Source organism: Amborella trichopoda, chromosome 12 (genome assembly GCF_054954075.1).
Source record: "Amborella trichopoda isolate Santa Cruz 75 chromosome 12, AtrichopodaSantaCruz75HAP2 v2.0, whole genome shotgun sequence".
Lineage (NCBI taxonomy): Eukaryota > Viridiplantae > Streptophyta > Magnoliopsida > Amborellales > Amborellaceae > Amborella > Amborella trichopoda.
Genome location: NC_142347.1, coordinates 47900803 through 47966290, shown reverse-complemented (window position 1 = coordinate 47966290; position 65488 = coordinate 47900803). Strand labels below are relative to the sequence as shown.

General features: G+C 34.6%; 2 protein-coding genes across 19 annotated transcripts; both read right to left on the bottom strand.

Moving 5' to 3' along the window:
• Positions 1-5261: 5261 nt before the first annotated feature.
• On the bottom strand, positions 5262-10023 carry LOC18435601 (uncharacterized). Of its 3 annotated transcripts, none has more exons than XM_088852988.1 (4): positions 9528-9925; positions 7739-7826; positions 5913-7610; positions 5262-5819 (listed from the first exon to the last, which is right to left on the bottom strand). In XM_088852988.1, exons 3-4 carry the CDS (start codon positions 7578-7580, stop codon positions 5727-5729), a joined length of 1761 nt encoding a protein of 586 aa, XP_088709114.1. In that variant the 5' UTR covers positions 7581-7610; positions 7739-7826; positions 9528-9925; the 3' UTR covers positions 5262-5726. The 3 variants fall into 3 exon arrangements, with proteins under 3 accessions (XP_088709114.1, XP_020523802.1, XP_011623855.1); XM_020668143.2 differs by having other exon boundaries at positions 5913-7219; positions 9528-9924; XM_011625553.3 differs by having other exon boundaries at positions 5913-7826; positions 9528-10023.
• Positions 10024-16790: 6767 nt separating this feature from the next.
• Positions 16791-54833, bottom strand: LOC18435600 (uncharacterized). Of its 16 annotated transcripts, none has more exons than XM_088852985.1 (8): positions 52037-54833; positions 51649-51707; positions 51456-51532; positions 20664-21926; positions 19360-19410; positions 19151-19246; positions 18257-18415; positions 16791-17098 (listed from the first exon to the last, which is right to left on the bottom strand). In XM_088852985.1, exons 4-8 carry the CDS (start codon positions 21882-21884, stop codon positions 16970-16972), a joined length of 1656 nt encoding a protein of 551 aa, XP_088709111.1. In that variant the 5' UTR covers positions 21885-21926; positions 51456-51532; positions 51649-51707; positions 52037-54833; the 3' UTR covers positions 16791-16969. The 16 variants fall into 16 exon arrangements, 10 of the variants coding, with proteins under 10 accessions (XP_088709111.1, XP_088709108.1, XP_088709110.1 ...); XM_088852982.1 differs by having other exon boundaries at positions 54699-54833; XM_088852984.1 differs by having other exon boundaries at positions 20664-21922; positions 54699-54833.
• Between the last annotated feature and the right edge of the window lie 10655 nt (positions 54834-65488).

The window sequence follows — 65488 nt, the reverse complement described above, 5'->3', positions numbered from 1 at the left end:
CTCGAAACATGCCCTTAAAAATGGACTAAACAAGGAATCCTAAAAAATGGACCAAACAAGGAATTCAACTGCGCCCAATACCATAGGGAAAAGCAACATTTAAGTAAAATTCATCAAAATAATGGGAAAGAACCAGCCATTGTGAAATAATTCCATAAAAATTACCACCCTAGAATATCTGACCCCAAGATATTTCATAAGAAATTTAATCTCTAATCCCTAAGATATTCCATAAGAATTCAATCCCTAATCACAAAAAACTATTTGAATTCTTATAAGGAGGATTAAAGCATAAAAAAAGAAAGACAGGCAAATGCACAAACAAACAACTTTTTCAAAAATAAAAAGCCAAGATTAGATTGTAGCTGAGTTTAATTTGCAAGGAATGTTGATTAAGGCCCACTCCTTACAATCGTGTATCAGCAAAACCATACAACAAATTGATATTGGCACTATGCAAAGGGTGGCATGTAAAAAAATTACAAAACCCCCGTGTCTGAAATAGGGCCATGAAAAGCACATAATATCTTAAAGAAGAGCACAAAAGATTACCTCAATTTGCCTAAAGCTAAAAACAAACAAAACAAAGCCAAAAAAAAAAAAAAACTCATGTAAAAGATATTCTCTATGAAGAAAATTAACTATCCAAATAATATTATGGGGTTAAAAAAAATATGAAAATGATATTACTGGAATAAATCTGTTTAAAAAATAAAAATCAAGCATTTTGATACAAAAGGGATAATAGAATAAAAAAAGAAAAAGGGAATATGGGTTATGCTATGTTCATCCATGAGTCACAGAATGAGTTACAAAAGGCGTTTCAGGTAAAATTATGGCATACATGTGTGCTAATCCAAAATAAATAAATGGGTTAAACATGGGCTTCAAGCAGTGAAAAATTGGGATAAGTTATTAATAAAAATTAGGATAATAGTTAAAAACTTATGTTAAGAGGTGAAATATGGGATAATTTCTTAATAAAATTATGACAAATGTTGCCAGCTATTGTGGCCCAAAATAAAAAAAAGAGGATTTCAAGCAATCTTCAGACTGGCTAGGATTTTCTTTAGGCTCCAAGCGGCAGATAGAATGCCATTGATTAGCTCACCACTGTAGACTCAAAGATGGAGCCATCCATTTACAATTTCTTCATCTCATTCTAATGAAACAAAATATAAACAAAAATAAAAAAAAACCCAATATGTACTTAAGTATGTTTTCTTTACCCCAATTAGAGAAACAAAATAAAAGGAAAAAAAAAGCCAACAAATAATTGAATAAGCATTGCTAATCCCATTTTCATGAAACGAAAAATAAAAATTAACACAATTGATTACATAGCGCTAGTCCAATTCTAATGACAAAATAAAAAAGAAACCAACATACAATAAATTTATTGTCTTCATCTTATTGCAACAAAAAAAATATGAGGGAAAAAAAGAAGAAGAAAAAACTATGACAAAATCCATCAAGTATATGCACATCAAAACCAAGTAAAATTTTGTGAAATGCAATAGAAAATAAAATATCCATAAAAAGAAAACATAAAATAAAAAGAGGAGTTGCGTTTAAAAAATAGAAAAGCAGATAAAAACCAAACCTTTGCAAAAATAATAGCTGCTAAGCTCAAATAGAGAGACGAGAAGACATGGAGCTTTGCCTTAGGGTTTCAGTCTTTAAAAAGAGAAGCCACACGAAGGGAGAGGTAGAAGGACCAATTGAGGTTAGACACGTGTAGCGAAATTATTTCAAGCTCGTGAATAGGCTTGGACGATTCGTTTGGGGTAGCTGAACATTTTCAGAGTTTCAAACATGTCCTTTGCTTGTTTTGAAATGACAATTATAGTCCATTAAAATCTCACCATAGATCATTTCAATCAAGGGTGAAGATCTAGTAGTAGTGGTCCATTACACTGTAGTGTACTTTGCTACTTTGCTAGTGTTTTTGTGTTCCCAACCTTTTTAACTAATGGCCAAAATGCCCTTCACATTCACAAAAATAGATAAAGTACCCTCCAACAATTCTTGAGATTTGACGATTCACATACGACCAAAAAAAGGTCAAAAAAATATAAAAACGGTAAAATTTCTAAAAATAATGAAAAATAAGAAAAAATAAAAGAGGTAACAGACAACATTAGAAGACTAAAAATATGGAAAAATATCTATAAATATATGGATTATAGAAAATTTAGATTTGGATTTAGATTTTGAATATTTTAGAAAAAATTTAAAAAACGGGAAAACTAAGACATCTCAAATCATCTTAAAAACTACGAAAATCATCTAAAAACTTATATCTAACAAATAAAGTGTTGTTTCCTATTTTCTACATTTTTTTGCCTACTTTTTTATAATTTTCACTACATTTATAAGGGTGGGGCGTGTTGCCGAGGAACTCAGCCTCGCTCATAGGGCGAACCCCAACAACTTGCCCGAGTCCAAGTGGATACATTCTAGCAATCAAATAAACTGCACAAGACTCGAAATGGGGATTCTCTAATAGTCACATCCAAATTGTGCTTAGAAAACTGATTACCTGGACCATAAACACTTCGATATGACAAAATACACTTTTGTTTATTCATTCTCCCTAACCATGATGATGCTTACCTAACTCGATCTCCATATTCAGAAAAATCAGAATTACAAACACTAGAAGACCTGTCTTTTCTTTGGTAAGGGCATACTTCCATATTCCTGGGTATCTGATAGCATAAAAGTTCTACTTTGTTACATTGCAAAGACCCAAACGCAAACAAGTCATAAATATTCGAAAACACCCTTATGTATACTCCATGATGAATGAGTACATAACTTCCATATGTCTCACCATGGCTTCCCCATCAATTCAGGGAGACTTGAGACAAGACTGTAGACAAATATGGACAATATAAGTAATTGAGAAATAATGACACTTCATAGTTCAACAAGAACACTGACTAAGATACGAGAATATAGTGCTCTGTTTTTCCTTTTTTCTTGGGCTAGTGAATAGACTGATTCAACTCCCCAAAAGGAAAACAGAAGATTGTTTTATTAATGGAAAAAAATTCAAAGCTGGAACATGCATGATTTGCTTGACAATCTCATAAGAAAAAATGCCCAGTTCTAATTGCCGAGACACAATGTCATAAGTGAAGTTGATCATTGGAAGTTGAATATTCCGTGACTTGAATAGCTTAATGAACTTAAAACTCTCTATTCCTTTCATGCGTAAGAGAAAAAAATTGTCGCAACCAATGTAGCTCCCTTACCTTTGACAATTCCTACTAGCACAGACCAACTTCAGAGCATACCCCATGGTCTTCATTCATTGACAGAGACCTTTAAGTTGGATCACCACACCATGTCACCTTGCATGTAAGTTACGTTGTGGCACATGCGCTTAACATACATTTGCACATATAATTCCATTGTGAATTGTGCTGAAAGAATCTAAATATTGTGTAATTTCTGTTTTCTGGGGGTTTGAAAGACTTAAGTGATTATCATTAAGCAAATTATGGCAACACGAAACCATTTGGAGATACTCAAGTCATTGATGCACAATAAGAGCTCCCGAGTGACACACAAAAGATAAAAAAGGGCATCAAAGAATACAGGAAATTACAATGACGTATTCCTACCCCTTACAATCATGTACAATATATAAGAATCTGATAAGTCCATCAAGTCATACATGGTTCATAGTTTGTGTTGTTTTGTAGGTTTAGTTTGATCAATTCATGGTGTTTGTTTAGCATTGCCATTGAACTTGGACTGCCCGAGTCTAAAGCTCTTATAGACAGCAAAGTACACGAACTTTAGGTTCTGCCAATTAGTAATTTTTTTTGTGGTTGTGAACTAACATTTCCATTTGGAGTTATGAGATCAGTTAGTTACACATATGGGACAAATTTCTATGTCAAAATGCGCCATATATAACGAAATTGGTGGTTCAAAATACAGTGTGAGTTGAGTCAGTCAACTTGTCTTAGTCATGTCCGCTTGTGAAGTTACCAATTATAGAAAGAAGATGGTTTTTAGATTGTTACATAAGGTTGGAGGAATCAAAATTCAACCAGCCTGGTGCCTTGCATTGTTTGAAATGTCATCAGATTTTTTGCACGTCAGATGCGACACGCTTTTCCTTCAACTACTGGGAAAGGTTTTTATACTTCCCCTATAGCATAGAAGATCTATGCTTCCCCTACCATCCAACCGTCCAATTTTGATCAAGAGAGCCACTCACCGTTTGATCTTAGATCCGACATCTCAAAGTATTTTATTTTTAGTTTTTTTTATACAAATTGTATGAATATGAAATTTGGTACATGCCATCTTCTCATTGGGGAGCACCTATAAAAAATATTAAAAATATTTTTTCGATAAAACATAATGACCAAAATACCTCTTGAAATTTTCACGGTATTTTGGTCATTTTATTTTATTGAAAATATTTTTTTAATATTTTTCACTACTGCAAGTTTAATAGAGGATTGGGTGTCCAAAATTTGGTGTCAAAATAGTTTATAGAAAAAATTTAAAAATAAAATAATGTAGAGACGTGACATTGTGATTGGGGCAATCTTAGCCCTCCATTCATAATGGAGGGTTGGATAAGGGGAAGTATATAAGCTTTATGCTGTAGGGGAAGCATAGAAAGCTTGCCCTTAACTACTGAGATGGAGTGCGCAATAAAATCACAGTTGAGCTCCTCATCACATAGAAATACATTGATTGTTGCTTAATATAACATAGCCACCGATTCATGCGGCTAAATTTTCCCTCTAGATCCAAATTCAGTCTTCCTGGATTCCAGCTGTGTCACTTTTAACTTTTCCATGTAGGGCAATTTCCAAGGTGGTACCTCTAAAATAATCTGATGTCGAATACACTGACTGGATTTTTTAAGTGTATTGATGTGCTCTGTAGTTTTTCTTTGTTCTTCCTTTTTTTTTAATAATGACTGATGACCCTAATTAGAGGGTGTTACAGAACTAGGCTTTTGACGTCAGGATCACTTTGCCCCAAGAACATCCTACAACATGCCCAACCACATTATTGCCCCATTTTCTGAAGCCTCATATAGTGTTCAATGGATGATGGTGAACAACACCCTGAATATTCCATCGCTGAGGACAAGGAAAAAGAAAACTGGGTCTATTTTCATGCAGATTTAGTTATAACAATGGTGTAATCCAAAAAAAGAAAATAAACATATGATGAAACATATAAAGTCAATAGACAAGATGCATACACAACCAAAGGCGACGTCACCAAATATGAGATCAATTATAAGCAAAAACTTAACAACTCTTAAGGATGACTATCATAACTATTTGTGTTTGTCAACATTTACCAAGATACGGTTCAATGAAGGGTTCAAAACAAAGACAATATAGTATTTAACCATCGAAACAAATGTTGGTTGACAAAAGATTAATCCGATCCTTATTTTGCTCCACCAGAAGTTCTATCCCATACTGCTTGGATTATCAAGTGATCCTGAAGTGAGGTTCCCGAAGGGTCACAGCATTCGAATTGAGAAAGATTGTTCATAACCTGTTTTTATATAGTCGGATTTTGTCCACTGAAGGGCCAAAGACATATGAGTTTTCTGACTTGCAAAGAAACCTATGCAAATTTGGCCAAAGACATGAGTTTCTGACTTGCAAAGAAACCGATGCAAATTTGTTGATGACAAAACATATGCTAAAACTTATGAAAAGTGGGATATCTTATCTTCTATTTCCATGGAGAAACTCCCAAAGGAAATTCCATATGCCCCAGCAGCCAACAGAAGAATCTCCAGAAACTGAACTAGGCTGCACCTGCAACAGATAATGGAAAAATTATTCCATGGTCAAGCTATGCATTTTTGTAAAGAAAGAATAATGACTTATAGATGAGCTAATGGGATGTACCTCTTTCTTCTGTTCAAGAATGGTTTCCTCACTTTCTTTTCTATCCTCCATGTGGCTTTTGTCAGAGGGAATTAGCGTGTCAGCTGTTGTTTCTTTATCCTCCAAGTAACTTGCACCTGGGGTTCCAAAACTAGGGAGACTTTGAGTAGCTTTAGTGGAGGAATTTTCAGAGGCCTTAGAAGTAGGTGCACAAGGTAATTCTTGGTTAGGCTCCACCACTTCTGAGACAGCTGAGACATCAAAAGAAGAGATTTCCTCTATCTCTTTTGCCAAGCATGGGGCAGTAAACCTTCCGGGCACACCTAGTGAAGGATCAAAATCAAGAGTCTTTTTGACCACAGGCTGATGATCTTGATCTATAAGAGATCCACTTCCATAATGTTCAGAGGTAGCATCACTGGATGGTGAATACAGGCCATTTTGTTGTTCCTCTTCCTTAGTTTCTTGAGAATTTTCACTATTGAGTTCAGTGGAGTGATTTTCTTCTGAGTCAGTGCCTTTGTCATCCTCTGTGAGGTAATCTACTTCTGACTTTGATATAATATGCCCATCATTGAATTCATCAAATATTGATTCTTCTACATTTGTATCATATTTCTCAATTCTAAACAACACTCTACACATAGAATCTGCTTTCATTGGAGAATCCATCTGCAATTTGCTAACATAATGGGTTTCAATTTTACCATCTGAACCAACATCAATGTTCTCATTGAATTGGTTGGCAGTTTTGTACACTAGAGAGGATAAATTCATTGCTTGGTCCTGAGTATCAAAATCAAGAAGCTCTTTGGTTCTTTCCATGATCATTCTCTGGCTATCAAGCCCTTGAGGAGAGCTAAATATCATGTCAGCAGCCTCAACAGATGAAGAGCAATAATTAAATGAGGCAGACTTCTGAAATTTTGGAGGTGAGAGAAACAAGGTAGGAACTGATGTAGCAGAATAGAAAACATCTTCATCTTCATTCTGCTTCTTTTCAATGAAGCTAGGGCTTTCCATGGCAGGAGCAAGTGACTCTTCAGTAACTTCTGCTCCCGTAAAATACTTAGACTGTGCCTCTGCAAAGTCAATTAACCCGTCAAGATATTCATCCACTAGTGCAATTTGTGATGGTAGTACGCTTCCTACAACAAGACCTTCAGAGGAAGGCCAAGACACTTCCTCAATAGAGCTAGCACTCCGGGTTTCATCAGCTATCACCAACCTCTCGTCATGTTCTTTCAATGTTGAAGAACAAAAATGTCGATCTCTATCTTCCCCCTCCATAATTGTAACAATTTCAGCATCATGATTCTTCATTTTTCCTGCAGAATGAGATAATTTTTCAGGCAAACAACTTTTGATCTCCACATATGACCCATCTACATCTTGTACAAAACCCATATTAGCACCTTCATTGAAGTCTTTTCCAGTTAAAAATGTCATGTCAGGCATGTCTATGGAGCCACTGCCGCCCATATTAACTTTCTCAATCCCAAATTCTTCAACCCAATCACTGGTTATCTCAAATTTGTTTTCAGATTGGCATCCTATAGAAATTTTGGTATTTATATTGAGATTTTCACCAACTTTAGTCATTTTACTTTGCTCAACCTCTAATGCATCAACTTTCACTTCAGAAAGGACATCAGCTAACCGAGTGTAGTCAATATTCATGCTTTGCATCTCCTCACTAACCACAATGGGCAAGTTGAGCTGCATTGAAATGGGTAAAATTTGTTCATCCGGCCAATTTATTACTCTTTCATCATTCTCATTAAACAAAGATGTCTCAAGTGAGTGAATGCCGAGGTTCTTCTCTTCTCTTTTCACAGGAAATTCACCTTTCTTAGGGGCAATATCCATGTCTGTAGACCTCATATGATCAAAATGTGGGGCTTCAGAATCCTCAATTCCAGCTGTTCCAATAGCCTGTTCATTACACCATTAAATATAAGCACAGTAGGAAATTATGATGCAATTAGAAACTAGGAAACCAGACTTGCAATCAAGGAAGGGGAAGGAATTTTTGTTCTTCAATCATAGAGTTCCCTAGAAACGCATGCACTTGATCCAGTATTTAGTTGTAAATTATTAAAGTACCATCAAGAACTTTCAGTGACTACTCATGTATAATAAACACAAACTACTCATGTATAATAACCATGATCAGTTCTTTGATAGAACTATTTTGGAGCATGAATATAACAAATAGGGAAACAGTTAAATCTGGAAAAGAAAATAAACCAGTCATGAAAACCAAAAAAACGAAGAAAAACCAGAGTACTGCTACTGAGATCATCACACTTAAGTAGTATAGAAGTCAATTCAAAGTACGAACTCCATAAAATAGAAACTTTATCATTTAGGCATTGTATCTTCTTTCTGGCATGAGAGATTACTATTAATTTACACCACAGAACTACATTCTGTGACTCTAAAATATTACAAGTAATTATTAATTTATTAGTTGGCTAAAAGAAGAAAATCTTCACAAAACAGTCTTCTTGCAAATAATATTACTCATGGAAAAATTAAACATTCTAAAATCACTAATTTATTCAGAATCGCATGTTAACTGCAAAATACTGTGTTATCATAACACATCCATGGCAGAAATTAAATTTCAATGACCCAAGTTAATATACGACCAATAAAGATACGAATTCAACCATGTCTACATTCTTGTAGTGTCTGGAAAAGTTATAATGCATTTTTATGGAAGATTTTGTACATCTTTTTTATTTTTTGGGTAGTTCGACAGTAAGATTCGAACCTCAGACATAGTGTTGCAATCATCACCACCATAACATATCAAGCAAATGTCTGAATAATGCATGTATAATTCTATAAGACATTTAATGCAAACTGATGAACTGTAGCTAGTGCATTATTTGAGAAAAATGCTCTCTGTTTTTTATACCAATCTCCACAAAAAGCATTTTAAACTAGCGCAAGTCACTTGCCTCAGCACCTTGCCTGGCCTGGAACCAGATAAATGGTGGCAACAGCCGAGTTTGGCCAGTTTTCGATATTTTTTTCATTTTGTCTGGACTCGGCCGACTGGAGACCTGACTCGGTTTTGGGACCCCATCGGGTCCCGACCATTGTATTTGTTATCCAACACTCACTAATAGTATTACCCGTTACCCCACAATATCAGCAACAAGAATATGCCCCATATGCTCAATATCCCCCCAATATTATCATACCAACATTCAAATATTTAGAAATGAAGCATTTGAGGAACTTAAAATTCATTTCCACTGCATGTGACAGGCTCAAAAATGTCAATAGAACAAGCAAGAAAAATGGCAGTGTTATTTCAATGAAGGTACTGACAGCTATTTCAATAAGAAAATCCAAACTTCCCCAGCTACTTCTCAATAAATAACTAACAAGTAAAAAAGAAATCTACAGACTTGAAGTTTGATCCAAAAACAAAAAACTGACCAGCTTTTCAAGAAAAATAAAATAAATAGAAATCCAAGCATTAATTTAAGAATTAAGTGTAATATTAAACAGAGAATTAAGTGTAATATTAAACAGAGAGATAAACCCTAAAGACATGCACAAAATATTCAAAGTACCAAGAAGTACAAAAAACAGATAAACAGCACAGGTTTGACTCACCATTACCAAAGCTCGGATTCCTGCGAATCCTCAGCATAAAGAACCCTGGAACAAACACTGAAAACCACAAGAACTTACCACACTACGAAAAAAAACGCTTAAACAACCAAAAAAACTCACAAGAATCTGCAAACCCAAAAGGAAACCAGGAACTAAAAATTTAGAAATAATGCATGAACAAATCAATATGCATAGAAGTTTTTGCATAAATGTTAAAAAACTGAGAGCATCGACTATATCAAAACCCTAGAAAACCCATAAAACCGTTTTTTTATCAGAAAATCTGCATAAAAGTTAGGGAATTGTCAGAGAAGAGAGCGGCATTTGTGCGCTCAAATGCATCAATCAGGCGTTTTTAGCGCCAACATCGAGGGCCAAAAATTCCCGCTTCGCATTCATTTTGGAAAAAACATTTCCCCAAATTTATGCCCTTCTTTGACCGAAATGTCAAAACTACCCTAGGGCCGTTTTATTGGAGAAAAAACCAAAAGACTTCGGATTCCTAGGGGTGTATACTGCTTATCTATCCCTCGGGTAAAACTCGTCTTAGAAATATCTTTTGGATTGGAATTTTTGGGCATGTTATCTTTGCATCCAAGACCTATCTAAAAAACAAAAGGAAAAAGAAATAGAAAAAATTGAATTCCCACTCTCAACATGCCTAATAAAATGACATCCTAAAAATGCACAAGAATATTTCAATTTTTTAAGGGAAAGTTCTAGATGCTCAAGAACTCAAAATCTAATTTTTATATTTCTTAATAATACTTAGGTGGATCTCAAATTTTTGAATTAAAAAAAAATCCCAATACAATTTTGCTTGTGAGATATTTCTATAGTATGCTCCTGCCGGCGCATACCATACACTCTCAAATTTGTGTAGCTCAAGTGAAGGAGATAATTTTTTTCAAAATTCACGTTTATCAACATCAACTTCCCAAAAAAAAAAATGTTTTTCTACATCAAATTATAACCGATAAGAATAAATGTTTCTGAAAATTCGTGTATCACTTTTAAGAACGCTTTCAAATATTGAATGGGTTTTTTAAAGAATATTCGTGTTTATCACTTTTAACTACGCTTTCAAATTCGTGTCATAGAAAATTCGTGTTTATCACTATTAACTGCATTAAATGGGTTTCTTAAAGAGATTATATACTATGATATTATTGTTTTTTTAATACAAAGAGGTGACAGGCAATTTTAACAATTGGATATGATATCCAACAATGAAGGTAAGTCACAATATCACAATATTTGTAGAATTTTATTTTGGATTTGTGCCCAAATAATAACGCATCTTAATCTAGTTGTCAATAATGATTGTGACCTCATATATATATATATATATATATATATATATATATATATATATATATATATATATATATATATATATATATATATATATATATATATATATAAGTTGTTTTATGTGCTGGATTCATGTTGGAAAAATCATGCGATCTACCTGGTAACCACCTAGTTCAATCGGAACCGGCCACAAGCCAGTTGCGATTTTGGACAGTTTCAATCGGAATTGGCCACGAGCCAGTTGCGATTTTGGACGGTCTTGGTGATCAGCTGGTATTTTAAAAGAAAAAAATTCAAAAAAATGTATATAAAATCCAAAAAATAAGAAATTTGGTTTGTAATACATTTTTTAATATTCTTTATATTACGTTAAAGATAATAAATTGTTTTGGTCATTAATACTCACTTTTATATTTTTCCATCTTTTTCAAAAAAAATTAAAAAATACTTCTAGGCACAAATCAAATCAATTTTTTCATTAATTTTCAACTTCATTTGAATATGTTTTGTTTTAATTATTTTTTATATATTTTTCATATTTTAGTAAAAGAAATGTGTATCTTTTTTATTTTTTTAACAATTTTTTGACCGCCCGGGACTTGTCCAGTTAAAACGGTTGAGTTGAATCGGCTGGTTTACCGGTTAGGCCGGTTAAACCGCTTTTGGCCTCATTTTTGGTTAACCGTTAAGTTTCGATTTTCCCAACACTAGGCTGGATTGCATTTTTACAATATGCAGTCCTGAGGTATAAGGCATCCATCTTTAAGATGGATGCAAATAGGTGGTCCATCTAAAAACAATTGAAACTAACGGTCCAAATGTTTTCTTAATAGGATTATTATTTCTAACTTTAAAATGTATTTATTTATTCATATTTCTGATCTCCATGTTAGAGAATACATGCCCTTAAAAATTAAGTCAAAAAATCCATCTCAAAAATAATTTTTTAAAAGGTGACTCATTTCTACATGGATTCATAGAAATTGTGTCCAAAAATAAATAATCTCATTGTATACATTTTTTTTATTCAATAAGAGCCTATACTATAATACTATTTATTTTTTGTATAAGAAGGTGGTCAAAATCGCTCCTAGCCACCCAATGTGAAATCATGTAGCTAGGAATGGCCCACAAAATTCGAGATAAATTTCCTTTGAACCTTGAGTTTGTTTAACGGCATATGCCCAACAGACCGACTTCACATCTAAAGGCCAACATTGATTGTGACAGTGTTGTAGTATATTTCCCCTTTTAAACAAACAAGAGTGATATTTTATTTAAATTAATCATCTACATTATTCAATATTTTTAAAATCTAGTCCTCTACATTCTTCAGAGATAAAAGACGGGGTTTCTAGAAGGCTCCAGTTTGGGCGTATCAATGGGGGTGTGTCCCACATCACAATTACCCTATTCCTTTTTAAAATTAACTTATGAAAAAAATAAGATTTTTCTCTAACAATAGATATCTTGAATTAATCTTAAATAAGTTTAAAACTAAGTGAGAATGGGTTGGAGTTGTGGTGGTAGTATTATTTGTGCGCCAGCTAAAATCTAAACTTTCATTATCACCTAACACATTAAAAAACCACTAATGATTTAAAAAAACGGGTAGGAGCTCATCAACCGTTGCATTGGATCATTGCTCTTACAATAAATATAAGTTTAATACTAAGTGAAACATAGTAAAAGTGTTAATATGGGCATCACGTAATATGTCTTTTTATTATATAAAAAGAAAAAAAAAATTAGGGAGGGGGTATGGGATTGTAGTGAAGGGATTTGATGAAATATTGAGGTAAAGTGCAACACTTCCTAAAAGGGGCAAAAAATAAAAAATAAAAGTAAAACAAAAAATATTTCTTAAAATAATTTTTTTTTTGGAGGATTAATATGATTTCTTTTTACAAAAATATCACATTTCTCATTTGGAATATGAAAATCCCAATCTTCATCCTACTTGCAAAAAGGCAAAATGCGTATTGCAATTAAACTAGCAATAAAACGTGTGTTGCAGCCAAATGCAATTAAACTAGCAATAAAACGTGTGCTGCAGCCAAAACAGCAGTAACGACTAATAGCAATTATGACCTATTTGTATCAAAGATAAATGGTAATCCGATAAAAGTTGTAAAATTTTGGATCCAAAATCTTCCTAAACCCTACAAAATTCTCTTTTACTTATTCAAAGTAGAAGTGATGGACCTGCAGGACTATAAAACCGGCAAGCGTGCCCAAGTATATAAATATGCCTGCAAGCATTAGGGATGGCTCAACATAATGTCCTGCCCTCTATTTCCATATTAACAAATTCCAAATTCCAAAAAAAGAAAGAAAGAAATACGCAAATACATTTGTAAGAGTCGGAATGAAGGGGCACCAAGTAGCATAGCTCTAAGGAAAAGGCTTATATATATATATATATATATATATATTTTTGATAAACTTTATATTATTTTATTCAAGAGTTAAACATAAATTACATCATTAAAGACTAAAATCTCAGAAAGAGAAGTACGTTTTTAGCTAGACTATCAGCCAAAACATTAGCCTCTCGGTAAACGTGGACAAAGGAAAGAAAAAAAGACCGGAACAAGTCTAAAATATAAAGCAAAATATAACGCAATTCCCAACGTGCTTTCATCTCCCCCCTTGCATCAATTGATAACATTGAGGGAATCTCCTTCAATAATGCAAGTCGAACTTAAAAATGGATTGCTAAGTAATTTCAGGCCATGAAAAAGAGGCAGAAATTCAACGTGATTTGCAGTTTGCTCACTCAAAGGACCTGAATAAGAAAAAAAAATATGTCATTCCCAATCCCTCAAAACTCCTCCAAGACCTGTTGGACCTGAATTACCAAGCGAGCTTCCATCAAAATTAAGTTTCAAAACACCTTTAATGGAGCGGTTCATCTCCCTTTAGGCCTACATTTCCAATAACCCAGCTGGAAAATATTGTATAGATTTCTCCTAACATCAACTTCTATAATAGCCCTATCCACCTTTTTGACAGACAAAAACATCCAAATAGAATAGAGTATACAATCCAAAATTATATATACCAGTAAACAATTACCATCAAACACTTTTCTATTTATCTCATTTCACATCTCCCATAAAATTACACCTCTTGCTATTTGCCAAATCACAGTACCAGTTTGAGGTAAAGAAGAGACAGATAATGCTCCAATAATTCCTCTAACATCTGGAGGTAAGATTAACACCAATTTAACCTGAGCAAAAAACAACTCCATATACTTACTAGTAAAAGGGCAATGTAGAAAAAGATGAGTACCTGATTCAACATCCCTTTTACATAACAAACGTATATTAGGTTTCCCACTTTTAATGAGATTATTTGTAGTCAACACCTTGTTTTGAACCGCCAACCACAGAAAAGCATGGATCTTAAGAGGAAGTGATCACTTCTAGATAATAGCAATCTCAGGCGTTGACCATCTCTATCAATCATGAAATAATATATGGTACATAGATTTGACCGAATAGACACCATCTTTTGCAATATCCCAGACCACATTATCTTCCGCATTAAAGGGTAAAATACACTTCATTCAGCACTAATAACAAACCACTAAACTCCGAAAAAAGCTCATCGGGAATTCTATTATAAGGTAAAATAATTTTCCACTCAATCTGATTCCCCCTCATTTCAAACAGATCCGAAATCAACGCATTGGAATTACCCACCTTGTTGAAAACCAAAAGAAACTCATATTTTGGCGGAGAGTTATCTAACCACTTATGGTGCCAAAATGAGATATTACTTCCATCACCTATTGTCCATCTGATATCTCTATGAATAAGAGCCTTACATGAGTAAATAGATCTCCAGCAATGTGACATCCTTCTGCTACCAAGCCTGCCTCCAACCCACATTTTGAATCTATCATCACCATACTTCGACTTCATCACTTTATACCAAAGCTGGTCTTTAAAATTTAAACTTCTCTACCACTATTTACAGAATAAAGCCTGATTAACCGACTTGATTTTGCTAATCCCCAAACCTTTTTTTTCTTTTGGTGTACACATTCTATCATATCTAAGAATATGAATTTTTTTTGAGTTCCCCAAAGGAAGTTCCTCATAGGCAATTCAATCTTTCTGGCCACCGAAAAAGGGAACTTGATGAATTAACATCTGATAAATTGGGAGATTAGCTAGACATGCTTTAATCAAAGTGATCCTATCACCCAAGAAAGATATTTGTATTTCTACAGATCAAGCTTAATTTGAATCTACTGAATTACTTTATCCCACATTGTCATAGGCAATCGACCATCTGAAATAGGCATACCAAGATACATAATTGGGAAGTGGTCCACATTAGAACGCAGCGCCTCTGCCAAAACAGTCACCACCGAATTAGAAGAGAAGCACCCGAAAATCCAATTTCTCAATTTTTTCCCAAACCCCATATTCTTTATGATTTCTAAAAGACGCTCCGTTCCACCCTATCATAAGCTTTTTCCGTATCCAGCTTGATCACAATTCCAGAAGCACCGTCAAGAATCCGTGAATGAATGTACTCTTGGGCTACCATAACACTGTCCGTAATCAATCTATCCTTAATACACTGTCCGTGATCAATCTATCCTTAATGCACTGTCCGTGATCAATCTATCCTTAAACAATCAAATTAAGGCACACCATAAAAATTCATTATCAATTTTAAAATCTTGAAGTGTTCATAAATTTGCTCGATCTACACCATTTTTTAATATTTAAATTTTATAATTAGAGATGAAATGAATTTTCAGACCATCATAAATATTTCTAATGCTAAAAAAATAATAATTCGCCTCGATTTGAAGGTGTGCCTTCCTTTTGATTGTTTAAGGGCTCGGCCTTACACAAACAGCACCCTTAAAGGAAATAAATCATTAAAAACACGAAAGAACAAGCCAATTACAAAATTACCTCTAAATATATGCTTCCACAGAACTACAGAAGGATCGTAACATAAATAAGGGTCGTTTGTTTCATACAAATTTCTCCCCTATGGCTCTTGCAAATGTTTACTCCCATAGAGAGCTTCCACATTTTGGACGGATCGCACATGGCTAAACAGTTTCATACCTCTCTAGATAGGGAAATGGTTTATAGGGCTGCAGCCCTATAAAAATAAGTAGAGCCGTCATTGAAAATTGTAATTCAAGTACATTGATCATCTCAATTTGAACATTATAGTTTGTGTATTTTAACAAATTATCTTGATCGTCCATTTTATCCTAAAAATAAGTGTTACAAAATCAACAAGGTTTATATAATTTTTCAAGTTCAAATTTTATTGTCGGTGTTTGAAATTGATTTTAGAGCCATCGTAAGAGATTTCCGTGGCCGAAAGTGTTTTCTAGTTAAGGTGAAGCTTTATTTGGTTTTCATAGAACCTAAGCCTTATAAAAACCCATCCCGATGCCCTTACATGGGTAAGAAACCACTCTGATGATCCAAACATAGAAAGTCGAGGTATTCCCCAAATTCCTTGTCGGAAAAAGCATTTATATGAATCAAATAAATGTATCCACAAAAGCAGTAGCGAAGCCGGAACCAGAGGTATGCAACAAATTCCTTTCAGATAAAGCAGTTATATGAATCAAATAAATGTATTCACAAAAGCAGTAGGGAAGCCGGCACCCCGCCAGCTGTGGAACCAGTCGGAGACGGAGCCAAATCCAGCGTTGAAGCATATTGTTTTGCAGGTTGAAATGAAGCAGTAGCTGGAGAAGAAGCAGTTTCTTTTGTCCGAATAATGAAAATGCTTCCGATATGGATTCAAAAGAGTAAGAGAAATCAACTGCAGAGCCCCAAACAGTCCTTGTAAAACCATCCTAAATGTATGGGAGAGGCAAAAGAAATTAAAAATTCCCATCATGAACGAGTGTGTGTGTGAGAGAGAGAGAGAAAGCAATTGTTTTACTCCATGTTTTAAATGCAAAGAGGCTTCCATTATTGCAAGCTGAAGGTCTTTCAAGTTTTCATTGTCTACTTTAAGTTTATTGGAGAGACATAAGAACAAATACATATACATATCTCTCAACACAATTTACACCAATGTACAGAGAGTGTTGAAGCCATGGTGATTGATTGGAGTTGAAGCTAAAGCTAAGTTGATGCTTCAGCCTTGCAAATGGGGCACCAATTCTTCAATCTCAACCACTCCTCAATGCAACCAACATGGTATCGATGTTCACAATTCAAGTCACCAACTTCATCTCCATCAACATATTCTTCCTGTAAATTTGAAATAAGACATGAATTCTTATAAGTACATATCCCAATTTGATGAATTATTGCAAATAAATAACCCAATTTTTTTTCCTTTCCAAAGGGTGAACTACTTCAAGTCTACTTAGTTCAATGGAGTACGGAAAACAACAGTTCACTGGGGTCATGACAAAAAGTGAAGAGAGAAAGAGAGAGAGAGAGAGAGAGAGAGAGAGAGAGGAGGGGGGGGGGGGAGCGGGGTTTGGGGGTTGGGACCTTCAATGTAGGGTCTCAACTCTTCTCCTGTCCATCTGTCAATACATCAGACAGTAATGGCCCCTGTGGTTCTATCTATGGTATTGCACCCGACGGTAACGGACCAACGTAGGATCCCACTCTTCTTTGAGAGACTTTGTACCATACCTACACTTACGAAGCAAGAGAAACATATATATTTCTTTGACAGGGCTCGTTTGGTCACCATAGTTTTCAGTAATCCAACCTATTGTTATCGAGATATTTTTTTGAGGAAGTCCTATTGTTATCGAGATTGAACCAGACTAATCGATCCAACAAGACAGACTGCCGAATGGTACCTTGGCTGGTCTAGTCTAGTACAAAGCAAAAACAAAGTTTGATAAAAAACTGGTTAAAACTATTGTTCACTGGTTCTGGCCGATCAGACCAACTAGATTTTGACAGGTTATACTGGCTAAACAAAGCTTACGTACCTTTTCAACATTTTATTTTATATTCTCAATCTATTCTCCCTATTTTTACTTTATTTTTTGAAAATCTAGTCCAATTGATTTGATTGACACTCAAAACGGATTTGACTGGACTAGATCCCTAACCAGTTCAGTGACAGGTCCAATTATGATTACAATGATCCAAAACAAGGGATAACAACAACACGTAGCCAAAATCAAATTTAACGGCTGGCTTGTATTGCCATCCATGTTTTGGTGATGTAATAAAAACGGTTGCCAAATTGAAACATTCTGATTTATATGTTTCAATATCTTTTGTTTTCGAAAGCAAGAAGTGGAATTTATTTTAATAAGCCATCTTTAAAAGAAAAAATTTCAATATATATACTTTTTTGAACTGTTAATTTTAAGCAAAATTTTAATATAATGAGCAATATGCATCACTTTTGTTGATAATAGTTAATGAGAAAAGTACCTGACAAATACTGCATTTTGTATCAACATCCCCACAAATTGTGAATCTTGGGACCGATGAAACCGAAGAGAAGAGACTTCTCTTCAGGCAATTAGAAAGAGCATCCTTTGAAAGAGCTGTACTAACACTTCCCATCTTTTCCTCTAATTCCAATAGTTCCTGTGTATGACAAGAATGCCATACATAAGATGTATGGAAACTAAACAAATGGAACCCTGTATTATGAAACCATATAGGACATGTAATTTATGTATGATTTACATGTACCCATGTATGTGTGTGCAGGAACATGCATGTGCATGCAAGCATGGAGATACTATGTGAACATGGTCATGTGAATGTAGCTATTAGTTTTATGACATGAATACCATTCATAATATGTAATGGAAACTTGACACATGCAAGCATGCAACCATGTATAACAAAAAACTACATGGGACATGTAATTATGTAGAAATTGCATGTATCCCTGTATGCATCAAGCAGGGATATGCATGCATATATGAAAGCATGGAAGCACCAATGTGCATATGGTCATGAACGTATGATTATGACAAAGAACACCATCCATGTGTTAGGAAACTACATGGGCTGTTTAATTTATATGGGATGTGTAATCTATGTTGGAATTATATGTATCCATGCAAGTGTGCATGCAAAGATATGCATGCGTATATTCAACCATTGACACAGTAATGCATAGAAGGTCATGAACATAAAGTTTATGCCAGATTTACATGTTTATGCCGGATTTACATGTACACATTGTATTTATAGAGATGAAGGTATATGGATGCTTATATGTAAATATGGAAATGAAGGTATGTGTATGCTTATAAGTAACTATGGATCAACTTTTGTTTCAAGTACATGGATTAGTATTTAATAACATACCTCATATGACATGTTATCAATGTCCAGTCTCATATCACGGTGTTGATCATGGAAGCTCGGACCCCTGAACAAGTTTGTCTCCAAAAGCAATAATTGCTGCGATAAAGGAAAAACAAAAAAAAAAAAAGGAAAGGAAAAAAAAGAAACTGATCCTTTTAGCACATTTTCGGGCCAAGTGTTCAAGCTAAGCAAGTAAAGAGATCAACAACCTCATATGTCAACTCATCATCCTGATCTATCCGATCAAGGGCCAACAAAACCTGCAATGCAGTAAAGGCCAAGTTACAGATGCTCTCTACTAACATGATTAAACAAAAATAGGAAACCAATTTATCACAATGCAAAGAAAGCTATCTCTAATAGGAGACCATTTATGCCACTCACATCATATGAATTTATGAAATTACCAAAAACAAGTTCTTAGTATGTAATTATAATTATTGTGCATGCTTGCATGGAAACTTGGAAGAAAGTGATGAGAAAAGCAAACATTATGAAGATATAAAAACAAACTAAAGAAATGAATTAAATAAAAGAACAATAGATTGAAAGTAAAAGTCTATAAGACCATAAATTACAGGACAGCCTTGGGCACCAGAAAAAAATTAGTAGTCAAGGACTTCGGGATATAAGGGTCTCTAATATATTATTTTTCATAATACATTTGAGCAAGGAGAAGATACCTGGTCCAGAGGACCATGGCACATGGCATTCGAGTCTATATCCACCATCTGTTCCCATCGATGGATGGATGCAGATTAACTGCACCAGGTGAATATCCCTATTCCCTAACTCCAGTCAAACTCTCCAGCCAATTATCAGTGGGAACAGGAAGTGGATGTAGCCTTTGAGTACCATCTACCACAGTCCATTGGATTATAGCAATATCTCCCCTTGCAGAAAGGCCATAATACACTAGAAAAGTATAATTATAAGCACACTATTCCTTAGAGGCAATGATTTCATGCAACGGTTGTATAGTAATGTGATGCAACAACCTTCAAAAACCACGTTATGGCCATTTATTTGATCCAAATTTTGAAAAATACACTCTTTTCATTCTAATGAACAATCACAAAAAAGAAAAATTCGAAAACACAACCTAGAGAGTATTTTTTTAGCCCAATTAACATAGGCTATTCATTTTGATGAGATGCTTAGATTGAGGCCTTTGAAGGATTTTTTCATTTCCAATTTTTTTGGATGGCTTTATTTCCATTAGATAAACAATGTGTAAAAAGAAAAAAATGATTTTGAGTTTATAAATGCTAAGATCTTGAATTTCACTAAATGAATGGTCTAGATCGATTTTTGGAGGGGGACTCATTTTGACCTTATCTAGGGTTCAAATTGAATTTTTTTTTTTTGGGATTGATATTGTGATGAAGAGAGTGTGTGTGCAAAATTTTGGGTCATACAAATACCGCAAACATGATTTTCTAGAACTGTCGTTGCATTATACTATGATACAACCGTTGCATGAAATCACTGCCCTTTAGAGAGTCAATGATACCTCTGCAACTCCTTGAATGTTGAAACGTCGATGATAACCATCCCGATCAATTGAGAGGCCATGGAAACCCCGAAAAGCACCAACTTCAGGATAAGGAGTTGGCCTACCAGTTCGCCCGTTCTCATTTCCATAATTTGACCTCTCATAAGAGCTGAGGCAAAGAGTAGGAGGATCACTTGGAAGTGACCTAGGTGAATCAAATGGAGAATCACCATTAGATGACTCTGGTTCAGTTGGAGCGGCCGTAACTGGTTCCACTACAGAAGGAGGGGTATCATTGTAATTGTTAGATAATCTTGTAGCCCTACTATCCCCAATTGTTGTTGCCCTCCTAGTTCTAACTGAAACACTGGGACCCCTATTTGAAGAAGACCCATTTATCCCTCTTCTTGGAGCTCGAATAGAAGGTGGGTTTATTGGAGAAGAAGTCTGGCCCGAGGAACTGCCTCTACGATAGCCCGGAATGGACAGAGTTCCCCCACTCTTTCCTCTAAGAGATGTGCTCTCATTGACACTGTTATTTACCACATCTCCCCTTCTACTACAGCTGGGATCTGAAGAAGAACAACCAGGAGGAAGCACATAAGAAATTGAAGCACAACTGAGATTTTGCAGGCCACATCTTTGTGACCCAATTCCATGGATTTTATGGGGGGTTTTATCAGTAGCCTTGGACCCACTTTTAGGAACAAGGGAACATTTTGAGACCTGTTCTCTGCTCGAACTCCCCGAACCTGTGTCTTCAATTCTCTGTTTTTGAGTTCGGTTTCGGGCTTGAGGGGCTGTCGAGACGGTATCATAAACATCTCTGATTTCAGATGCTGGTTCCTGCATCTCTTTTGCAGTAAGTACAGGCATTTCCCTTCCTTCTGGACTGCCAGAGCTAGAGGCAGAGCTTCTTTCTTTATTTTGTGAAGATATTTGATCTCCTTGATGGGGCTTTTTGAGGTTGGTTCGATAGGAGAAGGGTCTGGATGAGCTTCCAATAGTGGGCTTCCCACTTGAAGAGCGAGAATTGGTGCCAAAAGATTTGCTTGATTCCATGTATTTGAAGCTACTACTACCTTCGGTAGAATAAACTCTGGCACTGCATCCAAGACGGTTACAACACTGAGCATGTCTTCCTTCTTGATTCACATCTTTCAAATGAGGGCCAGAAGGCCCCTTTCTAGAGTCCCCAACCTTGCTTGTGCTTCTTCTCTTGCTTTCGATATAATCCATGTGAGAAGAATTGTGACTTAAAGGATGGCTTGATAAACCTTGCTACACAATCCGGCGAGAGCAATGAAATTATGATATGATTATCCATTGCATATCCATCAAGCAAATATTTAAGATTCACGAAGGAATTATTCATTATGAAAGCAAGCAATTAGACATACATTACAAGAGGTATCATTATATAATAATCACTTTTAGATGATGCCTTTACCTATACCTACATGTCCTCATGCATAATGATAATGTAGACTGTGAATGAACAATTATATGTGCATAATAAGATGAATAAATTTTATTTTATTTTTATAAAATTCAAACTATAGACATCGACAGATTAGAGGTGATTTTCATTTCAGAAAATGAGACTCAAGCACAAAGGCTTATTTCCCTCTGGCACTTCCTCACATCAGATTTCGTTTTAAATTTTGATCCATGCGTTATGGATGCCAAAAGCGGTGAAGCACCGCACTACTAAGGTTATAAACCATTTTCAAAACAATAATTAGGGCCTCATTGATTCTCAATGGATAGGCTCCATGACAATTTACATGGCTAGAAAATTCCATGTTAAGATTGACTAATTAATTAGGATCCAGCTTGGGCTTGAATGGTTAAGGTGTTGATGATTGTTACACTATGTTCCAAGTTCGAATATTATCACTAAACGAGCCCTCAAAGAAAAAAAGAGGATGATTAGCCAATTTTCTTGACAATCTGTTCTTCCAATCAATAAAATGTTTTCAACTCTGTCCTTCATACATTAGGTTTTCTAGTTTGATGATTTCTATCAATGACCAGAAAAATGGAAAAAGGATGAAGAACTTATAAAAGTATAAGCAGTTGACAGGAAACATGCTCCGATTGGTATCTCATTCAATAGTTATGGGAGCTGTCCACCTAATCGAGTAATTCAAAAGAACAATATAATATATGCTTTTTAGTAAACTATGGCCAAACCAAATGTTGAAGAACTTTTATAGCTATACAATTGAAGAACTCTATGATTTTCCAATGAGTTGCAACACTCCACTTGAATGCCAAATTTTTTGGGTAAAGTCACTTGAATGCAATTTATTGTTAAAAAATGCGATATTTCTCATATGAACAGTATATTTTCCAGTACTTAACAAAAACAATCCAATATGCATTCTTACAATACTCAATATATAGAATAAAAAGCATGGCCAAATAAAATATGACTTTCCACAACTGTCTTTGTTTCATAAGCATTCTGACAACGATACGTCAGGCTTGTTTTCAAAAGTTCCGAATTCGATGAATCTTGCATAAATTTTCAATTTAATAGATATCTCGATTGGAAGGGATCAATAGTGCATCAGAAAGAGGACATAGGTGGATTCGAGAAAGGCACCAAAAATTCAGTTCATTCAAGACACATACATAAACAGATAAAAAAAGAAGTATGAAGCAGTGCGACGGGACTTGACTGAGTCCACTTGGACTCGGCTGAGTTACAGACACTCGCACTATGGGCACATAAAAAAATTCATAAAAAGAGAGTAGAAAATATAGATATGTTATATAAATTCTACATAGAAGTTATTTTTATATGATTTGAATGTATTTTGGCAAAGATTGGCTAGTGTTTTTTTAAGCTTATTTTAAGTCCCGGCACACTTTTTTAAGCTTATTTTAACTTTTTAAAGTTGTTTTAGGTCTCATTTTACTTTTACTACATTTTTTTTCAAATATTTCCTTTTCTTTTTTTTGGTTTTTTAGGGCCTTTTGGCGCAAAACACGACTCAGCCGAGTTGGCCGAGGTGAGTCCTGGCACACCGGTATGAAGTGTGCCTTCTCACAAACATAAATAGGTGACCCCACAATGTATACCAAGAAAAATTGACAATATTCAAAATTTCCAAAAAAATCAAGTCCCTCCCTCTCCCTTCTAACCACAAACATAGCACAATAATAGCAACAACAAGAAACCATGACAAAATAACAATACTACAATTATAGCAACAACAAGAAACCATGACAAAATAACAATACTACAATGAAAGCTTATTGATGTAAGCTAAGAACTACAAGAATTTTGCCTCATCAAAACAACTCCTTTCTCTGTATAAAATTCATCTCATAAATCATCTAAGTTGGACGTCATGGGTTCCAACATAGCAACCAGAAACTGAATAAATCAATAAAATTAAAGCACCAATTCACCAGAAGTCCAAAACAGAAGTAATCCTGGATATGTTACAAGAATCCATACTGCGAAAATTCATTAATAATATAATGATGATGATAACAAATACACTAATATCAAAAAATATTGAGAATAGCGATAAAAATAACGATAATATGATAATATCAGAAGTTAAACCAGAAAGGAACAAACCAAATCATATAAATTTGATACACCATAAAAAAAAAACCCAACAAAAAAAGGGAAGGTTAAGAAAACCAACATAAAACGCTTGAAGAAACAATAAAGATAAAATCAAAAGCTGATTGATTTAGCAGATTTTTTTAATAACCATCTAAAGACTGGAAAGAAAAACCCAAAAAAGTAGAGAAAGATAAAAGAACTTATATCAAGAATCCTACCTGTACTAAAGCCGAGAAATCAGCTCACACAATCATCAAAAGACAATCTTTCACCTTTTCATCAGAAAAAAGGAATTGCCCATCCAAAAAATAAATTGCAAAAACATAAAAGAACTCATCCTCCTAACTTATCAAAAGACAAGAGCAAGAAAACCAGAAAAAAGGGGAAAAAACCATCGTTCCATGAATTAAAAAGCTTAACAGACATACCTCTTGGTTACCTTGAAGACGAGAAAAATTAGAAAACTAGAGAGAGAGAGAGAAATTGACCACGAAAAATAAACTTACAAGAGAGAGAGAGAGGGAACGAAGGGTGTGGAAAAGCCGTGAAGAGTACGCCAAGAGCCAAACAAACAAAAGCAGGAAGAGAGAGAAAGTTTATTTAGAGAGAGAAAGAGAGGTAGGAAGAGTAAAAAAAACGTGCCTTAACCCAGATCCGAGGCTAAGACTAGGGGCAAGGCTTTGACGAAGTGACGCGATCTCTACCGTTCGTTGGATGGCCGCCTTCGTCGTCGGACTGTTCGATTTCCAGGGGATTCGTGATAAAAACGGAACGGCTGTGCGCCTCTCTCTCTCTCTCTATTTGTGTGGTACAGTGCGTGGTGTTAGAGAGAGAAACATAAAAGAGAGAGGTGTTTGGAGAGATAAAGAAAGGGAGTTAGAGAGAGAAAGAGAGGGGTTTAGAGAGAGAGAGAGAGAGGGGTGGGGTCACGCAGACGCGTTCAGCCGCTTGCCTTCGTGGACCGCATGTACTTGAAGCATACAAGGCCCCCCCCCCCCCAAAAAACTCTCTCTCTCTCTCTCTCTAGATTCTAATAATGGGATCAAGTGGAATGTTAGGATTGTTCTCAGCCGTTGGATGTGAAATTTAACGGTTTGAAATTCACGACAGGGAACAAGAAATTTTGTCTTACTTTTGGTGTTTTGTACAAAAGTAATTACTATTCATCGAAATGGGAAGGAAAGGTTTCTAAGAGTCCACCGGCTCATACATTTAAATATGGTCTCTTTTTAAAATCTATTTTAGTGTTAAACTTTGGAATCAAAATTTTAGGGAATGAATATCTTAACCTCGATGTCTATGAATTTGAAAAAATAAAAATATATTTTTTAAATAAGAAATTTTTGGATAGACTTCTATCACCGCTAATTTCAATTTTAGATGTGACAACCATTTTTCAACGTCTATATTGTAGATGGATGTAGTCCGAGGACGCTATTGTAGAAGTGCATCTCCTGATGCACGAACTACTTCACAAATAGGAATTGTATAAGGTACGATAGTGGATGCAATTTCTACATTGTTTAGGCCTTACGGAAACAAAAAAAAAAAAAAAAAAAAGAAAAGAAAGAGAGTAAAGCCTCACTTTGAAACCTCGTCGGGAAAATACTTTGGGGAGCTCTAAATTTAATTTCTATTATCGAATGTCAAATTTGTAACTCAAAATATGGTACAAGTCTTGTGAAACTATAAACACTAGAAAATAGATGATACAAATAATGTGCTATAATATAAAACTAATTTAGGAAATAAAATCTTAATTTTTTCACAAACATAATATTCAAGGTCTAAATAATCGATTTCAAGGTTTAAAGATGCTGGGACCATAAATTTTGGTGAATTTTGAGATAAGATTTTTTTAAGCGGATTTGTCTTGTAAAAATCACCCCTAACATTCTTTCTTTTTCTCTTTTTTTTTTTTTTCTTCAGATTTTGAATATGGTAGTGATCCATCAACTGCCTGATGTCACATCTAACGGCTAAGGGATTATAACCTCTTGTACCAAAAATAAACAGTCCTAATGCATTTGTTTTCTTCTAAAACTATAAAGACCCTTTTTTTTATTTATTATTGTTCGAAAATATATTAGTACTATGTAAAGTAAGCAAACCCTTTTAACACCCACACTCCCAAATTGTTGGGATTAAAATCTAGTCCCCCCCCCCCCAACTAGAAGTTCTAAATATAAAGGAATTAGATAATTTTCCGGACCCATGCTCATAAAAAGATAACTTCTCCTGACTCTTACCAAAACTTCTGCAATTTTTGAGAACACAAGGAAACTTTCCCTAATAGTCTCTCATTAGAGTCCAAATGTATTGAGATTAGATTATCAAAATAATAGTTCTAAGTTCTCCCAAGTCTTTATATAAGGAGAGCTTTCTCTTGCCTCTATCTCTCTGTAACCCACCCCCTCCTCTCTCTCTCCCCTTTAGGGACTCCAATAGAGGAAGACAAACTCTGAAAGTGAAGTTAAAGCTCCACATTTGCAGAAAAATTGGCAGTCAGCTAAGAAGAGGGGGTGCTTTAAAAAGGAAGTATTTGTCAGTTCATAGCTTTCTTTATTATTTAGGGTAGGAAGAAAGGGAGTTTGTGGCCATGTGAAGTCCTTCATCTCTCTCTCCCCCCTTCTCTCTCTCTCTAATAACAAGTTGTATCAGTTTTCTTCAATTTTGAACATCTATATGAAGTTGTCAATAACACTACTGGGCTGTCGATGGGCAAGTAGGCCTGACCTAGGTTGAGCCTAGCAGGCCTAGGTTGAGCCTAGGAGGCCCGAAATGATTTTCGAGATGGAGCTTGGGTCAGCATGCTGGTCTAAAAAGCATGAAGAGTTGACGACCACAAAAGAAGTTTGTTGAGTTGGGTAGACAGTCAACATAAAATTTTATCAAAATTTTCAACAAATCTAGGTCAACATAGTCCAGGTCAACATGGATCCCAAAAACCTCTAAATATATATTACATATGTTAAATAAAACTTACAATCTTATATTTTCATGGAGCCCAGCCAAGCCAAGACCCCCCTTTTTTGGGCAGGCCCAAGCCTACCTTTCTTGCATTTCGGCAAGTCTCAAGCAAGGGCTGGCCTGGCCTATTGGCAGCCCAATACAATTGTACGTTCTTAACCTATAGAAAGAAGAAACATGTTGGGTTGTACCTAGTTTAGCTAAGGTGTCTGCCCCCATATTGCACGGTTGATTTATGAGTAAATTGAATATCCTTGATTAGTTATTATAGCACAAACACTTTAGGAGTCGCGCTTGTGTCAAGATTGTAACAACTGGGTTTTCATAGCACTACGTTTCAAGTTCCATTTCTATTTAAATTTGCCAAAAAAAATATATTATAGGGCACACACACTCTCTCTCCTTTACTTTGGTTTGATGGGTTGGGTAGGATTTCAACCCAATACATGGTATTGGGGCCATTACACCTAGACCACTCAGCCTTGGCATTATCTCCTCTTTATAGCCTTTTGTGAGTTGTTAAAGACTTAAGAGTTTACAACTTATAGTATTGAAATCAAGATATAGATTACTTTCTAAGAAAACCTTCATCTGGGACCATCTGGGAGTTTCACTTATAAGTTCTCATTTACACTTATAAGTTCTCATTCAGTGTTATTTGATTTGGAAAGTATATGCAACAAGATTGTTTACCTTTAAAATGCCGCAACTATCCGCAGCCATTTGATGAGAAATCGGGTGGTTGTGAGTGTGTAATTGATCACGCTATTTATATTTCTCAAATTTATGCAATTGATCATGCTAATTTTTATTTCTCAAATTTGAGAATTGATCATGCCAGTGGTCCAATAAAATTTTTCTTGGACTTTGTCCAAACCCCAGCAGCCTCATTTCACGTGAGTGAGTATGACCTTCTTATACTAAATATAAATAATCTTATAAAAATTAAATTTTCTTTTGATAATAAAAATGTATAAGAGTGTTTACCTCTTTAAAAATAAAGTCATTATCAAAGTTGGTCATCATATGTGAAATTAAGTGGTCGGGAGTATACCATTCACTATATCCTGAATCTAGAAATTGTTTTTTAGATTTTGCACTGAAAAAAAATCGATCATGCCAGTGGTGCACTTCACTATTGTTTTCTAAGCTGTCATGCTTGCTAATTTTGTGATTTTTTTTTTCATAGTTTTTTAGGGTAAATAATACTCATCTCATCATCATCACTGTTGCCTTTACCCAATTAATTTGGGTTGCCTACACGCTATTCTACTTCTCCGTACTTCCAACTTTATTATTTGTTGTAATTAGTAGTTTTGCATGCTAATTTTCTGATATTCCATGGTTTTCAAGGGCAAATAATATTCCTGTCCTTTGTTAAACTTATTTAAAAGTGAGACCACACTGTAGAAAGTGAAGCCCACCAATTGTATTGAATTTTATGAAATTTACCATAAAAGAGGAGCTAATCTTTTCGTGTTACTATATTTATGGTGGGCTTTGATAGAAGCATCTCTCGATCACTAATTCACTGTCACCTCACTGCATTTTATATGTTCGACCAAGTCAATCGTTAAGATACACTTTATAAAAAAGACAATGTGACCATCTACTTTTAGTACAAGATGGTGACAATTAATCATGACCACTAGATGTGAAATTGGATGATTGCATTTATTCCATTGACCAAGCTCAAACTTGTAAAGAAATTTTTTGAACTGGGGAACGCAAAATCGAACTGGAATGGTCAACCGGACATGGGCCCAGAAGCTGTTTAATCGGCCTAATCGGTAAACTGACAGATTCAACCGCTCTAACTGGGCAAGTCCCAGACGGTCAAAAAATGTTGCAAAAAAAAAAATACAAAAAAAAAACTACTAAAATATGAAAATAAAAAATGATTAAAACAAAATATATTCAAATGAAGTTGAAAATTAATGAAAAAAATAGATTTTAATGAATCGATTTGTGCCTAAGGTTATTTTTAAAATTTTATGAAAAAGATGGAAAAATATAAAAATGAGTATTAATAACTATTTTTTAAAAATATTTACCATAATATAAAAAATATTAAAAATACATTACAAATGAAATTTCTTATTTTTTGAAATTTATATACATTTTTTTGATTTTTTTTTTAAATACCAGTTGTTCACCAAAACCGGAACCGGCCACTGGCCGGTTTCGATCTAACCGTACAATTAACAGTTAGATCACCCTGTTTGAGAACACTACATCAGATGGTGATAAGTAATTGTGACATCCTTGTATATAATCCCTAATAAAAAATCATATCATTCCCCAAGAAACCCATTTAAATATATATTTTTGTTTTTTTTTAACATAACTTGTCTAATAGAAGCTCGATCCAGCACTTTGGGATAAAAGGATTTCAATCCCAGACGTTTGTTAAATTTAGGGATCTCAAACTGCAAAATTGAGGATACAGCTCCCAGGTTAATGGGATCCAGATCCCTCGTATCTAAATCATGCATTCATGAATATGTGAAATAGAGCCTCCAGCATTGTGAAATTGAGTTTTTTTGACATTGATAACAAAGATCATTAGCACATTTCGAGTCTCATGCCCTGACCAAACCCGTCTTCCCCAACCCACCACCCTCTTTCCAACTTCCTTGCTCATAATCTCTCTCTCTCTACAAGAGCATATTATCTACAAATTCTAAAATCTAAATTGGCTTTTGGTGTAATGAAGTATTTGAGAAACAGTCCCAATGCCCACAATGGCAACCAGGGTTTGAAATTTTATTTAAAATTTTTAATATTTTTTAAATCTACCATTCGGACCTACCGAGATCTGATCTAGATCGTTAATACAACTATTTATAGATATCTGCCCCACCAATCCAAGTTTCGAAACACATAAATTAAAAAGTAATTTAATCGTGATAGCTTTCAACGGAAATCACATAGTCATGGAATCACGTGGGAAGTTGACGAATAATCACAAATATATTGGATACATCGCAACTTGTAAATGAAGGACATAGGCAAGTTTGCATGAGTTATGTCATGCTCATTGTTTTATTTTCCCAAGAAAATTAAGTTGGCAACAATTACTATGGTGTAGGGTTCAAATCCCAATCTACAACAGAAAAAATAGGCGCAATTTTTATAGAAAAAATAGGTGCAATTTTTATAGAAAAAGTGTTTTATGAGTCAGCACACTCACTAACCCGCACAATCACAAACGTCCATTTTTAAGATGAACATCGACAACTAGAGATTCCTATCCAATGGATAGGAAACTTTTTAATAAAAATATTTTAAAATTTTATGTTATTATATATATATATTTATATTCATGATAGTCATAGTGTAAATCATTGATCACAACAAATTTAAATCCAAGATCAATACAAATAATGGGTCTTAAAAGAGCCGCATGCAAATGGTATGAGTTGGGGACGTACAAAAACCGGGCCCATATTTATAAAAGGTGGTAAGCTCCCGTTGGGGTATACTATTCTCTCTCGTGTAAAACATATGCTAAGAACACCTTTTAGAACTCACATTTTAGGGATGTAATCTCTAGAACTCATAAACTAATGTTAATAAAAAAATTCCTAGATAAACTCTGTGTATTAGAAAGCCCCAAGATTATATAGAGACCGTTCAATTTTTTAAGAGCTAGATCTAAGAATCACAAAACTCAAAATTCATTTTTTCTTTTATTAAAAACATTTATATAGTAGTTCTTATGTGATTCCTAAGCTTTTTATATTAAAATAAATTTTCTAAATAGGTGTTTTTTACAAGGGAGTGATCACATAATATACGTGCACCACAATAAAACGTGACAACAAATGCAATTTTGGATAGGAAATTCTTGAAATGTCCTGCACATAAGATGGTAGACTTGAAATGAATGGTCTAAAATTACAAATATTACAATAAAGACTGTTTTTAGGACTGATATTTTTTGTCGGTTTTTGGTTTTAGTGTGGTGTACATAATGTTCAGCCTTTAACAATCAAAGTATGGTGCACTTTCAAACTTTGCCATGAGATGCAAATTTTCCATAAAAAATTCTTGAGATGTTGTGAGAATATATTTTTATCTCTAGTTATGAAATTCTAAGCTCCGAAAATGTGGTTCAAATCAAAAGATCCATAAAGGCATGAAAATCTTGAAAATGGATGTTTCACATGAAGTGTTGCAATATATACTATTTTTAAGACTTGAAACCTCTTTTTTTCTCCTCATCTATATATCTCGATGTTGATATGATCAAGTAAATATCATTTTGACATCAAAGTAACCTTTTCTTAAAAGATTTTATAGACGCACTTTAATTCTACATTTTAAGAGGTCAACCTTACATAAACCCGTTTGGTTTTCGAGAGATCGTAACAGGGTTTTCTAGCACCCAAACTATATTTTCCAATACGATTTGAGGTGCAGCTTTGTAAAACAGCCCTACAGAAGCTTTTCCCCAAAATTAATAGATTAAGTGTTTTGGTATAGCATTCTCAAAGGTGAGGAAAATATACAAATTCCAACTATTAGACTTGCAATGACTTGAATGATGAATCCAATATCTTGTATTCTAATTTCATACTAGTCCTAACCAAGAACTTAAGACCCTTTTTTGTTTTGAAAGTTTACTTGAAGAGACCCATGTGACTTGCAATGACTCAAATTTTGGTCAACTCCCAAATTGGGAACTCACAAATAAAAATGTATAGGAAAAATATATAAAGCGACCATTGACTTTTGATACAAGGTGATCACAACTAATCTTGATCATTAGATGGTGAAATTTGATGGTTGCATTTATTCCATTGACCAAGCTCAAACTTCAAAAGAAATTTTCTCAAATTTCGTAACACAACTAAGTTATTAAAGTTCACATGGGATGGTTATAAATAATTGTGACTTCCCTGTATAAACGGTAAATAGTCTTATTGTATACAACCTCAAATTCTTGCGACTTCCTTGTATGAAAGGTAAATCGCCTTATTATATACGACCCCAAATTTTTGTGACTTCCTTGTATGAAAGGTAAATGGTCTCATTGTATACAACTTCAAATTTACATATTTCTATTTCTAGAAAATATTTTTTAAATAATTTTGAAAATATACATATTTAGATATGCAATGACTTCAACCTTTTAAATTTCTTATTTTAATATAATTCCATCCCAAAGAAATAATTGATTGGTGATGGATACCAATATAGGGAGAATAGTCACATTGAACATAAAAAGCAACACACAAAATATCACCTGAACAGTTTCACATCTATATGTGGTATGGGGACTTACTTATGGCCTCATTTAGTGTATGGTCTTTAATAGATCAGAATAGTGGAATAGGATTTGTTTAGCCACCCCCAATTAATTGAAAAATTACGAATGCTATAAAATAGGCCAAATTTATAATTTTCTTTTAGAACACAACCAATTGACCAATTTAAGTAATGAAAAGGAGCAATTCTGGGACAGTCGGCATGCCCCACAATCCCAAAAAGCCTGAGAATATATGCTCAAAAGGGGCCTCCCAGCTATTATCAAAGCTTAATTATTAAAATTTTGTATACATTATCTTATATTTAATTAGAACTTCGAATATCTTGCCACTATAATAAAAGCTTAATTATGAAAAGTACGTCCACATTATTTTATATTTAATCATAACTTTCAACATCTAGCCATAAAACCAACGGTAGTTTGGAACAAGGCTTGAACCAATAAAGCAAAAGCTAACGACTTTCGATGTATTCTAAAGAGGAATGTAACACCAATAAAGCAAAAGATACCAAAACGCAAAGGCCGCTTAGGGCAAAGGTAGGTGTAGAGAGAGAGACCATGGTTGGCAATGGACCCGACCAGACCTGGTTCTCGAAGGATAGATCCTACCTTGAGCCAAAATTTGAACCCGAAAGGTCGGATCCAGGTCCAAAACCTGGACAAGAATACTATTAGGGCTCGGTCCGGGTCTAGTTGTACCCAACCCAAATAATATGGACATATGTTAAGTGGGTACTCATAAATGTTGACAACACTACATTTGCTTAGGGATTTCCAGTTATTACGTAAAACAATAAAAAATGTAGTACAATACTGTAAATATTGCCAATAATATGATGTATGATGGTAAAAAAAAAAAGAAAGGCAAAAGAAAAAAGCTAAAAAAAGCCAAAAAACGAAGAAGCTCAGAATCATAGGTCGGCAATGGACCAGACCAGACCTGGAACTTGACAGGTAGACCCAAAACCTAATAGGTGTAATTTTTGGACATGAATGATCGGGTTCAAGTAAAAAATCTAGACCGGAATACTATATAGGTTTGAGGGCCAGACCCGACCCACTGCCACCCCTAAGAGAGAGAGAGGAGGTGGCTAGGTAAGAAATAGAGAGGAGAGATAAGAAAGGAGGGAAAAAATGGGTAGGAGAGAGAGTGAGGCGAAAGAGAGGAGAGAGAGTGGAGGGCAAAGGTGGGAGGAGAGAGAGAAAATGGAGGGCATAGGTTGGTAGAGAGAGAGAGGGAGAGAGAGGGAGGGAGTGAGAAAGGCAGGGCAGGTGGAGAACAAGTGACCTCCTCATTGGTCCAAAAAGGGGAGGGAGGAGAGAGAGAGTCAAGTGGGGAACAATTTACCTACCTACCCATACTCACCGATCCAAAAGGAAAGAGAGAGGGGAAAGTGGGGAACAGGCCCTCCTCATTGGCCCAAAAGGCCTGATGAATCATCACAATGACACGTGTCAAACAATACAAAGCATTAATCATCAGACACGTGGCAACCAGGGAATTCAATATTGCTGGTGCAAAGAATGGGTGGCTTTCAATCGCTCAGAAAAATAAATAAAAAAATGCAAGGGGGTAAGACATGGGAATTGTGTCGCCAGGTGAGGTGGGGTATAAAAATGATAGTAATCTTGAGTCCATTCTAGGATATATGTATGTGATATTGTGTGACTCGTCCTATTTTGTAGAAAGTGATATTTGTGGACCTTGTCTTCACAACGTTCGTCTCTTGTCTCTACCCTCACAAAGCATCTCATACGTCACCACCATTTCTCTCTCTCTCTCTCTCTCTAGCATCTCATATGTCAGCACCATCTCTCTCTCTCAAGGTACATATATGTTGTTTCACCGCCATCTCTCTCCCCATGATAAAGATTTTTTGTTTTGTTTGGGCGATTTTTCAGATAAATTAGGGAGTTGCTCTTTTTAAGATGTCAATGTGTGGTGTTAGCACGATCGAAAAAATGAAAACCACAACTTGGTAATTAGGTATGCGGGTGCTACTACCACCACCCAGCCCCATGATAAAGACCCATGACAAACAAAGTCCACCGGTTAAATAATTTCAAATGATACAACACCTGACTTTCAAAAGGCCTCTCTCTCTCTCTCTCTCTCTAGCAACGCTTGTGTACATGTATTCGAAAAAGGCCAAGTTTTATGTGAATTGGCGGACTTAGAGCCAGCTGACCCACAAACCCCTATCTTTAAAATGGATGGATGTCTAAAAGTGCTACGGACATGATTGCATATAGATGGTGCACAAACAAACTCCCCATAAAATATATCTTAAATTATAAAAATTTTGTTTCGTCATTTCATAATCAGTTGGCCTAGATCATGAATCTCTAATAATTTGGATAAAAAATCTATCTTTAAGATGGATTTTAGAGGGGGGCGCATGAGTACATATGAGTGAGTTGAATCGTAGAAACCTGATCCAGATAAATGAGCTGCATGTGCGAACTGGTTGCGGAAAGTGCTCAAGTCGTGATCAGTGTTTAAAAAGTCGGGCTCAAGCTCCAGCTCGCCAAGAATTATTAATCGGAAAACATAAACCATAGACAGATTTGAAGACTCGGGCGATTTAGATCATTAGCTAGTGCAAATCCAGTGCGACTCAAACGAGTTCTACATCAGGTCGGCGATTTTTCAAACACGGGTTATGATCGCGAAACCACATATTTTCCTGGGAGCCAAAGACCAAATGTGAGTATGAACGACTGGTCATTTCAAAATGGATATAAGTCTATCATGAGCCTCTTCCTTACCCAAATGATGGACCTTCTAGACTTTTTCTCATTTTGCAGTTTTCAGAGAAATTTACTCGTATACCTCCATTTTAAAAAATTGTTACTACAAAAATTCCCATGTATATTATGCACATATTCCTTTTATCCAACTTTTTTTTCTTTTTTTCAATTTTATCCACACTTACAGAGATAAAAAATCCATAGTTACTACTACCTAATCATCTTTTTTTTTAATTTATTTAAGTGACTTTTCACTTTGGATGTTGAAAATCCAAAATCACCTTTGACTTCATTTTAGATTTTGAATACTTGAAGTTGCATAAAAATCTTAATTAGAATGCAACTTCTAATATTAAAATTCCGAAATCAAAAGTGACTTTGGATTTTCAACCTCCCAAATGAGTTCAATATTTTGCCTAAAAGTTGACTTAAAATAAAAGACATGACTATAATAATCGAAAATCTAACGCAATTTGTAACTTTGGATATTCAATCTCTAGAGTCAAGAGTAAAATTGAAATAAAAAAAAAAGATGGACAAATGGGACATACACAATATACAAAAATTAAGGGGGATTTTTATAATTATAATTTTTAAATAGGATATACAGGTAAATTTCTCTTGTTTTAAACGTCGGTCTATAGCTACTTATTTTTAAGAGATCAAAGCATGAATTGTTTTTTGTTTTTTGGGTAATTCAATGGAGAAGACAGACCATACCCGTTTTTTCAATAGATTAGGGAGGTATATTTTGAAAGTGTTAAGTGGGGGTGTTAGCAATCGAAATGGATACCACGATGTAGTAACTGGGTGTGGGGACGCTACCACCATGACCTCAATCCCTTTCCTAATCAAAACATAAGTTGCTTAGCCGAAACAAATAATAATACAAAAAAGTAAACAAGAAAAAAAGACTCGCAACTTTTTTCACTATTTATGCTCTTCTCTACCGATCCTCGTCTCATTCATTTCTCCATGAAATTGCAAAAGATTTATATATATATATGTAGTTGTTTTATTTTTTTACTGCTTTTTCTAAAAAAAGCGAAGACCTTAAACTTCATCTTAATCCGTCCCAAGCTTCGATAAAGGAAGTGAAGATCATTAGCATTCCACTATTTTTTAAGCTCCAAATTTATGGGTTCTAGATGGAAATAGATTTGCTGTGACTTGAAATGTATTTTCGGTTCTAAAGCCCATGAAAACCAAGGCTGGCTCATGAGCCTAAAACTTTTCCATGGGAATGTACCAATTTTGGTTCTAGAAACTTAGTTACCATTGTAGACAAAATCTTTAGCGTGAAATAGGGGTATAGAATAGGCCAGGCTGTATTCCAAAAATAATTTCACTCTTAACCCATCTTATTAGCTGTATTCCAAAAATAATTTCAGTCTTAACCCATCTTATTGGCTGTATTCCAAAAATAATTTCACTCCTAACACATCTTATTACATTTTGCAAGTGGAGATCATAGAAGGCCTCAAGACTGCTTAGAATAACACAAGGGAATTACAAAAATTTTGCTCAGTGTTTTAAAATCAGGATCGACGTGGCCGATCATTCATCCATAGATCCGTGTCGAATTGCCAATGGCAATCTGAATTGGGTTTAGAGCGGTCCGTATCAGTGATCCAAAAGAATTTAAAATAAATGAAATAAAAGAAATATTTAAATACGAGTTTATCGATGGGAATTTACAAAAAATTCTAAAAAAATATTAGATAAACTTAAAAAAAATATATAAATATATATATATAAAAAGGGTTTCATGCGAGAACCCAACCGAACGTATCACCCCAGAACCAATTCTCTCACAAGTGATTCCCATATGCATCAGCTATCCAAAAAAAAATCACCAGGTTCTGAAACAATGCTTTTTCCCCAAGTACCCATGAACATAGGTGGAATCTAGGGTTTTTATATTTCTAATTTGACCTAAGACAGTCTTGGGCTAAGACAACAAGGTGAAGACATGGCTCGTAGCGGTCCCTAGGGTGTCAGTTTGGGTTTCACTCCAGTTGTAACTAAGACCAACATTAACCCCACACTTCAACTAAATTCTAGTTTGCATTTATTTATAGGCAACCTAAAATGTATAAAAATGATCCATATGCTCACCACCATGAGGGTATCACCGTCCGATGGATCATACGGAAGGAGTGGGTCCCACCAGAAAAAAAGTGATTGATTAATGGGATGTGACGCTTCAAGTGTTCACATTGAATTTATAATTTCTACAATTTCTATAAAAGTTCGCATATCGATGTATCCGCATATCGATGTATCCGTAACTATAGAGGTAAAGTGCACATTCAAATTTTATCATGGTATATAATTTTGATGTAAAATATTTTTAAGATTATCTCAAAATTTATTTTTATATCTAATTATAAAATTTTAAATTTAAAAAATGGTTAAAATCAAATAGATCTATAAACATATGAAAATCTTGAAAATGAACGGTATAGATAATATGTTGTAAAATGCATTATTTCTGAGGCTTCAAATCTTTTTATTTTTCATGATCGTACATCTCGATGTCGAGATGATCAATCGAAGGGTTCTTCAACATTAAAACTACCTTTCCCGATGGATTTTTGAGGTGCAATCATAGTTCTACATTATAAGGTTGCATCCTTATATAAACTTTTACCTTTTATAAATTAGATTCACATGGCATATGGCAATCATGTCTCTAACAAGGACGCACCCAATACAAAAGAACAAATAATTCAAATAAAAAAAGTCCAAATTCACATATATTTTAGAGGTCATTTTTATTTGAATTTCTTTTTTATTTTGGCTAGTATTCCCATTAAACGTGCATATACACCTCAAATTTCATATGAATCTTGTATAAAAGAAATAAAAAACTCAATTAAATTATAGCCCTCATATCGGCCAACATTAAATTTGAACAATTTGAAGGGTGCATAATTTATGATTATGGATGTCATACTGTTGATTAGGCCAAGGTATTCTACGCCCCCAGGAGAAAATGTTCATTTACTCCTTCAGGTAAAATCCCTTTAGAACCCCAAATTTTGAGAATGCAATCTCTTCAAACTGTATATTAACCTCAACAAAAAAAGAATTCCTAATTGTAACCTCCATTCACTTGAAAAAAAAAAAAAAAATCCCATCAAGATTGAATAGATTCCGTCTCGTTTTTAGATGTGGCAAGATCTAAGATTTTAAAAATCTCAAATTTCAAACATTTTTTTAAGAATAATCATCTATTAATTTTTAAGTGGTTCCAAAAATTTCAAAATTGAAGAAATCCTCCGAAGTCTTATGCATCCGAGGAAAATAAGTATAGTACGGGGGCTTTGATTAATTAATATCTACGCGTCCCTAAACCCCACCTCCACTGTCCATGGATGGCAGTGTGATAATCCACATGGTCATATTTTTTGTTTTTTATTACTAGTTATTGAGCACTTTTAGAGTACTCCCATGGGAGCACACCATTCAATGGAAAAAATAATAAGTAAAAGTATCTTGTCCACATCAGGTCGACATGAGAATCATCGCCCAATTAGTATATCTTAAATACTGAAAAAAGAAAAAACAGATCTGAGTTCTAAAAACTTAGATCGGCCATCCCCAAAAAAATCAAGAAAAATATCTTGTCCACATCAGATCGACGATTAGAAGGGTGCAGGTTCAGATTTCATAAGGCCATTCCAATGGCCAATGGTCGAGATTTCACAAGGCCATGACCAATGGCCAAATACCAATTTCAAGGGGCACCCTCCCAATGGTTCAGATTTCACAAGGCCATCTCTAATGGCCAAAAACCAATTTCAACATTTTATTTTTTATTGATTACTTAAATAATACATTTCTCTTATGTTTACAGTGTGGATTCATTTTTGTAAATATAAAAAACTACGCTAAAAATAAAAAGTACTTTAAATAAAAAGAGTAATTTACATACCGGCACAAAAACAAACATGCAATTACAGCATGAGGCTTTTTTCCTGAAAATTTCACACAAGGTTGGTCCTCCATTGGTTTTTTTATTTATTCCATTTTACCTACCGGTCCCATTTTAGTTTTTTCGCAAACATAAGGTTCTGTCCTATGTTTGGAACACTTCAACGCCAATCCGATGGCTGAAATATCAGATGACCCTAAAATGAGAAGTTTGATGTCATGGACATCAGACCGCTAGGAAATAGGCACAGAACCAATGGTCCAAGGTCGTCGACCTAAGACCACTCTCTAAGTTTCCTAAAGCCACAGAATTAGCAGCCGAAGGTCCTTGACCTCAGACCACTCTCCTTGAGGCTTAAAACCGTTGTATTAGCAAAATTCTGAGGTCCAGGACCTCAAATCGTTATCGATGTGGCCTGAAGCCCCAATGCTTCCGGTCAAAGGATAACCTCAAACCGGTCTAAAAGTGACCTAAATACTAGGATACAACCCTACATTCGAGAAAAGAAAAAGTAAAAATAAAATAAAAACCGGTCCAACCCTACATTCTAGAAAACAAAAAGTAAAAATAAAAAAAAAATCGGTCGCTAACATTAGACCAAGAGGCAAAATGGAAAAAATAAAAAAAATCAAAGCACGACCTTGCACATAATTTTAAGGGGAAAAAAAAAGGCTCAGATTGTGTTTTCAGGTTTATTTTCGTGGTTGTACATAAACCATTTAATTAAAAAATTAACTAAAATACCCCTAAATTTATTTTGATCTCTAAAACTAAAGCACAAATTTCAAATTCATATTGCTTAAATAAAAATTTAAAATAAACACCAAAAATCATTTTTCGCCCTTAGAGGAGAGGTTGGTTCAATCTGAACCATAAAAAGGCGTTTGTGCACCTTTTAATCGCCCACAGCTTGTGGACCTTGTACCGACCCAAAAATCAGACCGTCTCTCTTCAATCTTAGGATTTTATTCATTTAAAATTTTACAATTTTCTTTTTTTAAGTTGGGAACCAAGTTGAGGAGGTTGCATCTCCAAAATGTGCATTGTAGAGAGGCTCCTACGATTTTAAGAGAGAAAGAGAATATACAATATGCTCCTACAGGAGCACAAAATCTCATGGTTTATCTAATTTAATACAGAGAGATCAATTGGAAATGTATTGTCAATAAATTTTGGCTTTATTTTTCTTTTTCTTTTTCTTTTCTTTTCTTTTCATTTCTTTTTTTTAGTCCATGGGGTAGGTTAGAGGGACCAAGAGTCCCACACCACTAAGCTCCAAGGAAGAAATCCGCACATATCAACATCCAATTTGATAGCAATATAATCAATTCACATGTATCACTATCCAAATTGATATCCACTATAATCAATATACAAGCAATCACTTCATTACCTAATCACTCCTCTACCTTTGCAATAACTAGGCTATGATCGTGGCTTGAAGTTCAAGGTTATCTAATGCAATTAAATGGTTGGAAACAACATGGATAATCAAGTTATTATCTCCTAATTTTGTTTATAAAGCCAAAAGCCAAATCATAGTTATAAAGAAATGCCTAGTGAGGTCGGACCACCGCCAACCAATACTTTGGTCGGTCTTATTCAAAACAAAAACTGAATTTGATAAAAAATTAGTCAAAACTGATATTTGATTGTTTTGACCGATTAGACTGGCTAGTTTTAATATTATGCTTATTGCTTCTTTTTTTCTAAAAATGAAATCCAACAAGTCGGTCTTTGAATTTGGTAAAAAATTAATCAAAACTGATATTTGATTGTATTGACCGATTAGAAAACTGAATTTGGTAAAAAATTAATCAAAACTGATATTTGATTGTATTGACCGATTAGACGGGCCATTTTAATATTATGTTTTTTTTTTCTTTTTTTTCTCAAAAATAAAATCCAACGAGTTCCACCAATGGTCGGATCAATTTAACCGGAGTATACCTCTCACATGTTCCCTAGCCGACCGTGATAACTATTATAAAACTAGTATGCGTCTAACCTAATTATCATCTTCCAAATTTGCTTCTAAAAGCAAAAGAAAAGCTCACAATTGATAATGATCGAGATTCACTCAATCTTTATCCATTAAAGTAAGCTTTGAATTAAAAAGCCCATAACTTATCCATTTGGAATCTCTTCAGCATGCAATGATTAAAAGGGTGTGATTTTCGTAGAACGAGGACAGCGGATTTACAAAATTTGGTGAAGCTACAAAAAAAAAAAAAAAAAGATAGTTTTGAGCCAAAAATCTTTTTCTTTTTAGATAAGGAAAGGTTAATGCCTTAGGTAAGAGCCTCACTTTAAAACAAGTCGAAAATTGCAGTTCAGAAACAAAAAGCATTCGAATTGATAATTTCAACATCAACCATTATGGTCTTGAGAAAAAATCCAAATTCCAAGCCTTAAAAATAGTGTACAACACATTATTATGATTGTCCATTTTTAATTATGGGTATGGTTTCTATGCAACCTTAAACAATCCAATTAAAGCGCACTTCTAAGTTTTATCATAACATGTAATTTGGGTGTAACTAAAAATCTATTTTCATATCTAATTATAAAATTTTAAACTTCAAAGTGGTTAAAATCAAATAGATCTATAAACATATGAAAATCTTAAAAATGGACGATCTAGATAATGTGTTGCAAGATGCACTATTTTTGGGACTCAAACTCTCTTTCTTTTTTTTTTTTTTCCATATTCATACATCTCGATGTCGAGATGAACAATTAAAGGGTTTTTCAATATTAAAACATCCTTTTCCGATAGATTTTAGAGGCACATCTTTAATTCTACAGTTGCAACCTTATACAAACTTTTTCCTTCAAGTATGGGAAAAATTTATATAGAGCCAGGGCTCCAAACAATCAAATTTGAGCCTTCCTCAAAATTTTCACCAAAAGAAGTTCTTTTGATGCTCAAATATCTTCAAACATCCAAACATCAAGAAATATGGACATCAGAAAAAAATGAATTTAAAGTTTCGAAAATAGTATATTTTGTAACACATTTTTAGACTGTCAATTTTCAAGATTTTCAAGTTTTCATAGATCTATCAATCTACACTATTTTTGAAGATTTAAACTTTATAAATAAATATAAAAATATATTTTAAAGCTATCACAAAGATTTCCAATATTAAAACCATATTTTTTGACACTAAGATAGCTCTAATTTGATTGTTTAGAGCCTAGGCTAAATACAAACCGCACCTTTTAGGTATTCCCATCTGGAAGATCTATAATATTTTTTGAATTACAAATTTAATTATAAGTGGTAAAATAGAGTTTCGAGCCATCATAGGAGTTTCTACGCCCAAAGTATATTTTCTAGATGAGGGTTTGAGATGAAGGTTACGTTTTTTTCATAAGCCCCGGGCCTTATAGAAAACGCATCCTTATGATAATTATAAAACTTCTGGTAGCCTCAAAAAGTATATTTTCATCCTTATGGAATTTATAGCTCCAAAATTAATGTAAATCCAACATCTGAACACTTGAAATGAATAGTTTAAAAAACGAGCAACGATCCAATGCAACGGTGGTATCATAATATAATGCAACGACACTTCTAGAAAACCATGTTTGTGATATTTGTATGACCTCAAATTTTGTACACACACTCTCTGCCCCCCCCCCCCCTCCCCCTAAAAAAAAAGTTCAATTTCAACCGCCAGATATGTTTAAAATGAATCCCCTCCAAAAACGAAGCCCCCCCCCCTCCCCCTAAAAAAAAAGTTCAATTTCAACCGCCAGATATGTTTAAAATGAATCCCCTCCAAAAACGAATCTAGACCATTCATTTTGTGAATTTCAAAATCTTAGCCTTCATAAACTCAAAATCATTTTTTTCTTTTTTAAAATTGTTCATCTAATGATAATAAAACCATCCAAAAAAATTGGAAATGAAAAAATCCTTCTAAGACCTAGATGTAAGCATGTCAACAAAATGAACGGCCTATGTTAATTAGGCTAAAAAAAATTCTTTCTAAATTATGTTTTTAATTTTTTCTTTTTTTGTGATTGTTCATTAGAATGAAAAGAGTGTATATTTCAAATTTTGGATCAAACGACTGGCCATAAGATGGTTTTTTAAAGTTGTTGCATCTATACAACGGTTGCATGAAATCGAGATGGTTTTTTAAGGTTGTTGCGTCCATACAACAGTTGCATGAAATCATTGCCCTTAAAAAACATATTACAAGACATCACTTTTAGAGCTTGACAATCTCATGTCCATAATAATTTTTTCTTCGAGAGATATCATGTCCATACTAATCAAGGTCAATATGATTGATATGCAGGTTTGATGGCACCATGACTGCATTTTCTGTTGAGATTTGAGTTGCGGCATTATAAAGCCTATAAAAGAATTTTGGGTGCGGTTTGTATAAAGTTACAACCTTAAATAATCCAATTAAAGCGCACCTCCAAATTTTATCATAACATGTAATTTTGATATAAAAATTATTAGGATTGTCTAAAAATCTATTTTCATCTCTACTTTTTAAATTTTAAACTCAAAAAATAGTTAGAATAAAGTAGACCTATAAACATATGAAAATCTTAAAAATGGAAGGTCTAGATAATGCGTTTCAAGATGCACTACTTTTCTGATTTAAAATATATATTTTTTATATTCATACATCTCGAAACAATCAATTAGGGAGTTTTCTAACATTAAAACAATCTTCTGATGGATTTTTTAGATGCACCTTTAATTCTATATTTTAAGATTGCTAACCTTATATAATAAAAAAATTTCATATGATGCAAATCATAAAAGGAGTACTTGAAATGGTAATTGCTTGCTTGCATACAATGTTAATTATTTATTCCTTGGTTTTTTTATTAAAGGCATTTCTTCCTTGAGCGAGAGAGAGAGAGTACGGCTGTCAACAGGCCAGCACGCTGCATCCACGCTGGGGCGACTGGTACCCTACTTATAAGGCTGCCAACAAGATGGGTCGAGACCGAGTCCATCATAGAAAACTGAGGGCCAGCATGGGCCGATTGGCAGCCCTACATTGATAGGACTGCCAAAGGCCAGGTTCAGGCCCAGCCAAGCTTCACCTGAGCCTGGCACGAGCATTTGTAGCCAGCCTACAACACCAGGCAAGCAGGGACCACAAGGCCGGCCAAGCAAGGCTCAAAACCCAGGCCAGGCTTGGAAGCACGGTGGTCCAATTGGTAGCCCTAGAGAGAGATGTCTGACTGTGATCACAAACAAACCACCGATGCTTTATTGCATGAGATAATTTCTACCATGGCAAAGCTTGACCAGTGAGTATATTGCCGATGATGAACAAATAACAAGGTGACTGTTAAGTCCTTTTTCCTCCTATTTTCCTGAAGTTTCTCTTCTTTAAAAAATCAGTCATTTGTAATCCAAATCTATATCTCTTACTGAAAACAATCTAGATATAGAAAATAGCTTGTCTAGAAAACAAAAAAAATAAAATAAAGACATTGAATAGGCTCCAAGATTATCAAAATAAACATAGGAACTCCCACTAAAACTATTAAAAAGGACCATAACCGGGTGTTACTCCCATGTACACAGGGTCCTGGGAGGGGTGAGATGGAAAACGGTCCTAACCTTTGGTTTTTTATGTACAAAGTAGCCGCTATCAGGACTCAAACCCGCACTTTTGCACACTCGAGCCTTTTACCATCACATGAAGTCCCGCTAAAACTATTCTCAACAAAATAGGTACCTATGTCATAAGAAAATAAATGCTACAAGAACAAAAAAAACACTATAAGATTCCCTCTAAATGTTTCAAAGACAAATTAAAACTGTTAAAAATAGTATGCTAATTACTTCATATCTATTTTCTTCTAAATTTTCAAAGCATTGTGCAACACACGTGCCGTTAGTTAGTTAACAACGACCAATGTAAATTTCCACAAATTTCTAGAAACAAGACAGAAGGTGTGAAAGTGGCATTTGGTTCATTACCTGCTTCTCTACCAACTTCTCAACAAGCAGACAATTTTGAGAACCATTTTCAAGTGTAAAATCACTGTCTTGCAAACCTTGGAAGAACTTCTTAAAACTTTTGGCAAGGAAGGCAGTTCCACTTCATCTAGAAAGGAAACTATTGGAATGGGGTTGAGCTCAAGGTGGTAGCACCACCTTGTGACTCAGCTACCAGTTTTGGATTCTACTCCTACCAATGTATTACCCTTTTGAAAACTATTAATAATTTCAAAATTGCCAACCCACTACTAACAAACAGCTAATGTTCAAAAGAAAAAAAGATAATGACTTTGGAAGAACTTAGTGCTTTTTGGCCACTAAGGACTCCTTCATCTAGAAAGCAAACGAAGAGAAAAAGAGAAGTCATATATGGCTTTGTTAGAATTTTGTTATTCAGTATTTCACAAGAAGTCAAAGGCAAACATCTCTATTTCAACATCAACACTTTTGAAGAGGACACTTAAGTGAAATATGGTCAATGAAAATTAACATAGTCAACAAAAGTTTTACATCAAGGCTTACAGGCCAATTAATAATAGTGGTAAAACTGGGCAAGCACCATTTGACAGCAGCTCAGCAGATATGTCCATTCACCAAAATCAACGAGAAACCGCTTTATCATAACTGTTTTCTACAAATCTAGTTCTCATGACCTCGTTTATTAAAGTTTCTTGCCATCTTGCTTTACCACATATATTAGTAATGGGAGGTAGGAATGTAAAAGGCGCTCTAGGTTGTGTCACACCCAACTAAATAGGAAAATACAAATGGGGGACCAGGACCTGGACCCAGACCCTGGAGGGTTCAAACCTAGCTAACCATGTCCGTGTCCATGCCCGTGACCTACCCGGGGCAGGGCACAGGAAATCTGGACTGGAACCCAGGTTGGGATTTATTATATTATAATAATATCAATAATATTGTAATTATATTATATTGATATTATACAATATATCATATGATACTTATAGTTATTAATACAATAATAATGTTATATGATGTATAATATATTACTATGTTATTATATCGAAGCTGGGTCAACCTAGCTGGACTTGATCTTAACCAACATGCTTAGTCTAGAAGACAGGCCAGACTCAGATCTCTGCTGATAAGCACCCTAATGGGAGGTATTGTCCTAAATAAAAGCATAGTGCGGTGTCCTTTACTTATATCACGAAAATTGACCACTTAAAAAGCTATATTTTCCCTTCTTGTAACGAAAAGCAATTGAATCAGCTTAAAAAACTAAATTGTCTTGGGAAATCTGATGTGGCTAAGCATAACAATCTACAAAAAAACCTTTTCAAAACATTTGCCTCTTTGACCTTAATAGAAGAAATCAATACACAAAGGAGACATGAAACCATTATGAGAAGAAAAGGGGCATTAACATCATTTTTGTAGAAACTTGGATTGTTCCTCTATACATCATCATTAAGTTTGACTCTATTGCATGTTTTAAATTTCTGTCTCATAAATCAAGAGTACTTCATTGCCCTAAAACTGTAAGTTCTAACCAGTGGTTCAAAACCAATATCTGTGCGGTGAATCATTCACCCACAGATCCATGTCAGATCGCTGAATCGGCGATCCAGAACGAGTCTAGATCAGTTCAAATCGGTGATCCAAAAAATATCAAAAAATAAATTAAAATAGAATAAAAATTAAAATAACAATTTATGGGGTGGAGATTTAGAGGGGACCTAAGAAAACATTAGATAAGCTTAAAAATGAAAAATAAAAAAATATATCAAGGTGGTTTTAGGGGGAACAAGGCCTTGGACCCATACCATCCTAGAACTGGTTCGGTCCCAACCGATTCCCTTTCGGATCGAAATTGCCGGATTTTAAAACATTGGTTCTAACGAAGCCAAACTAACACTAATTAAAGGAATGGCCAAATTTTTTCACTAGAACTATTCAGGATGACTAATAATAATAACTAGTAAATACTAGGAGCATCACAATCAGAAAAGAATTCATGCTCCACTAGTCCATTGCTACCATGTAACCAATGAAAGAGTTGCAATCATCAAGCATGATGCCAAGGATGAGTATAATTCATCCCCTCTTCTCCCCTGTACTTAGTTGTTCTCTCCATGAAAAAGAGGAAAAAGATATTGCATCGTGAGAGTGATAATTCATGATGTAACTAACAACAAATTGTACTTCATTTTTTATTTTATGTTAAGTTTTAGAAAATGAAAATAGAGACAAGGTTAATAAAGTTCAACCATACAGGAAAATATTCCAACCTAAACTCACTGATAGTTGTTCTTGTTCTTAGGTGGGATATTTGTGAATCAAAGAACAAAAATTCTATGGAGAGTTAGAACTACAAAGAAGATAATGAAACGATATCATCAGCATATCATCATCATCATCATCAATGTCATCGTCATCATCCGATCCATATCCCAAACATTTGGCGTCAACTACAAATCATGTTCCACCATTCCACTCTATCCAGGGCCACACCCTCAATCAAACCATAAGTCACTATATTTCTTCTCACTACTTTCATCCATGTCCTTTTTGGGCCTACACCTTGTCCTTTTAGAGCGTTTTACTTTAACCAAATCACCCCACCTAACCAAGACAATTAAACCACATAATAAGTTTACATGGAGGCATAATGAACAAACAACTGTTTGCTTTTTATAGTCATATCAAAACGCAACTCAAAGAACAACATCACACAAACACAGAGTACATCATACTCGGGTTACCTAACAACAACCTACTTCTATCTAATAATGTAATAAAGGGCATTAGAAATATTACCACCTAAGCAAATGTCTCATAGTTACAAAAACTGATAAGATTTGACCATTAGCAATCATTTATGGGCGAGAAAGTTCAACTTCTTCTCAATGAATTTCCCAACTCCAAATTCCAAAATTCCGATAGTATGGTTGTATCTTCCTTTAAGATTAAGGGATCCTGGTTTGTGTTGGTTGGAAAGTCTATCATCCTCTTGTCCTCCTCTTCCAATCTAAATCCCCAATATCCAATGGTTTCCCATAATTCTGTTTCCTCTCTTTACTCTCTTAGATGTATTATCCTGTCCTCTCCATAGAATCAGATACATTTTCTCCAGCTGCCTCACATTTCCTCTTTGCTCAAAATAGAATGATTATTCAAAGATATCGACTCCCATTTTGCCCCTTCCATGATTGCGCCATGACGATTCTCTCAATTTCAGGATCCTCTCTAAAAGTTTCTTCTTCCGATCTCCCATGAGGACACTGCTGTTGCCAATATGGGCCTTTGAATTGGATTTTGGTTTCTCCAAACAATGGGCAATCACAAGAATATTAGTAAATTGACTAAATTCTTCTCTGACACTAGGAAAGGTCATGGCGCTGGAAAATAGGGTGGCCAAACCGCACACTCTTCTTGCAAGGATAAGGGCCTTTTTGGAATTAGAACTTCTGAGGACGACCAAAACAAGGAGCTTTAAAAAGATACACATGCATCCTCACCATCTGGTGAGAGGCCAAGGCCACTTGCTATGAGGAATATCTGGAATTGTTTTGATTTGAAATCTACGGGGTCATACTCAAATTCATTCTACCACATGACATGGGCTTAAGGTGCTGACAATTGTAACACTATGGCCCAAGTTTGAATCCTATAGCTGAACTACACAAACAAAAAATGTGGACGACATGGTTTAAACCAGTGTTTTGAAAGCCGGATCGGCCAGGTGAACTAGCCATCCTTGACACCAGTCTGTAATGTGTTAAAACCCGGCCATTTTCAATCCAGATGGGAATCGATAGGGACTAAACCGGTTCTAGGATGGTATGGGTCCTACTCACTTCCCACCTAAAACCCCCTTTATATATCTTTTTATTTATTTTTTTTTTAAGCTTATCTAATATTTTCTTAGGTTCCATCTAAATCCCCACCCCATAAAACCCTATTTTAATTTTTAATTTATTTCATTTATTTCTTAGGGTGCGTTTGATAACAATGAAGACCTGGGAAAGTATCCGACTTTCCCCTATAATATAGCTTTCCCTAGTTTGGAAACAGTAAAAATGGGGAAAGTCAGAACTCACTTTTCCCCCATTTTATTGTTCCCTTTAGTAAAGGTGCAGTGCATGGGGACCCCTGCGTTGCAATTTTCTAGGAAAGCTCACGAGGGGTTATAAGACCTAACGCTCGCTACATCAGGTGCCAAAAATTTACAGCAGAACTCCTCTCTTATGCGACTCTAGCTCAAACCCCTCCTATCTCTCTCTCTCTACTCATAACACTTATCAGACTAACTAGCATTAACCTCTCTCATCTCTCATCCCATCACTTTTCCTAACCAAAGCCAAGCCCTGCGCCTTCACTACTAACCAAACTCTCACCTTCTCTATCTCAAACCTCTCTCATTTCTCTGTCTCTCGCTCTAAACTACCACATAACCATCTCTCAAAAACCAACGCCCCAAACTCTCTCTTCCTTGTTTATTTGAGCTCTACAAGCTGTAGGAGAGGATTTGAGGAAGTTACCTTCAACTCTAGACCAGGTATACTCTTCTCTCCATGCCTCCCACTTTCTCCCTCTGTATCTCATACTCATATGGTAGAGCCCATTTTATGTGTCAGCTAAATTCAAAGAGGCTTTAGTCTCCTCACCTGATTTATATGGATTCGTTAAGTGATTTTTAAGTGTTTTTCTTTTTCCAATAATCATTTTTAGTTTTTTGTGTTTTGGCTCCTCATCTTATTTAATGTCTAAATCCAACATTGTATGGCATAATGTGATTATTGATTGTTTATTAAACAGTGTCATGTCCTATTTCAAAGCTAAGAGATTTATATTCATTTTCATCATTATAATGGGGATTTGAAGCTTTTGGATACAAGTAAGCATCAATTCAAAAAGTGGTCTGCCCAGCGCCTAGGTGGGCTAGGCAGGCTTGGCCACACCACCCAGGCCTGCGCGGCCCAACTAGATGGGCTGTCCTTGGGCCTAGTACCTCGCCTAGGCGGGCGATCAAGGGACTGAGCCTGCCTAGGTGCAAAACTACCAATCAGGTGGGGTATTTTTAGTGTTTTATTTTGTTTGAGTAATAAAAAATGCATGAATATGTGTTTTTTATACAAAATCTGGACCTAAAACAAGATTAATGGACATCTCTTGCCCCCTTTTGAACCTAGGTTGCCTAGGTTCTGGGCATTTTTGGAACACTGTCGGTAAGAAAATAATGGAATGTTGTTGAGTTCAAATTTCTGAAATATTTGGTTGTCTTCTACTCTCAAATTACATAGATATAACAACAAATTTCAATCTCAACCGTCTATTATATATAAGAACTGCATTAGATGGGTTGTAGCAAGTAAGTATTATTTAAAGGGATTGTATGCTATGAGACCATTTATTTTTTGTACAAGAAGGTCACAATCCCTTTTAGCCATTGGATTTCAATAGATGAAAGTTGTGTCACAACATTTGAGAAATTTCAATAATGATTGTGACCTCCTTATATCAAAAGCAAACAGTCTCATTGTAAACAAGTCCATATTTAAAATATGCATTTTTGCATATCAAATCAATAAAATACATAATGAACGGTTAAGATAGACAGTTTCCAGCTTTCCAAATACCAAACAAGTGAAAATACAACACTACAGTTTATCAAGCAGGGTTCCCATATTTCAAGCCACCAATTTTCACTTTCCTCCTAGATTCCAAGAAGATCAGCAGCAGTGATTTTTCCAAAGAAACTACTGAGTATGTTTCAAACACACCCTTGATATTTTCTAGATCACCGATTTGGACCAATTTAGACCCAATCAGGATCGCTGATCTAGCGATCCGACACAAATCAGTAGGCAAACGATTCACCCTAATGATTCGGTATTTAAAACATTGCCAGTCCGGATTGGATCTAGTGATCCGACACAAATCAGTGGGCAAACGATCCACCCTAATGATTTAGGATCAACGATCAGACCGATTCACCCAAGGTACAATAAAAAGTAAAAAAAGTTGCGCCCCGCAATCCAGAACTGGACCAATTACCGGTTCGAACTCAGAATTGGTTTGGTTACCACCGTTTCCCAATCCGGATCGAGCAATCCGATCTAGATCGCAGGTTTTCCAAACCTTAGTTTAAACCCAAGATATAAGAAAAAAAGGGATTGACTCCCTAAAAGTAGGAACATAGATCTTCAAATCGAATCCCTATGTGACAAGAAATGGATACAGCTACGGATGACACTACCTTAAATTTAAAATCTGCTACAGTACTTTATAAAATTAAGTATAAGATTAATTAGAAAGTTGCAAACCTGATGTCAATTGTATGGTCCTTTCTAAGATCCAAAAGTAAAGATCTTGCACTCAGGATTTCACCATTAACGGGTATCTATATATCACAAACATTGAGGAAAACTCATTAGAACTGATGAAAAGAGGCTAATTTTTATACCAGCGCAATAAAACCAATAGTTCTTTGTATAGTGACAGGAGGTGGTATTTTACCTTGAAAATGGGGAATATGGGAACACGAGTATTTGCAAGTTACCTCCAGCAAATGGTTCCTGCATCACACAATGAAAATAAGATTCTACATATGCCACCAAAGGGCTAGAGTACTCTTCAATCCTCCATGCATAAGAGACCAAATTCATGTTTTCTGTTGACAAGGGCATACAGTTGTTTTCTTGAAAGTTGAAAATACGAGGAAATTGCATGATACGACAGTTTTTAAAGAACAATATCTCTAGTGTCCAGATTTCTATGCAGGATTCTTACAAGTAAATATGCTCAGTTTTTTCTTCTTTTTTTTTTTAGGTTATTGTTGTAACTAATTTATTTTGACGTTGTGGATAAAAAAACCTAATTTATTTCAGCTATATTTTCATCCTACCTTGTCATCCACTGCTGAGCCCACCATTTCACCAATGGTTGCCTCAGCAACCAAGAGTCAGAGATGGTAGCAAAATCTTCATATCAATTGTTCCCAAGTATTACTGAGCAAAGAGAAGGCTAGGAACATGTCACATTTCATTGCGGAATAAAACATGATGTGCAATCGATATCTTGTAAGGTGATTGAACCCAAGTATAAGTCGCTTATATGTTTCGAACAAAGGGAGAGGTACTTTCGGTCCAAACTTTCATGAATGAACCCCATTCCAGGAACCCACTTCTCTTCGTCAAGGGGGTTAACATTTAAGCGACTTTGCAAAAGGCGAACTCGATAAGCAATGGTGTCCAATCTATCACAGAAATGAGCAGCACAACAACCAGAAGGCTCATCAGAAGCCAGCCTAACCAAAGCCATGGATAAAAGCCCATCTACTGGTTTTGGGTCAGACAGATTTTTATCCCCCATCATTTTTATATCATTTTCGAGGGGGAAAATCAGTTCTTCAATGCCATCCATATTCAAAACCTTTAGATCCTTACTGTAATGGTTAATTGCTTCACGTTTCGTGGATTCATGTTTTTCTGCCAATGTAAGAATACATGAGAACCTCAAATGGTAGTTAACGATGGTTTTTACAGTTTTAAAGTTATGGGAACAACAATAGAATTGAAGCCATCTCCTTCCTATACCAGCATACCACTTTATAATATCGGCATCATCAAGAGGAATAAGTAACTTTATCGGTTTTGGGCGCCCCATAGAATTCGTAAACCCAGCCAATTTCACAGCTTTTCTTATCAACTCAGTAGGAGCATCTACCTTCACGTACAATTCTGTTAAATCTCTTACTGTTCTTTCTGAGTATCTAGCCTCTTCCTCTTCACATTCTCTCTCTTCCTCTATATTATTGTTAATTTTGTACGGGTTCAGATATTTATCGACTTGCTCGTGAAATTGGTCATAAGATTCCACAAGCTCCTGTGGCAACTGATCTCTCACTGATTGAAGAGAGAGAAATTCACCACCAGCAAGTCTACGGTACCAGGTCCAACGCTCATAAGAGGATTTAAAAAATTCTTCTATCACATCATGAGACCAAATTTCAAAAATCTCTCTTATCTGAGGTGCTATATGCGCCTCACAGTTGAAACCACCCATCTTCTTGAACTTCATAAACACATGACTGAAAATTTTCAGACCCAATTTCTTGAGTCTAGTCTCATATGCATTTCTCGCTTCTAAAGCACGAGCTTGGCGCTGCTTTATGTATTTCTTTCGAGCCCTAATTGCTTTCTCAGACATGGGAGGTCTCAAAACAGATGGTGGAACTGCCTGAATTTCCATTCCAATGAATCCAAGTTTCTCTGAGACTGCACTGTGAATTGCAGTCTTTGCTTTATCCACTTTCATCTCCAAAACACCTTCTAAAAATTCCACAACTTGCTTCTTCAAATCCATGGTGAAAATCTTAGTCTCTGAACTAATAACCAATATCTCATCCAAATACCTTAGCGCAAAGACTTTAACAGGCTTATAAAAAACATTAGGGATTCCTTTGGTTTCAATCTCTGGGTTCATATGAGCTATTCTTGTTCGAATTTCCTGAATTTCATTATCAAAACCATTAAAATACACATTAACAAGAATTGAACTAATGCCACTTTCTTGAGGGAATCCTCTACCCATGTAACAACCCCCAAACTCAATAGAAATAACCCCAAGTGCAAACAATCCCTTCAAAATTTCCATAAATGAATCATCTTCCATCTTTTCTTCCATGATAGAAACCAATTTATTGACATTTATTTTGTCTCTCTTAAATGCAACAGAAAACCACCAATTAGGGTCTTTTACATTGTTTTTCAGGTATCTAAGGCAAGTATGTCGACCCATACCAACACGACCACCATAAGCAAAAGTAGAAAACCTATTCTCATAAATCACCTCCAAAACCATCCTTAAAGCCTCAATTACCACCTTTAATTTCAAACTGGGAAGAATCAATTTCTCTCCCTTCTTTCTAAGAGGCAAAATTTCAACACAGTAAGCATCGACATCAAACCTGTGTGCCTTAATTTGTTCAGAAATATCCCTTACCCAAACCCCTACTGAACTAAATAAACAATCCCTTCGATTTTCTCCATTAACCCTTGAATCCAAATTCTCACATGCAGCGAGCAAAACCCTACGGCAAGAAACTACATTCTCTACAAGGTTATGAAATTTTCCATTACTATACTGTTTCAGAACTAGGATTTCAATATCTTTCCTACTCATACTTCGGGTTTCATCATGTACTTCTGATGGCTCTGAAACTAGGGATTCCGCAAATGCAGCATTTGCCTTGCTATAATTACAAGAAAAATATGGTTTCTGATAGGATGTTAGGGCCCTTTGGGAAATGGATTTCAGATAGGGCAAGATATAAGAAGCCCTGATTTCAGAGGAACTGAATCTTTGAAGCTTCAAAATCATTGAACTTTCACAAAGAAACCGTAGTTTCAGAGGAAATGGATCCTTGAAGGTTTGAAATATTTGAACTTTCACAAAGAAACCCTAATTTCAGAGATAACGGATCTCTAAAGCTTCATTATCCTGGAAATTTATAATGAAAATGAAACATAAAATCCAAAAAAATGAGCAAAAATGCGAGAAAATACCTGCAGCGATGCCTTAAGAGAGAGAAAAAAATGGAGAGTTTCAGAGTAACGTGCAAAACCTGGGAGAAGTGTTCGTGAAACACTTAAAGAGTTGTAAATGTCTCCATTTCTTCTGAAAATATCCAATATACCGTTGCATCAGGCGCGGATTTTTGGTAAAGATTTATATGTTCCCTCTACATCATTGAAGTTCAATGTTTTTCCTACCCTCCAACTGTCTATTTTTTATCGAGAAAATCGCTTATCATTTGATCTTATATCCGACATTTCAAAGTATTTTATTTTTTATTTTTTTAATATAAATTTTTTTAATATGAAATTTGATAAGTAAAATCTTCTCATTGAGACACACCTATATAATATGTACAATAATTTTTTGATAAACAAATAACCAAAATGTCCTTTGAAACTTTCAAAGGTATTTTAGTCATTTTATGTTATTAAAAATATTTTTTTTATATTTTTCATTAATGCAAGTTTAATAGAGGAATAGACGTCCAAATTTTTGTATCAAAAAATTTAATAGAAAAAAATTAAAAATAAAATAGTGTAGAGATATGACATTATGATTAGGGCAATCTTAACCCTCCATTCAAAAATGGACGGTTGGATAAGGGGGAACATGGAACTTCTATAACATAGGGAGAACATAAAAAGCTTTCTCTGGATTTTTTTGGTCTCAAATTTGGAAGAATAGAGGAATTTTTACTAGCATCTTTTAGAACCGGAAAAAGTTTAGAGTACACCTCAAAAATTTCACTGCAAGAAGTTGTTTTTATACTCAAATATCATCTCGATGTTAAGATGCATTGGCATAAGAAAATAAATAAATTTCAAGTTTTGCAAATAGTGCATTTTGTAATGCATTTTCATTTTCAAGTTTTCCTTCTTGATCCATAATATTTTTTAAGCTTTAAATTTAATAATTAGAGAAAAAATATATTTTAAGGCTATTATAAAGATTTCAAGTGTTGAAGCCACATTTCTCGACATTATTTGAACGTACACTTTTACCAAACCACATCGACTTTAGAATAGGGGAATTTAAACGTACTACCATCGTTTAGAAGTTGAGTCTTTATTCTTCCCTTAAATTCTGACGCAAGGTCTTTTTGTAATGAGTACCAATATTTTTGTAAAAAGATTATATACTTTGAAGCTGTCTACTTTGAGGCAAGGAGGTCACAATCATTCTTAACTATTGAACGTAAAATCCGACAAATTAGATTGTGTCATAACATTCAAAAAATTTTATTTTGAATTCGAATCCAATTATGGCACATCCTCCACCACCTAATTTCACATCTAACAGGCAATAATGATTGTGATATCTTTGTAATGAAAATAAATGGTCTTATTGTATTCATTTTCTTTTGTAAATAAATCAACTTGAAATTTCAAATCCTTGATTCATGAGTAGAAAAAGAAAACTGCATCAAGAGGAATAGACGTCCAAATTTTTGTATCAAAAAATTTAATAGAAAAAAATTAAAAATAAAATAGTGTAGAGATATGACATTATGATTAGGGCAATCTTAACCCTCCATTCAAAAATGGACGGTTGGATAAGGGGGAACATGGAACTTCTATAACATAGGGAGAACATAAAAAGCTTTCTCTGGATTTTTTTTGTCTCAAATTTGGAAGAATAGAGGAATTTTTACTAGCATCTTTTAGAACCGGAAAAAGTTTAGAGTACACCTCAAAAATTTCACTGCAAGAAGTTGTTTTTATACTCAAATATCATCTCGATGTTAAGATGCATTGGCATAAGAAAATAAATAAATTTCAAGTTTTGCAAATAGTGCATTTTGTAATGCATTTTCATTTTCAAGTTTTCCTTCTTGATCCATAATATTTTTTAAGCTTTAAATTTAATAATTAGAGAAAAAATATATTTTAAGGCTATTATAAAGATTTCAAGTGTTGAAGCCACATTTCTCGACATTATTTGAACGTACACTTTTACCAAACCACATCGACTTTAGAATAGGGGAATTTAAACGTACTACCATCGTTTAGAAGTTGAGTCTTTATTCTTCCCTTAAATTCTGACTCAAGGTCTTTTTGTAATGAGTACCAATATTTTTGTAAAAAGATTATATACTTTGAAGCTGTCTACTTTGAGGCAAGGAGGTCACAATCATTCTTAACTATTGAACGTAAAATCCGACAAATTAGATTGTGTCATAACATTCAAAAAATTTTATTTTGAATTCGAATCCAATTATGGCACATCCTCCACCACCTAATTTCACATCTAACAGGCAATAATGATTGTGATATCTTTGTAATGAAAGTAAATGGTCTTATTGTATTCATTTTCTTTTGTAAATAAATCAACTTGAAATTTCAAATCCTTGATTCATGAGTAGAAAAAGAAAACTGCATCAATTTTAAAGTTCAAGTTATGAACAAGCTCACTTGCCTTTTAAAGTAAAGTAGCGGCTCAAAATTTTCAACCTGTTCGTTTACGAAAGAGTTTTGGAAACTAACGCTCTATTTGTTAAAAGAAACATCCATGTTTTGAACTTGGAGTTCCAATCTAGAGTTATTTTGAAATAAAAAATAAAAAAATACGATTTGAGGGACAACTTTATATGCACTAAGGGACACTAGCTAATAATTCTTTAAATTTGTAAATGAGCATTTAATAAATAAATAAAGCTCCAAAATACTTTAATCCGTCTGTCCAAAGATGATTCTTTTCCAAAATTAGAATGGCTTTTTAGCGTAATATAAAGTGTGTTCTCAAATTTTTACTTATGGCTTGTTGGAACATGATAGAAGCACTCCATTACATTTATTTTTATTATGAGTTATTTTGTGGTGCAATGCAACTTTGTTATTGTTAGTCCTAAGCATAAGCACAGACGGAAAAAAAAGAGGGTTGTGTTAGATTGGCAACCAAAATATAACTTTTCTTATATCATTCTCATGAATCCTAATCCAACATTGTAGTCTAACTAAAGGTTTGACGGTTGATAAAGCATAGCAGTATAATAATATTTGTGTAGCTGACCTCAAGTAGTTGGAAAGGGTCGGATGATAATGATGATCCTTTATGGGAAGTGAAGCATTCTCATTTGAAAACCATGGGAACATTGGAAGCCTTTGTTAACCAAGGTTAGTTATTTTGAAAAGATCAAATGCTTCCATAGGTAATTTTAGGACCCCAATCCCTCATAAGTAGTAATTTTGAAACCCTAGGATGTAACATATTTGAATATATATGACCAACTTGAAGGAAAGAGAAAACTCGAATGTGTACCTTGGATCAGTGTCTAAAAATATTACGCCCCTAGGCTAGTAGTATTGCATAATTTAGGCACTTGGGTTACTTGGGGTCTTTTTTATTGTTTATTTTTTGTAAGAAAAGTGATCCTGATCATTCTAAAGTAGATCAAAAAATTCCAAAGTTTCAGTAAAAAAAGTTCTCTCAAGTAGGAGACTTCCTTATTAGAGGGAATAGATATTTTGCCACAGGAGCATAGTATAAGTGTTGTTGTAGTCAAGTGGTTAGCAAGTTTTTTTTTATAATACTTCTTGTGCATTATGCTATCCTTCGAAATTGGCCATGGTCATAGGAAAGGGCTTCAGTTAAACCCATCATATCATGAAGCATATATCATCATCAGTGTCGTTTTTCAACTATTTCGGATTAGCTACATGAATCTCGGTCGGCCATTCTGCTCTAACAAGGGTCATATCCTTAATAAAACTATAAGTCCCCATATGTTTTCTCACTACTTCGAATCTACTCTTTGATATTTTTTAGCCTTCCACTGGAACCAACTCGCATCTCCTAACAAATACTATGTGGATTTGTACTTCACATGACCGACCCACTTAAGTCTATTGTCTCTCATCTTATCACCTATTAGGGTTAATTGACTGTCTTCCCATCCATAAAGCTAAACAAATGAGTATGTTGCGGGGTGAAAAGCTTTTGGTGAGTCTGTTGATTCATGTGTCAGCTCTAGTTTTTAATCTATGTTCCCAAAATTGCAAATTGACACTTCATGACTTTTGACCCACTGTGTCACTCCATTTTTTAGGGAGAACTGTTTCTACGTGGCCCCAACAATATATAGGTTATATGGGACCGAATTTTTAGTCATTCTATCTAAAATCGAGCAGCTGCGATTGTCCATACCCCAATGTCAAGCCAAATATTGTTTTATTTTCATTTTTTTTGACAAAATATTTTTGGATGAAATTTTGGACATCCCATCATAAAATTAGGGCGAACCTAGGAAAAAAAAAATCTGTAAAATTAAAAGACCAAAATTCCCCTGCAAATTTTAGTGGTATTCTAATAATTGGTCATCATTAAAAATATTTTATTATTATTTTTATCATGTGCGTCCTTGTCACATCTATGCATGCTCCATTTTTTGCTTTAAAATGATTTATAGAATAAAAATAAAAAATAAAAAACTTTGAACTATCCGATTAAGATTTAACGGTTAAAAGCCTAGTTGTGATATTGTGACTCAAACTATCTTAGCCATCTACTTAGATGTGATGGCTGAGACTAGGGGTCACATATACTCTACATGTGGGTGGGATTATATAGAAAGCCTTGCTAAAACTGATTATTATTGTTTTATTGCCAAATTGCAGCAAGTGATTTGTTAACTATGTTTATATTAGCCAAAAGATTTCATGCTCCTATAGAAGCATATTGTCAATTTACTCCCTAGGGTAAAATCCATCTAAGAGTATGTTTAGGGTCTCAAAGTTTGCTGATGTAACCGCTTCAACTCCTAGCCTAATCTCAATCATAAAAATTTCCAAATTGTACTCTCTATTTTGAAATGTGAGATCAAAGTGTTAGATACCTCAAAATCCAATGTTTTTATTTTTAAAATAGTTATCTAGTGATTCTTAGTTGGTTCCCAAAATTTAATTATGTAAGATGTTCTCCCAAGTTGGTCTTTTTACCTGAAGGAGTACAATATAATCTCCCATGAACACAGTATACCTGCTCATATTATTACTACATATTCACATACTTCTAGTCCCTCGCCCATATGACTTATTTGGGATGATTTTTTTAATATTGGGAACCGCTTAGGAATCTCTTTATGATTATTCTCAAAAGAAAAAAAAAAATTTGAGTTTTTTAATACTTAGATCTCACCCCTCTAAAAATTAGATGATTTCTATTAAATCTTAAGATATTATCTTTTTTCAAATTAGATGGTTTCTATTAAATCTTAAGACAATATTTTTTTTCAAGTGCTTAGAGGGCGCAATTGCAAAAAAGAATTTATTGAGGTTAATCTATGTGCTATCCCCAAAATTAGGGGGCCTAAAATTAATCTCAGGTGGGGTTTACCCAAGGGAGTAAAGGAGCAGTATACTCCTTTGGGAGTGGACTATCTTTTGGCTTAACCAATTGTCTTGGAAGGGATAATAATTTGTACGAGCAAATGTATATTTATTCTTCTTTGTGTCTAGATTTCTCTCTCTCCATGTGTATCATTTGCATGACCAAAACATCTCTCTCTATACGATTCTCTCTCCATGTATCATTTTTATGACCAAAAGCACTTATTTTTCTCTATTTATGTGTATCCTTTCTATGACCAAAAGCCTCCATCTCTCTCTCTCAATTGAGTTATTACATTTCTCTGAAGTCCTATGCATTAATTCATGCAGATGGCCTACTTCAAATTAAATAGGAATCCATCTTGGCCACTTAGTGTTTCAGTTTCATGTCATTACGAGCCTGGTTGGATACCCAGAAATAGGCCACTGGAGACCTATTTCCATGAACATCGGGCATTTCCTCAATTTGGATGTCATTTGGGGATGGAATATAAATCTCTGCGTGGATATCTATCTCCACGTTCTAAGGCCCAAAAGTGTGTATTCTACCAAAATATTCAACAAATCACCATCATCATTATCATTATTATTATTTTTATTATTTTTATTATTATTATTATTATTATTATTATTATTATTATTATTATTATTATTATTATTATTATTATTATTATTATTATTATTACTATTATTACTACTACTATTATTATTGTTATTATTATTATTATCGGTAGTAGTATTTATAAAATATAATAATATATTACTATCATGGATATCATTATACTATTATGATGTTTATTTTAAGAGTAATGATCCTATGAGACCCTCCTGCACCTATGTGTGTAGGATCTCAAAAGATCACCATTAAATTTGACACAGATCTCTAGAAAAGTCAAATCTCACACCCATGTGATAACTTTTCCAGATATCTGTGCTAAATTTAATAGTGATCCTTTAGGGTCCTACATACATGAATATGGGTTTTGTGTTTATGTGGGTTTTAAAGGCTTTATGAATGTGTATTAAAATACTTTTATTATAGTGAAACATAAACTCAGTGGGAGTGTGGTCCCTCGAGAACCATACTAAGCGAATGATGTTTGCTTATACCAGATTGTGCTTATCGATCTAGGCCAGTCGGTTGTAAAACCCAAAGTACCTAAGCATAAAGAATTAACCGAGGAGGGTTTTGGGTTAGCCCTTGATGATGTCGGAGCTTATACTTAGATGAGAGAGCCGAAGGACTGTGTGACCCTTGTATGTGATGGTAGGCCTACTGAGACGGGGGCCAAAACCTCATTCATGTTTCATCACACGGCCTGCATATTGATAGATCGTTCATATTGATAGATCGTTCGAGAAAGCCAGATATCCACCTTTGGGTGAAGTGTTTGGATATGCGAGAGATACCCCTATGCACCATAGATCTGTAGTCGCATCAGGTCGTGGTGACCTTGACTCGTCATTAGGAGAGGACCTGTAATCCACAGACTGGGATTGCGACCCCTTGATTCTTCGACCTAACTTTGGTGACCCGCTAATGAGCCCCTGCTTGGACTGTGGGTCATGAGAAACACTGGGTCCGTTCGATAAAGCTAGTGTGGTTCACAGTTGAAGGTGGAGTACCCCATTATTATAGATTGAATTCCTAAAACTGTAAGGATCTTTTTTCCATCATATTAATTTAATTGTGTTCATTTAATTATTGAAATGATTTTATTTTTATTATTTGAAAATTTATTAATCTCTCAATATTTTAATTATGATTTTTGGACTTATAAGAATATAGTTATTGATTTTACAAAGTTGTAAAAATTCAAATATATATTAATTCGTTATATTTAATTTTAAATTTTTTTTTATAAAATTCCATGGGGGCCTAAAGTGCACATGGGCCTACCATGTGGCATGTGGGTGGGGGCCCATATGTGCCACAAAGGGGTAGCACGCCCCACCCTTTGGATTCCTCTTTGTTTCTTTGTGATCAAGGTCTTTAATATTATGGTAATTTTGATTTGAGGCATGTAGTGAAATCTTGGAAATGATATAGCGGCCATGGTATATTTTGTAATATGATAAGTATGCTTTAAAAGGGATATGATCAATTTGAATAGATGGTAAACATTGACCTTCTATTGTTTAAATTTTTTAGTAGTAGTTACTTACTTGATAATTTTGACATATCCTTATGGAATATGTGATCTGATCATGTTATTTGTATGGAATGCATAATATCTATTTTATCTAAATATATTGATGGGAAAATGGTTTAAGGAAATGCGATAATGGTTCAAGCACCTTCCATAATGTTGATGGCCTATCTATGGAATTGATGGCTTAGATCTCTCACCCCACAAGTCACATTGTTCAACGGTATAGATTCAATCTTATGAAAGAGGCAAACTATGGAAAACCCTAAATAAACCCTAGAACTTATTTTCTCTATAAATAGGGGAGTTCTTTCCTATATCTAAAATAATAACAATCTCTCTCTCCAATTCTCTCTCTCTTTTTAAAGGGCACGCCCCACTCTCTCTCCTCTGAGTTTCTCTTTCTAACCCTCTCTATCGCAAAGTTTCAAAGGAAGGGCACACCCCAACTCTAGCTACTACTTCTAAGAAGAAACTAAGGGTTTTAGAAATTAGAGGGAAGCCTAAGTTATTTTTGGAAGTTAGGGTTTTGTGAATAATTAAAGGTAGTTACATAGTTTGGTCGAAATCAGCTTTTCCGATTTGAGATTGAAGCTAGGGGGCATATCCCGCGCATTGGATGTGGTGACTCGGTGTGAGGTGTAAGAAGCCCGGTTGAGGTAATCTCATGCATCTTTATCTTATACTTACTTGTTTTTTATTTCATATTAGAATGTATGAATGACATCAAGTAGTTGAGATTTATTTTATTGATGTGTTATTTATGTTTGGAATTTTTATTGTTTGTAATAAGACCATATGTGAGTAATCTTGTGGCCAAAACTATAAGGGTTGATTATTATTGAAAAAAAAAAAAATTGTATTTTTTCGACAAAAAATCACATAGGTCTTTCTTTCAGTGGGAGGGTCTCATAGAATCATTACTCGTATTATAAATATATTATATTATTATTTTTATAATAATGTTGTTAATTAGATATTATTGATATTATATTAATAATATTATTGTAATACAATAATATTAATACATTCGAATTTATATACACCAGCTAAATTTAAATCATAAACCCTCTTTCAAACCAGGGTAGTACAAAAATCTCTCATCTATATATCATTTGAGATGGTATAGACTTGGACGCTCAGATGGTGTCTAGGCATGGCAATGGGCTATGCGGCCCGCCCCTTAAAAGTTAGGGCATGGGCCACAAGATGTGGCTTTAGGACCAGGCCATCATGGCCTAATGACCAAGCTAAGCCTAGGTCAGGTCCACGATGGGTCCAGACTATGTTGACCACCTGCTTTTTTTTTTCCCCCTTCGATTGTAGATGACCATGCCCGGCCTGTTGGCCAAGGCTGCCCTGGCCAGGTTCGGCTTGTTGCCAGCCCTAATGGTGCATAAGTATCCCCAACAATTGAAATTAGAAGAGACGAAAATGGATACGATTGTGTTTAGTATTTTAATTTTTGTTGTTTTCTATAAATTGAATTTACATTAAATTTTCATGCGTGTACACCACAACCTAAAAAAAAAAAAAAAAGTTCAAAAATAAAATTAACCATGATCCCTGGATGTTTTAGGGATATTTTAGCTAACTTAATTTCCAGAAATTATTTTTTTATATTTGTTTTAGGTGTGTTTGATTGAGAAGTATGCAAACTCAATTCCAAAACGTAGAAAACTTAAAATTAAAATTTTATATGTAACTATGGCCATCCACTTTCTTTCTTTCTAGTCTGAACTATTACGAGAGTAGTCATGCATTACTAAAGCATCCAAATGATGTTGACTCTATGCTTTGCCACATCATTTATGCTTGTTTTTAGCTCCTTTGATGGCTCCACATTATAAATAGAATTGTTGTTGATGAGCACTTTTGATGGCCATAAAGCATGGTTTTAGGGGTGAAAAGTGTGGTGAATTATGAAGGGATGTTTAGGGTCAATGTGAGTGTGTGAGAGAGATGAGAACTTGGGGGAATTAAGGACAAGAATTAAGGTGTGTAGGTGTTATGGAGCTTAGATGTTTTTTTATACTTTGATAGGGGAGAGAGCATACCTTATAAATTCCCCATAATAATAATAATAATGCTTTTACACTATTGTACCATTTATTTTAAATTCGAGAAGGCCACAATCACATCTTGCTATCAATTGTGAAATCAAACATTTAAATATGTGTAATAACGTTTCGAATTTTTTTTTTTTGAACTTTCCATCCCATGAATAAACGCATCTCTAGCCCCTTTTTTTTTTTTTTTTTTGGAAAATCATTGGGGAAGACAAGCCCTAACCATTTTTTTCAAATAGTTTAAGAGTTAGTTTTTTGAAAGAATTAGCGAGATGGTGTCTGTGGAAATGAAAACCACAACGTGGCGATTAGGGTATGAGGATGCTACCACCATGATCTCGACCCATTTCCCAATAATATACTTTTTAAAATATAACCTGAATTCCTTCGAAATTTCCTTCTTTCCTTGGGGTGTCCCTTGTTTCATTTGGATTCAAATTTAGAAATCTCTAGGATAAATTTAAGGGGAATTTGCAAAGGGCCCACTTTGAAAACCATAGCTGACAAACTTTCTACTAAGATTTTAGGATGGGCCCTATTATAACTCTCTAAAGCAGAATTTGTGTTGCTCTTTGTCCCTTGATGTGCAAGAAGATGCCCCTAAATCCTCGCTGAAAGGTGCCCCTTTTTGTGGTCCTCGTTTAGGCAAGCACATGACTAGGACATCATGTACCCTACAACGTGTTGTAGGCAAAATCTTTCCATTTTTAAGTTTATCTTCAACTTCAAAATTCAAATGGTACTAAAATTGGATGGGTTGAATCAGTCACCCACCATTGGAATCGCCTACTTACTTGGAATCGCCCCGTTAATTCAAAGGTCTTTTCCTATTAAAAGACAAAAGAAAAAAAGATTGGCTCGCTTGGGCTGGCCCCTAGTTCAAAGGTCTTTTCCTATTGAAAGACGAAAGAAAAAAAGATTGGCTCGCTTGGGCTGGCCCCTAGTTCAAAGGTCTTTTCCTATTGAAAGACAAGAAAAAAAGATCGGCTGGAGCAGTGAAAACTAGTAGACAACCCGGGTCTTAGAATTTTGTGTATTCTTATTTTAATATATTAACAATATAATTTTATATTAATGCTAATAACATGATATTACATTATTTATATAAATGTCGTGAAAATGCTATTATTATATAATTATAATATTTACATATAATCTATTGTTATCATAATTATTGTTGTTATTGTTTGAAATATTTATTAGTGGAATAGTGATCATTTAAATAAATATATAT

Excerpts from the sequence above, each read along its gene's own strand:
- LOC18435600 (XM_088852985.1), bottom strand. The coding sequence starts at position 21,884 with ATGGATTATATCGAAAGCAAGAGAAGAAGCACAAGCAAGGTTGGGGAC. Across the intron at positions 19,411-20,663 it reads ACATTCAAGGAGTTGCAGAG|GTTTTGTTGGCCCTTGATCG; the intron begins GTATCATTGACT and ends ACTGCATTGCAG. Across the intron at positions 17,099-18,256 it reads CAAAATGCAGTATTTGTCAG|GAAGAATATGTTGATGGAGA; the intron begins GTACTTTTCTCA and ends TCAAATTTACAG.
- LOC18435601 (XM_011625553.3), bottom strand. Across the intron at positions 5,820-5,912 it reads TTCTTGAACAGAAGAAAGAG|GTGCAGCCTAGTTCAGTTTC; the intron begins GTACATCCCATT and ends TATCTGTTGCAG.